The sequence below is a fragment of the Ursus arctos genome, unplaced genomic scaffold (genome assembly GCF_023065955.2).
Source record: "Ursus arctos isolate Adak ecotype North America unplaced genomic scaffold, UrsArc2.0 scaffold_12, whole genome shotgun sequence".
NCBI lineage: Eukaryota > Metazoa > Chordata > Mammalia > Carnivora > Ursidae > Ursus > Ursus arctos.
In genome coordinates, this window is record NW_026622786.1 from 57,138,582 (window position 1) to 57,210,670 (window position 72,089).

The 72,089-nt window shown below is 41.1% G+C and overlaps 1 pseudogene; it reads right to left on the bottom strand.

Annotated features, from left to right (window-relative positions):
• Window positions 1–36,799: 36,799 nt before the first annotated feature.
• On the bottom strand, window positions 36,800–37,522 carry LOC113254265 (bridging integrator 3-like; annotated as a pseudogene).
• Between the last annotated feature and the right edge of the window lie 34,567 nt (window positions 37,523–72,089).

Sequence of the window (72,089 nt, forward strand, 5' to 3'; positions counted from 1 at the left end):
ACGGGGGAGCGGGAAGACACACAGAGGGTACCCGCGAGAGAGCGGACTGAGACCGGTGAGCCGTGAACGCGCGCGCCACCAGGCATCTCCCGGAACACCGGAATCCCGGTGTGCTCACGGGATCCAGACTGAGACCGGGAACTCCCGGAGCGCGCGCGGGGCGGCTGGCGGCTGGCGGGCCACCTGCACGGGGGAGCGGGCGGACTCGCGGTCGGCACCCGCGAAACAGCAGACTGAGACCCTGAACCGGGTGCGCGCGCCACCAGGCTTCTCACGAAACTCCGGTGTGCTCACCGGGCATAGACTGAGACCGGGAGACCCGGGAGCGCGCGGGGCGGCCGGTGGCTGGCGGCATTAGAAACACAAAGGACAGAGACGGGGCGGCCGGTGGCTGGCGGCATTAGAAACACAAAGGACAGAGACGCGCCGGCCCTGGAAGTGAGGGCAGGGTCGCCGAGTTGGTGCGCACATCCCGGGACGCCGCAGGGTTGAGCAGCACCAACAGTAACAGAGTTAAAGTGGCCAGAACATCAGTGGAGAACGGGCCGCAATCCCTCTGTTCTGCGACAATGCAGCCTCTGCTGCTCTGACCCTCAGAAGAGGCATAGCCGGCCGCCAGGGAAAGCCGCCAGAGAACAAAAGCCTGGAAATACCGGCTCAGAGAGTGCCCATCCCCATCCTCCCTCGCAGGGGCACGGAGACTCTACCCAAACAGGGTTGCCTGAGTATCGGCGCGGCAGGCCCCTCCCCCAGAACACAGAAGGCAGGCTGAAAAATCAAGAAGCCCACAACCCAGGCGCCTGGGTGGCGCAGTCATTGAGCGCCTGCCTTCAGCTTAGGGCGTGATCCCAGCGTTCCGGAAAGGAGTCCCTCATCGGGCTCCTCCGCTGGGAGCCTGCTTCTTCCTCTCTCACTCCCCTGCTTCTGTTTCGTTCTTGCTGTCTGTCTCCCTCTCTCAGATAAGTAAATAAATAAAATCTTTAAAGAAGAAGCCCACATCTCTAAGATCCCTATAAAACAAGGGGCACGGCCTGGGACCCAGTCAATAATTTTGGGCTCTGGAAACCCCGCAACCTCTCTTCATCAGAATGACAAGAAGGAGAAGCCCCCCCCAGCAAAGAAAGGACAGTGAGTCAGGGGCCTCTGCCACAGAAGTAACGGATATGGATGTAACCAAATTATCAGAAATGGAATTCAGAGTAACAATGGTCAAGATAATGAGTAGACTTGAAAAAAGTATTCAGGAAAATATTACTGAGAATATACAATCCCTAAGGGAGGAAATGAGAGCGAATTTGACAGAAATTAAAAATTCTATGAGCCAAATGCAGGCAAAACTAGAGGCTCTGACGGCCAGGGTCACGGAAGCGGAGGAAAGGGTTAGTGAATTGGAGGATGGGTTAATAGAGGAAAAATTAAAAATAGAAGATGGTCTTAAAAAAATCCACGCCCACGAATGTTGGCTACGGGAGATTACTGACTCAACGAAACGATCCAATGTTAGAATCATCGGCATCCCCGAGGGGGTGGAGAAAAACAGAGGTCTAGAAGAGATATTTGAACAAATTGTAGCTGAAAACTTCCCTAATCTAGCAAGGGAAACAAAAATTCGTGTCCAAGAGGCAGAGAGGACCCCTCCCAAGCTCAACCATGACAGACCTACACCACGTCACGTCATAGTGCAACTCGCAAATATGAGATCCAAGGATACAGTATTGAAAGCGGCCAGGGCAAAGAAATTTCTCACGTACCAAGGCAAAGGCATCAGAATTACATCAGACCTGTCTACACAGACCTGGAATGAGAGAAAGGGTTGGGGGAGCATTTTTAAAGCTCTTTCAGAGAAAAACATGCAGCCAAGGATCCTTTATCCAGCAAGGCTGTCATTCAGAATTGATGGAGAAATAAAGACATTTCAGAATCGACAGTCACTAGCCAATTTCGTAACCACGAAACCAGCCCTACAGGAGGTATTACGGGGGGTTCTATAAAAGTAAAAAGGCCCCAAGAGTGATACAAAACAGAAAGTCACAGCCAATACAAACAAAGACTTTACTGACAACATGGCAGAATTAAAAGCATATCTCTCAGTACTCAGCCTGAACATTAATGGTTTAAATTCTGGTTTCAAACGCCACAGGGTTGCAGATTGGATAAAAAGAAATGACCCATCCATTTGCTGTCTACAAGAGACTCATTTCGAACCCAAAGATGCATTCAGACTGAGAGTAAGGGGATGGAGTACCATCTTTCACGCAAATGGACCTCAAAAGAAAGCTGGGGTAGCAATTCTCATATCAGATAAATTGGATTTTAAACTACAGACTATAGTTAGAGATGCAGAAGGGCACTATATTATTCTTAAAGGAAGTATTCAACAAGTGGATATGACAATTATAAATATATATGCCCCCAACAGGGGAGCAGCAAGATACACAAGGCAACTCTTAACCAGAATAAAGAGACATATAGATAAAAATACATTAATAGTAGGGGACCTCAACACTCCACTCTCAGAAATAGACAGAACACCCTGGCAAAAACTAAGCAAAGAATCAAAGGCTTTGAATGCCATACTCGACGAGTTGGACCTCTTAGATATATATAGAACACTACACCCCAGAACCAAAGAATACTCATTCTATTCTAATGCCCATGGAACATTTTCAAGAATAGACCATGTTCTGGGACACAAAACAGGTCTCAGCCGATACCAAAAGATTGAAATTATCCCCTGCATATTCTCAGACCACAACGCTCTGAAATTGGAACTCAACCACAAGGAAAAATTTGGAAGAAACTCAAACACTTGGAGACTAAGAACCATCCTGCTCAGGAATGACTCGATAAACCAGGAAATCAAAAATCAAATTAAACAATTTATGGAGACCAATGAGAATGAAAATACAACAGTCCAAAACCTATGGGATACTGCAAAGGCAGTCCTAAGGGGGAAATACATAGCCATCCAAGCCTCACTCAAAAGAATAGAAAAATCTAAAATGCAGTTTTTATATTCTCACCTCAAGAAGCTGGAACAGCAACAGAGGGACAGGCCTAATCCACGCACAAGGAAGCAGTTGACCAAAATTAAAGCTGAAATCAATCAAGCAGAAACCAGAAGTACAGTAGAGCAGATCAACAGGACTAGAAGCTGGTTCTTGGAGAGAATCAATAAAATTGACAGACCACTGGCAAGACTTATCCAAAAGAAAAGAGAAAGGACCCAGATTATTAAAATTATGAATGAAAAAGGAGAGGTCACGACGAACACCATTGAAATTGGAAGGATTATTAGAAATTTTTATCAACAGCTATATGCCAATAAACTAAGCAATCTGGAAGAGATGGAATCCTTCCTGGAAACCTATAAACTACCAAGATTGAAACCGGAAGAAATTGATTTCTTAAACAGGCCAATTAATTATGAAGAAATTGAGTCAGTGATAAACAACCTTCCAAATAACAAAACTCCAGGCCCGGACGGTTTTCCTGGGGAATTCTACCAAATATTCAAAGAAGAAATAATACCTATTCTCCTAAAGCTTTTTCAAAAAATAGAAACAGAAGGAAAGCTACCAAACTCATTCTATGAGGCCAATATTACATTGATCCCCAAACCAGGCAAAGACCCCCTCAAAAAGGAGAATTACAGACCGATTTCCCTAATGAATATGGACGCCAAAATCCTCAACAAGATACTTGCTAATAGAATCCAACAGTTCATTAAAAGGATTATCCACCACGATCAAGTGGGATTCATACCTGGGATGCAAGCGTGGTTCAATATTCGCAAATCAATCAGCGTGATACATCATATCAACAAGAAAAGACTCAAGAACCATATGATCCTCTCAATCGATGCCGAAAAAGCATTTGACAAAATACAGCATCCTTTCCTGATTAAAACCCTTCAGAGTGTAGGAATAGAAGGTACATTTCTCAATCTCATAAAAGCCATCTATGAAAAGCCTACTGCAAATATTATTCTCAATGGGGAAAAGCTGGAAGCCTTTCCCTTAAGATCAGGAACACGACAAGGATGCCCACTCTCGCCACTATTATTCAACATAGTACTAGAAGTCCTTGCAACAGCAATCAGACAACAAAAAGGGATCAAAGGTATTCAAATCGGCAAAGAAGAAGTCAAAATGTCTCTCTTCGCAGATGACATGATACTCTATATGGAAAACCCAAAAGAAGCCACTCCCAAACTATTAGAAGTTATAGAGCAATTCAGTAACGTGGCGGGATACAAAATCAATGCTCAGAAATCAGTTGCATTTCTGTACACGAATAACGAGAACGAAGAAAGAGAAATCAGGGAATCCATCCCATTTACAATAGCACCAAAAACCATACGTTACCTTGGAATTAACTTAACCAGAGATGTAAAGGACCTTTATTCTAGAAACTATAAATCACTCTTAAAAGACATTGAGGAAGACATAAAAAGATGGAAAGATATTCCATGCTCATGGATCGGAAGAATTAACATAGTTAAAATGTCCATGCTACCCAGAGCAATCTACACTTTCAATGCTATCCCGATCAAAATACCGAGAACGTTTTTCAAAGAACTGGAACAAATAGTCCTTAAATTTGTATGGAACCAGAAAAGACCCCGAATCTCCAAGGAACTGTTGAAAAGGAAAAACAAAGCTGGGGGCATCACAATGCCGGATTTCGAGCTGTACTACAAAGCTGTGATCACAAAGACAGCATGGTACTGGCACAAAAACAGACACATAGACCAATGGAACAGAATAGAGAGCCCAGAAATGGACCCTCAGCTCTTTGGGCAACTAATATTTGATAAAGCAGGAAAAAACATCCGGTGGGAAAAAGACAGTCTCTTCAATAAATGGTGCTGGGAAAATTGGACAGCTACGTGCAAAAGAATGAAACTTGACCACTATCTCACACCATACACAAAAATAAACTCCAAATGGATGAAAGACCTCGATGTGAGACAGGAATCCATCAAAATTCTAGAGGAGAACATAGGCAGCAACCTCTACGACATCAGCCTAAGCAACCTTTTTCATGACACATCCCCAAAGGCAAAAGAAACAAAAGATAAAATGAATTTATGGGACTTCATCAAGATTAAAAGTTTCTGCACATCCAAGGAAACAGTCAGAAAAACTAAGAGGCAGCCCACGGAATGGGAGAATATATTTGCAAATGACACTACAGATAAAGGACTGGTATCCAAGATCTACAAAGAACTTCTCAAACTCAATACACGAGAAACAAATAAACAAATCAAAAAATGGGCAGAAGATATGAACAGACACTTTTCCAATGAAGACATACAAATGGCTAACAGACACATGAAAAAATGTTCAAAATCATTAGCCATCAAGGAAATTCAAATCAAAACCACACTGAGATACCACCTTACGCCAGTTAGAATGGCAAAAATAGACAAGGCAAGAAACAACAATTGTTGGAGAGGATGTGGAGAAAGGGGATCCCTCCTACATTGTTGGTGGGAATGCAAGTTGGTACAGCCACTCTGGAAAACCGTGTGGAGGTCCCTTAAAAAGTTAAAAATTGAGCTACCCTATGATCCAGCCATTGCACTACTGGGTGTTTACCCCAAAGATACAGACGTAGTGAAGAGAAGGGCCATATGCACCCCAATGTTCATAGCAGCAATGTCCACAATAGCTAAATCGTGGAAGGAGCCGAGATGCCCTTCAACAGATGACTGGATTAAGAAGTTGTGGTCCATATATACAATGGAATATTACTCAGCAATCAGAAAGAATGAGTTCTCAACATTTGCTACAACATGGACGGCACTGGAGGAGATAATGCTTAGTGAAATAAGTCAAGCAGAGAAAGACAACTATCATATGATTTCTCTCATCTATGGAACATAAGAACTAGAATGATCAGTAGGGGAAGAAAGGGATAAAGAAAGGGGGGGTAATCAGAAGGGGGAATGAAACATGAGAGACTATGGACTATGAGAAACAAACTGAGGGCTACAGAGGGGAGGGGGGTGGGGGAATGGGATAGACCGGTGATGGGTAGTAAGGAGGGCACATATTGCATGGTGCACTGGGTGTTATACACAACTAATGAATCATCGAGCCTTACATCGAAAACCGGGGATGTACTGTATGGTGACTAACATAATATAATAAAAAATCATTATTAATAAAAAAAAAAAAAAAATAAAAGTGATGTTTAATATCATCCCATAACTAGGACTGCATTTCCCAAAGCAGGACCATTCTCTTGGCTCTCATGGAACTGCTTTCTGTGCTACCACTTGGAAGGATTTACCACCTTTACTTTATTAGAGCATTTTTATTGCTCAATAAAATTTTTTACTTTTATGTCCAATATTGTAAATGGTGAGAAGATGATGGAAAATTTTGAGACCAATCAAATATCTAAGGAAGTAAGCAGATCAATTTAATAAAAGCTGCATTCTTTTTAGAACTATTTCTTTCTCAGACGCAGCGAGCAGAGCTACTAACGGACATTGGTGCTGATGTGTCTTAATCAATCTCTTCCCAATGAAAAAGAAGAGAGACGGTTTCTTGCCTATGGTCAAGAATAAGTCCTCTCCTGTCTTCCGTTGATGTTCAGTTTCAATCCCCTCCCACTCGAGAACATTTAACAAATGCTTGAGAGGAATTTGAGAAATAAAAATGGAGGCCATCTTAAAGAAGCTGAATTGCACATGTGGGGGGGGCGGCTGTCATAACCAACTACTTACTACTTGTGTCGCTGAGTTCGTGTTTCATCTGGAAAAGATATTTTTTCACACTGATGATTTGAGACTCAAATGAGATTACATATATGAAAACACTTAGCACAGCATTTAACCCATCGCAGGCAAAACAGGAAAAAAAATGTTCACATTTTGTCATGAGGGAAGTGTGATTAACAAAAACGAAACATACTCATGGGACACATAGAAGAGGCAAAGCCTGCCCCAACAAGAATTCAAACGGGCAAACACTATTTAGGGACCATTCTTTCTATATCCTTCTCTCACATCCTAATGTCAATAATCTCCTCTGATAATCAGTTTATCACCAAGATCAGGTTTTTCCCTATACAACAGTGCCTGGTATTTCAAAATTACTTCTTGCCAATTCATCTTCATGCAGTAAAACTCTCCTTCCCTTAGAACAATGATTCTCAAATTTGGCTCCCTAAAGTAACTAAGTGGGGACCTCGCAAAACAAAACAAAACAAAACCCGGTGCCAGGATCCAACCCATAGAGATTCTGTGTAACTGAACGGGGGGACAGCCTAACCACTGAGATACTTGAAAGTTGATGATTCTAATGTTCACCTATGATTGAGAACAATGTCTTAGAAGCTGAAAGTTAGGAAAGCAATCTGAGGGCGGACATGAATGATTTTTACACATGAAACCGCATCGGAGTAGTTTGGGGAGCTTTTTTAGAAATACAAATTCCAGAACCTGTCTCAGACTTACTGAATCAGAATTTCTGGGAGTGGGACCCAGAATATACATTTTTAGCATGTCTCCCAGACGATTCTTACACAGCCTGCACAGCACCAAAGCACAATGAAATCTGAGTACGCTCTGTGACCTAAATGTGAGTCATACCTGTTACCCGTCCCTGGTGTTTGGTCCCTCCTACCCAGCCACTAGCTGCCGAAAGGAGTTTATAGGTAACGTTTTGCCAAGAAAGTCGACAAAATATTATTAAAAATTAATTAACATCTACAAAATGCTTACCAAACTGCAGGGACAGTGATGAGAAATTTGCATGCATTATCTTATGTGAGTCCACACAATGACACTATGAGCTGGGCTCATTTCATAGCTGAAGAGATGGTACTTTGGAGGGGTGGTTTTTCCATGGTCATCCAAGTGAAAGAGCTGGGATAGACAACCAGGTCTAACATGAGACTCAGAGCCTGTGATTCTAATTAATCTCTACATAAGTGGTTCCCAAAGTGTGGTCTCCAGATATCAGCACCATGTGGGAACTTGCTCAAAACATAAAATCTTGGGCCCCACCCTAAATGTAATGAATCAGAAATTCTGGGGCTTAGGCCCACTGCCTGTGTTTTAACAAGCCCCTCAGGTGATTCTGTTGTATGCTAATGTTTGAGAAGCACTGATCTTTACTATACCATCTACCCACTGAAACAGGAATCTCTTTCTCTAAGACACTGAACAGAACCTTTCAATCTCCATGTCATTGGGGGTTCTCTGTGACTCTTCCTAGTAATTGAGACAGTACATGCACTGGGGATTCAGCTGCAAGTGGAGCAAATCAGACCTGTTAGGAGACAGTGAGTGGAAAAGTGATTGACCCCACCCAACAGCAGAAAAAGCAACAGGAAGAGAGACTCTACTGCACCCTTTCCTTTGTCTGATCTTCTCCCTACAACCACTTCCGCTAGCTGACTCCAGAAATGCTAGAATTGAGAGAGCGCACACAACAGTAATTATTTTCTTATTGTAAATTACTTACCATGAATGCCTCATTACTACAGTACACAATAATCATGCACATCATTATAGAGGCTTTTAATTATTTAATTTCAACCTTAAATCTTTCTCATGTGTATGCGGTCCTCACAGAATTGGAATACCTCTCATTATTTAAAACAACTACAATGAGTATTGCTTCTGGGTTTGTTTTTGTTTGTTTCTTTGTTTTTTCTTTTCCATGCTCACCCGAGTCTGATCATTTTAAACGTTTATGTGTGACATGTGTGTAAATATCATCACTACATATGCATTTTTTTCTCTTAAAGTTACCACGATAATACCTCTTCCTTTTGGCCTTGTATCAGAAAGTCCTCTACCCTAGTAGAGACTGATGGATTTTCCATGTAGCTTGCGGAGAGCTGCTTTATTGCTACTGTGATAACATGAAGCCGAATGGGTGGTGATATTTCAAGAGAGATGTGGGAGAAGACAGCTTGAACAGAATAATGGATCTTGGAAAACTCCACTCTTGCTTCCCTCCCCAGTGTCCTTTTAATGATGAAGTCACTGAATAAGTCAAACATTCTAGGAGCATTTTAAATTTTGTTCGTTAGTGGAACAGCTGAGCAATATGAAATATAGGGCAAAAATGAAAGCACAGACCTAAGGACAAATAAGCCACAACTTACCAGTGGGTCAGATTTGTCTTCCTTTCTTCCATCCTAATGAACCAAGTGTTTATGGAACACACTCCACTGGAAACAAGGCTGGATTTGGAGTCGCTCAAATCAAGGTCTGCTTCTCAGCTCCACCTCTATGAGCAGAGTGCCAGCATGTTTGGACAATCCACTTATTCTCTGTGCTTTGGTTTCCTCACCTGTAAATGGAGATATAATGAATTATTAAGAAAGTAAGGTATGTGAAGATGCATGTAAAGTCTTAGCATTGTGCTTAGCCTACAACTCAATAAATAGATATCTTATTTATCTCTGCCCCTTCTATACAGCTGAGTTGTGACTGTCATCAGAATAAAGGTTCTCTTGTGCTCTTCTTCAGAGGCCTCCAAAAGAGTGACCAACACAACACTCTCCCTGACACACAGTATCCTGTGTTCTTGGGTATTGCTCTGAAAATTAGAGAATGGCCTCCTCAAGAGGATATTGTTGATTAGTAATGATTAGGGATGTCTCTCAAATATCATCTCCATTTTCTTCTAATTTGGAGCTGGCTGAAAAAAACTAAGTAATGTCAGAGCATCAGAAAGATTCTGTATTCACTTCCCGATTTCTCTGTTATGCTCTCTGATATCCTAATTTTCACGTGTTTGACATGCGGGAACATAAGTGAATAATGTGCCCAAACAGGCACAGTCTTGCTCAGCCCAGAAACTCAAAGGCTGATTCTGAAACCTGAAAATCTGTAAGATTGCACACTCTGAGGCTGAGACTTGAGCCCAAATTATTCTCAAGTAGAAATAGGTTGCTGTGTTAGGAAGAACATGAATTTTAGTATCAAGCAGACAGCCCTTGCTGCACTTTCTGGCCATGGGATCTTAAAGCAATATTGCTTAGAGTCCCTTTTGAGTCCCTTGGAGCCTTATTTTGCAATAATAGTTATTCACACAGGTTGTGAGGATTGAGTCGAATGAGGACTATAAAGTGTTTAGTATGTTGAAGGTAGTCAACACTTGAACACCATGAATATTTTTATTTAAGGTGTTGTTCCCAACCCTTTTACCTGTTACTAAGCCCCACAGTTTGACCTGAAAAACAGAATTTAACTCTATCTTGTAAGGCACAATAAGCAGCCACCAGTCAATTTCATCCAGCATGGAGTTCATTGTAAAAATATCAGCATTCACCAATACGTCCTTCAGTAGGTAATGGAGAAAACGTGCTATAACCAGACAATGAAATATTATTCAGTGCTAAAAAGAAATGAGTTATCAAGCCATGAAAAAACATAGGGAAAACTTAAATGCATATTGTTGAGTGAGAAAAGCCAGTCTGAAAAGGATGCCTACTATATGACATTCAGGAAAAGCAAAACTAGAGACAGTATGAAGATCAGTGGTTGCCAGGAGTTGGGGGGGGGGCAGGGGCAGGGGTTGAATAGGCAGAGAGGGCACAGATCTTTAAGGGTAGTAAAAATATTCTGCATGATATCATAAGAGTGGATATGTGCATTACACATTTGTCCAAATCCATAGAATGTACAATACCAAGAGTGAACGCTAACGTAAGCTATAGACTTGGTGTGGTTGCGATGTGTCAGTGTAAGTTCATCAATATTATCAAATATAATGCACTACTTTGGTGGAGGATAACAGGCAAGGCCATGTATGTGAGGACAGGAGTATGTGGAAAATCTCTGCACCTTCCTCTTAATTTTGTTGTGAACCTTAAACCATTCTAAAGTACTAAAGTCTTGAGAAAATTTAAAAAAATTTAACACTCTGACCTTGGTCCAGTCCCAACTGTTTGACCCTATCTTTCTTGATTTGTAAAGTGAAAGAAATGTACCTAACAAATCTAATAGTCACACATCTTATTTTACATGGTTTGTAGCATATGTCACAATTATAACGAATTGCTTGCTTATTTAATTAATATCTATCTCTCACATCAGATTCTAAATCTCCATGAGAGACTGTCTTGTTCATCCTAGCATCCTCTAGGATCTAATATGGTACCTGGCACCTAGAAAATATTTAATGACTCCTGTGAAATGCGTCAATGAATATGACATAGGGGTGACACAGAAATTAATTGTTCTTTCACTCAACTCATTTATACAATAAATATTTTTAAATGATTGATATGTACAAGAGCACATGCTTTGTGGTTGGCAAGGCAATATTCTCCTTAGGTGATCTCATTCAGTCTTCACAAAACACAGTGGGAAGACTTTGTCATTAGGCCCATTTTACGGATAAGAAAAGGAGAACTTAAAGACATTGAGGAATTTCTTACAATTTCACAATTTCACAATTTATCACAAATGTCAGTGAAAAGGTGAGCTAATAAATCACTTTTTAAATTCCAAGGTATTTTATATAGTGCTTATTTTGCAGGCGCTATTCTAAGTACTTTAGATGTATTAAATTCACTTAATTTTTAATAAAAAAATGCTTTGAAGTGGTTACTGTCATTATCATCAGCTTTCAGATGAAGAAACTTGAGATCAGAAAAAGTAGATGACTTTTCAAGGACACAAAAATAATTAGAGATTGGGGCGCCTGGGTGGCACAGTCGTTAAGCGTCTGCCTTCGGCTCAGGGCGTGATCCCAGCGCTCTGGGATCGAGCCCCACATCAGGCTTCTCCACTAGGAGCCTGCTTCTTCCTCTCCCACTTCCCCTGCTTGTGCTCCCTCTCTCTCTCTGGCTGTCTCTCTCTGTCAAATAAATAAATAAAATCTTTAAAAAAAAATAATTAGAGATTAAGCAATTTTTCTCTGAACTGACAATAAATGGTAGAGAAGTAGGGCTTAAACCCACAGAGTCCATGCACTTAGCCATTCTACCTACACTGCATTCTAATACAATACTTCTCAGAAACCTAAACACAATTGTAAAGGAAACACCAAATGCCACTGAGGCTCCTTTAGATGGAGTCAACTGAGTTAGTGAGGAGACAGCTAAAAACTGAAGTATGGTGGGATTGATGCATGATGCTCTTTATGAAATTATTTGTTATGTCTAGGTTAACACAACGATGTGCTACATTTAGGATATGCTCAATAATTTTGCCTATGTTATTATCGACGTATACATTATGAAACATAATCTAAGTCATAATCAAGAAATTCAAATAAAGCATATATCAAAGCAATTGCTAATTATTCAGCTGGCCCTCTTTTCTTAGCATAACATCTGATATTCCAGAATAAGAGCTTCAATAAGAGTTGGCTTGGAATTTATCCTCAACAACTTTAATTCAGTCCAGTTTGATCTCACTACAGTAAACGTGTTAATCCCTTCATCTAAAAAGCAACCAAAATTGCTTTGAATTCACTCTGTCATATCATTATTGTTAAAAGGGAAGAGCTCATTCTTACAGCTTTAGGGAGAGGCAGAAATTAGAATAAGAGTCTCTAAATTCAAAACTAGTATTTACTTGAGAACAACGTCATCTGCCATCTTACGACGCTGATTTTAGTTTATGAACTCTAAGCAATAAGAATACCCTAAAATATAGGTAATGGGATCTTACAACTTAAGGTTTGTCAAACTGAGGACCTCCTTACACCCTTGAAAAATAAACTATCTATAAAATCATGAAACTTTAACTGTTTTCAATTCTAAGCAGTTGTAAAACGCGTTTGTGCCAAGGAAAACTTCAGAAGTAAGGGGGAATGCACAGAAAATAGCTGGGCTATAATGAGCCTTAGCTTCTCACAGCTACCTTCGTTTCAGCCAAATATATTTAAAGAACATCGGCAATAGTCCATCTGGCTGAGATTCAAAAAGAATGAACTCTTCTCTTTGTTAAGGTAACTTGGAGACCAACTAGACAACCTCTGGGACACGTCAACAAATCCAGAGTTTTTAAAACAAATTTCCTATACCTATGTTCTTATTTTCTCCAACTGGATTGTAATTTTCCATTGTACAACTCGGGCATACATCAGGTATTAATTTATTCATTTCCCAAATGTTTATTGAGTGCCTACTATGGGTAAGACAACATGAAAACTTACCTTTACTACTTCAGCACCTGTTATATAGCAACTCAATAAAAATGGTTTGAATAATCCATTTTTTAACTTCTCATTATACTCATGTTCATCACACTTACAGTGTGTCAACTTTTAGACTTCATTTAACATTCATTTAATAAATCTTTATTGATTGTTCTTGAGCTGCTATGCCAAGCACTAGGAACTCAGTGATAAAGTCAAACACATGTGGCCCCTGCCTAATGTGGGCATCATCTGGAGTGAGAGAATTTTAGACAGTCAGAAATTTCTAAGAAGTGACATTTGACCCGAGATCTAAAAGATGAGTACTAGCTATCTAGATGTCTTAGATGGGGTTCCCTAAGGGCAGGCCTCGAGACACAGTTTCCTCTACCAGAGATTTATCAGAGATGGGCAAGGGCTGGGAAAGTAGTACAGAGAAGGGGAGAAAGCCAAGCGATAGTGTGAGCTCAGGCACAGCTATGCAGAGAGAAGCTTCAGCAAGAATCTTCATGGGGACTCTAGATTGCAAGCCTTGCCTCAGAGTTGTCCTGATCTGTGACAAGCTTGTTGGTCTTTCAAACTCTCACTTAGAGCTATTAGTTAAAGGTCCTGTGGGAGGGGGGCTAAAACTCACAGGCACTTCCTGCCAGCAAAGTGGCTGCAGTAACCAGAGGGCAATCCTCCACAAAGTTGCTAACACAAAGTTGTTAAAGGTACTACACAGAGCACATAAGGAGAGGTGCAAAGAACTGATAGAAATAGCTTCTAGGAACTGGGGGAAAGCGCTAGCATCTTCCTCTACACTAGGTGAAGGACAAGTGTGCCAGTATATGCATGGACCCGATGGTGGACTGGAACCTTGCCAGGATGAGGGACTGAAAGAAATGCCAACTAGTTGGAACCAGCCAAGACTAAGGTAGGTTGATGTGGGATGGACTAAGAGGCAGGTTAAGCAGGTCATAAGTGGTATTAAGGCCATGACTTTTGCCAAGTGAGAGGACACTGAATGGTTTTGATTGGGAGAGCAACACAATTGAATTCGCGTTTAAAGGCTTTTTCCAGCTACAATATGGAGAATCCATTGAAGAGATGCATGTGTGCAAGTAGGTAAGCCAAGGTAGAACGTAATCTAGAAAAGAAACGGTGATGTGTCAGAGTTGGGTTTGGTAAAGAGCAGACAGATTGAAGAAATTTTAGGAGGAGACATCATCAGGAATTGTTGATGGATTGGATGGGGGAGAGAAGGCGTGAGAGGTCTCACAATTTCTGGCTTGTCTGACTAGATAGACGATGGTTGTGTTCACATGCACCTGTGAACACAGGAATGTTGGGTCTCAGAGCTCAACACCAACAAAGACATACACATGCAAATGCAGGTGGGGGCCATCATCCACTGACTGCCTGCCTTGATTCTGACAAGAGATTACCTGTTCACTTGGTAATATTTGGGGACCAAGGAAAGGAACCAGCAACCAATTTCCAAATAGATTGGGCAGATCTAGACAAACATTAAACGGTCCACTTGCTCCCGAGCAGGCACCATCCTACGAATGAGATGATACCTACTGGGAAGACTGACTTAGTACAGGTGAAAGAACCATCAAACATGGGACAGGCTGGTGATGGGTAGTAAGGAGGGCACATATTGCATGGTGCACTGGGTGTTATACGCAACTAACGAATCATCAAACTTTACATCAAAAACCAGGGATGTACTGTATGGTGACTAACATAATATAATAAAAAATATTAAGAAAAAAAAGAACCATCAAACAACATTAAACAAAGTATAACTAATGGTCATCATGTGATTTAACTATAAGTCTAAAGTACTCAAAAAAAAGTTTTAATTGAGTGAAATAATCTATATTCTGGCTTGTGATTGGGCACCAAAGCTGGTTCCAATTTTTTGGCATTCTTAGTGATGTTTGTTATGGGGTGGTGACAGAGGGGTAGTATCTTATTGTTTTAGCTTATTTTTGTCTCATTCCTTATATAATTATAGTTTTTAGGATCATTTTTTAAATCTATTTTTAAAAAGGTTCTTACTGACTTTCCCAAATACATCCTGGGTGTTAGTAATTGTTCTCATCAATGTCTATGAATTCTTTATATATGACAAACTTTGTGTGTATTTAATGTAAATACTTTCCCAAATATAGTTTTTATGTCCTGACCCTCTAATTCTAGTCTATGGAAATTCTGTAAGATTTTTCTTAGGGCTTTCTTCACTGCATTTTTAGTTTAGAAAGCTTTTCCTTATTTAGAGATCAAAGTACATGTCTAAACTATCATATGATTTCTCTCATCTATGGAACATAAGAACTAGGATGATCGGTAGGGGAAGAAAGGGATAAAGAAAGGGGGGGTAATCAGAAGGGGGAATGAAACATGAGAGACTATGGACTATGAGAAACAAACTGAGGACTTCAGAGGGGAGGGGGGTGGGGGAATGGGATAGACCGGTGATGGGTAGTAAGGAGGGCAGGAATTGCATGGTGCACTGGGTGTTATACAGAACTAATGAATCATTGAGCCTTACATCGGAAACCGGGGATGTACTGTATGGTGACTAACATAATATAATAAAAAATCATTAAAAAAAAAAAAAAAGTACATGTCTAAATTTTGAAAAAAATACAGCAGGGTGTGGAGGTCAGTAATGAGTAGGTATATTAATGAACTAAAATTAGCCAGGTGCGCTGTTCATGTTAAAGCTGAGGATGGGAGTTCATTATGCTATTTTTTTTTACTTCTATACAAAATTTCACTGAAAATTTTATAATAACTATTTTTGAAGCTTATTTCTAATGCAAAGGCCAAAAAATAGTTCTGTATCTCTGCTATAGTCTTCTGTCGGGACCTCTTGTCACTTTCTTCTTTCCTATGATCTATTCTCAACAATGACAACCAGGGCGACCCGCTCAAATGTAAACATTTTAGCTCCTTGCTTGACTCGAAGCCCTTCAGTGGGCTACAAGACCCTCCATAATCCGTATGCCACCATCCTCATTTACTGCTCTGATCTCGTGACTCTTCCCCTTTGCTGACTCTCCTTCAGCGACACTTATGCCTTAGCTATAATTTGAACAAGCCAAGCACACTTCCACCTCAGGGTCCTTGCACTCGCTTTTCTTCCTCTTGCCCCAAACTCCTGCATGTGAACCCCAGCCCCTCCAGGTCTTACTCGGTGACACTATTCCTGACTTCTCTATGACAAGAGTGTCTCTCCAGGACCCTCTATCCTCTTACCCTTCTTTTACCTCATCTCATCGGCCATAGTTATATAGCTACTTATTTATTATATATCTTCCAGATCGTAAACTCTTGGAGTCCTTCTCAGTTTTAATTTTTACCATATTTCCCATGCCCAGAACAGTGCTGATAAAAGAAATAGTCACTAAATAAATATGATTGAATGAATGAATGATATAGTCAGGCATTAAGGAAATGCTGGGGAACTCTAGTTGTATCTATGATGGGATATAAAAGTCATTAAAATTGAGATGGCTTGGGGTGCCTTGGTGGTTCAGTCAGTTAAGCGTTCGAGTCTTGACTTCAGTTCATGTCATGACCTTAGGGTCGTGAGATTGCACCCCACATCGGACTCCATACTCAATGCAGTGTCTACCTGAGTTTCTCTCTCCCACTCCCTCTTACCCCTCCCCCAGCTCCTGCGCTCTTTCTCTAAAAAAATTAAATCAAATCTTTGAAAAAAAATTTAAAAATTAAATTGAGATGACTCTTTAATAATATAGAAAAATGTTCATGCTCTAATGCGAAGTAGAAGAAAAAGCAGGACACAAAAAATACTGGTGAAAAATATAACAGGGGAATTTATCTTAACAGGTCTGTCTGAATAGGAGAATTTTGTGTGATAATTTTTGCATATTTTTCAAGTTTTCTTTAGAGGTTTTTATAAGAAATAGGGGAACTTTAAGAAAATATAACAGCAAATTATAAATCTAAGTTTTCACTTCTGGGTCAATATCTTCTATGACCAGTCAAAATATCTATATTCTATGATAATACAATATAGGTCCCTAGATTCTTTTGGACAACATAAAGATAAGGATACTAATAATTTTACATTAGGACTGTTAGCTAATGTCACTGGCAAGAAAAAATATACACTGAGTGCTTGATATGCTCCAGGTCCTGCGGTAGCCACCTTGGGAATTTAGAGTATAAGCACAATGTCCATCTTGCTTATCGTAAAATTCCTAGTACACAGCACAGCAAATAGGACAAAGTATGTGCTAAATAAGTAATTGCATAAATGAGGAAATAGGACCTGGGATCACCACCCGCAAGTTACTTAGACTAAAAGAGAATTAACACCCATAGCACTAGCCTTGACTTCTTCTTTTACAAGATTTATGACACTGGCAATTATTTGTATATATGTCTTCCCTACTATTCTAGACTATTAAGGTTTGTGGTGACAGAGGCCGTATCTCTTCTGACGGTCACTACACTCCAATTGCCCAGCCCAGGGTCTGCCACGTAATAAAGGCCCATAAATATTTGTGCCATGATTGACAGATGGATATGCCCCAAATTCCCAGGTAGGCAGAATATATCAAAAGTCATAAGAGGTACAGATAGGTTTAGGGAATTTAGAGAAGCAGAATTTGCATCTTGTTTAAAGGAATCTGCAAAATACAAAAAAAAAAAAAAAAGGCATTTGAGCTCAACAAAGACTAGATTGGATTTTTACAGGTACGATAGGAAAATGTCATTTCAGTCAAAAAGAACAGAATGATTGCTGGTATCAGATATGCTCCTGTGAGTTTTTGTGACTTGGCGCCCTTTGGAAAGTTAGTCCTATTTAAAGAAAAGTTTAATTGTAGGGACCCACAGCTGGTACCTTAAGTGCCAGATGCTGGTTTTGTTTTATAGTTAACGGTGGCGACACCGCTTAATTGTATATTTACAAGCAAACACATGTTGTTTCATGAAAACTACTTGATAATTACACAGCGACTACTGGAACCCCTGATAATTACACAGTTACACGTGTTACCGCTACCAAGTTATCTCCTGATAGCGGAGTAATTAACTTGTCAACTCAGCAAATGGGGCTGCAGGGGAGGCGTCTGAAAGCCTTGCTCCTCTCTTACAGATGTCTGTGCTTTCGGCTGGCACCTGTTGAACGCAGTACCGTCCTAGTCACTTGGCTCTTCACCTAGACACTAAAATGCTTTCTGCCTCCCTGAACTCCTAAATCTCTCCACACTTCTTGTGACTCTGAACACATGTTACCTTGCTGGGAATTTGGGGAGTACACATCCACGTGTGTGCATGCACCCGCCCATCGGCCATCCATCCATGATGGAAGAAATACTTATTTAGCCCCTCCTGTGTGCCAGGCCCTGTGTGACAGTCATTACTGCTGCTTCCTAACACAGAGTGGCACAGTCCTAAGAGCACAAATTGGGTTTCAAATTCTGGAACTGTTACTCTGCACGTCTATGATTCCCTGGGGCCTACTTCCTAATCTATAAAATGGGCTTCATCATGGCAAACAGGATGGTTGAGGACAATGAGACAGCATAGCATAAAATTTAACACCCAACCACTCACTGCCCACCCCACCTCCAGGCCACAATGAGTCTTCATCAAAACAGATCCCAGAATAACCTCTACTTAAGATTGTTAAAACTTCTGGGTATGCGTGAAATGAAAATTAATTAATTAATTAATTCCCCAAATTCAGAAGTATTCACTAAACCAAAAGGCCTTTTTCTAAAATATACCGAAATCAACCATTTCGCTAAATGGTGAAATGATAGAAGTCAGATCCATAAGACATATCCGTTTACTATTTCAGTAAAACCAATACTCGAATAAAAAAAAAAAAAACATGGGTCCTGACCACACAAAGCATATCCTCTTAGAAGGTAGAATTTAGGAGTCCTCGATGCTCCTGGTCACTGGAGATGTCTCCCTGCCCTCCCCTCCGCTCCCCGCTTTAGTTAGCGTTGTCCATCATGAAGCTTCGGTTCATAAGGAAGCAGCTCTCTGTCTGGACACCAGACACGGTGCAGGGACACAAAACAGAAGGTGAAAATAACACCGAGCTCTGGGATTAAATGATATTGAGGTTGAGACAGATTGAATGGCTTGTCCGTGTTACTGAAAGTAGGAGGAGGCAGATCTATCATTCGAACTCCTCCTTCGTACTCCCTACCCATCCTCTTTGGAGAACACCACCCTGCCCCAAGTCACTTTGCACAGTGCCTTGAAAAACTTTCCGTTCAATGCTTTCTTATTTGTTTACATTTAAGAAGCGCCTACACTATGCTGATGAACTCCACACTTCTTGTGACTCTAGAGGAGTCAAGTTATGTATAACTAGCAACTCTTCTAGAGGAATCAAGTTATGTATAACTAGCAACTCTTCAATGCCTGCTAAGTGACAGGTACAAACAGTTGGGACACATTAGTTCACTGGATCATCTTAACCACAACGTAGAAAAGACACTATCGTTATCCTCGCTAAATGCACGAAGAGATTGAAGCACAGAAGCTTATTTCCCTTGCCTGAGGTCACTTGCTCCTGAAGTGGTACAAGTGGGATTTGAACCTAAGCCGACTACCTCCGAAGTCCACACTATTTGCCCCCAGGCTAGCTCTGCTGTTTTGCTGTACAAGACCCAGCACAGTAACAAGGCGAAATGGGCTCCAGACCCTGGACACAAAAAGCTCACAGTCTAACAGGGAAGGAAGACACAGAAACAAATACAATTCAACGTGCTGGGTGTTACAAAGTGTGCTTGTGATAGAGCCAGGATCCCAAATCCCCACTCAGTCACTTAAAGCTCCTGAGAAAATATAACATAAAGGATGCCAACCATATGTGCCCTGGTTATTCCTTGCCATGGTTTTTGTCTGAATCCCTGCCTCCTCTAGAGAGCTGGAATAGATCCCGTACGGGCTAAGTGAATCAAAAGTAAATTTCAGGGGAGAACTCTAAGGCCGAGCTCTGCTCAATCCCATGTAAGTAGTTTTTTCCCCTTCTGCATACTCTCCTAGTACCTACCTGGTCCCATCTGGCCCTCTCAGCCTCAGGAACTCCCTAGCAAAGGTCTACCCAGCCTAAATTTTACATTCCAGCCACAGGAGAAGAGAGTGTTACATGGCAGGTAGTCATTACGACCCCTTCGTTCCTCCAACAAAAGGTCCTTCATACAACACCAGAACTCTCTTTCTGGTGAAAGAGAAGAAGAGATGAGAGAGGACTGTGTCAATGAAGCAGAGGGCTGGTGACATGCAGTGAAGCCCAAAGGAACAGCTTTGCACATTGCCTTTGAGGAGAAAGAGAGGCTTCGCAGAAGAAGGGATGTTTGGGGGATGAGTAAGAAATGCCAAAGACCTGAGGAAGAAGAAAATCGCTGACAGCAAGAACGTACAGAGGCACAGAATGGGAAATGGTAAGAAATCCAGTGCGCACCTGGGTACCTGGACAGGTACTGGGAGGCAAGCGATAAGGGACATAGCTAGAGAAGTGATTGGGGTAGATTATGAAGAAGTTTGCTTGTCAAAGTGAATAGCTCTAATTTTTCATGGGAGATCTTAAAGCATGGAAGCGGCACAATGTATTTTAACATCATCAGGGGCAGGAAGGTAAGTCAAGAGCCTATTCCAATTTTTCAAAGAATGTGAGGTTGTGAATAAGCCAGAGACTGAACCTCGGGGTTATTTATGCACGATAACCTTCAGGGTTTAGTGTCAGAGGCAGGGACAGAGAGAGAGAGAAGCCTCGAAGCCTTCAATGGAAGGGAGAGTAACACAGAAACACAAACAGTAAAACACTACAAATCTGTTCTTAAAGAATTATGATAGCAAACTGGCCAAAACTGTGGGCCAGCTTAAGCTTCAGGGAGAAAGGGAGATTTAACTAGACTTCCAGGCAGAGCTCTTCTCTCTGGGTCTTAACGACCCCCACGGCAGACTATGGCATCCAGTGTGGATGGGTAGCCCCCTCTGAGAGAGTACCCTGTCTACGCCAGATTGCCCCCCCCCCACCAAGTGGCTTCTGAATGACCTATGTCTGCTTTAAACACCAGAATCTTAACTTTCAAGTGGGATCTACCCAGCCAGACTATTCATCAACAAAAATGCCATAATCCAACCTGCAACTCCAGGCATGAAACAAAAGTATTATTGACAATGACTGAACCCATTCTCCGAAATTGTAATAGTGTAAGTAAGAGCTAATGTTTACTAAAGCTTTCTTTGTTCTCAGCCCTGTACTAAGCGGATTCATATATAAATTGCTAATGCAATCCTTGATGTAATATAAATCTGAGTTTAGGTGCCTGTTCTCCTCCCAGATTCGCTCCCTATAATTCTCCACAGCATTACCAACTACCCCGGGAGCAAAAACAGGTCCGTTGCTTATTTGGGCCAAAACATAACAGAACTTTTACAGCTGGAATGGGAGGCAGTGAGGTATAATGGGAAATGGTTGGGGCTCTGAAGATAGTCAGAACTGGCTTCAGTTCAGTTCAATTCAGTGCAACAGAGAGACGATGAGCCTCTATGCCAGGAGTTTTAATAAACGCCTACTTCTTGTCAAGCAAGCACTGTATCTGTTAGGAGACATACAGACAAGAATGAACATAGAACACCTGCTCTTAAGGGGCCTGCACAAAATAGACACTTGTGCAATACAGTGGACACTATGAAGGTGGACGTAAGGAGAGCGCCACGGGAGCACAGAAGAGAAACAGCACAACTGAGATGATTCCCGACCTGGATCTTAAGAGATAAGGAAGCCGTCGCAGCCAGGAATGGTGAGAACCCAATTCCAGGCCTTGAGAATGTTACCAGTGAAGACACAGAGGGAGGACATATGGAGGATGAATGAAACATTATGAACAAGATAGAGTGAAAAGCAGGGCACCCAGACTGGGAGCCTGAGCGAACGCTACCTGTCCGAGCCCCAGTGTCCTCGTCACCGAATGATCATAAACAGTGTCTCTGTCACGAGCTGGTTGCAAAGATTGAAGATGAAAACCAATAAAGGACCCAGAACAGTGTTTATATCAGAAACTCAAAGTTAGCTAATTCGTAAAACACGTGTTCTATGGGATGTTCACAGATGTTTTGAGCTCCACAGTCAGGTGTGACTTGGAATGTGGGTTTGAACTAGGTAGAGACTTTGAGCATATTCCTTTAGAACTACAGCTTTTCAGCTTTTCATGTGCTAATTTTCACTATGGGTATTTAAGGCTATGAGAGAGTGTAAATTCAGCTTTTCCAAAAAAAATTTTTTTTTCTAACAAGGCATCCTGAATGACTCACGTTCCATCCTTACTCTGGGAGATACTGGCCAAGACTGCCAGGGGTATCGGATGCCCAGCACAGCTTCAGTCCCTCTGGTTCCTACCGTCCAGAAACCGTGCTTCATTAACTCATTGCTATATGTGAAAGCCAAGAGTTTCTTTATCCCATGACAAATCAAATTCTGTGTCCCAATGACCCACAGTAATTGAGGGCTCTATGTAGGGGAAGTCATTAAAGAATTTCCCTTTAAGCCTTAGAACAACTGGCTTGTAAGAAGGGTTGGGCTTTAATCCCTGACCTCAGAAGTATTTGAACCACCATCTGGATTATAATCCATTACCTTAAAAGCAAGGAGGTAGCCGATGTGGTGGCTCTGAGCTCCACAGTGATCCTCCAGACCTCAGCTGGCAATTCTGAAAAACGGGATATTGTTATGCATCACCCGTCAGCACTCAGCTCTGAGTCTACAACAATATCATATCCTAGGTCAACCTGGAGAATACACAGTCTCAAACCTCTAGCCTAAGGCTCCTTGAACGAAAGTGACGTCTAACAGTTAGCATGTGTTCAATTGAATTAAAAGACGTTAGTGGGACAGAAAAGACCAGAAAGAAAGTTATTTGCTGCAGTACAATTTGACCAATTCAGGAGACTTCCACATCTCCACCTAGAGTTCCTCCAAAGTTCCCGTAGACTTTCTACATCTCCACCTAGAGTTCCTCCAAAGTTTCCGTAGACTTTCCACATCTCCACCTAGAGTTCCTCCAAAGTTTCCGTAGACTTTCCACATCTCCACCTAGAGTTCCTCCAAAGTTCCCGTAGACCTTCCACATCTCCACCTAGAGTTCCTCCAAAGTTCCCGTAGACTTTCCACATCTCCACCTAGAGTTCCTCCAAAGTTCCCGTAGACTTTCCACATCTCCACCTAGAGTTCCTCCAAAGTTCCCGTAGACCTTCCACATCTCCACCTAGAGTTCCTCCAAAGTTCCCGTAGACTTTCCACATCTCCACCTAGAGTTCCTCCAAAGTTCCCGTAGACTTTCCACATCTCCACCTAGAGTTCCTCCAAAGTTCCTGTAGACTTTCCACACCTCCACCTAGAGTTCCTGCAAAGTTCCCGTAGACTTTCCACATCTCCACCTAGAGTTCCTGCAAAGTTCCCGTAGACTTTCCACATCCAACTTGCTGGTAAGCATCTCCACCTCCCTATCCAACAGACACCTCCGACTTAACATGTTTAAAACAGGACTTGTGTTTTCCCTCTACACATCTCTGAAGCAAGGCGGTTCTGAGACCCTACAGGTCGAGGGAGGCATCTTCCTGCACCAGACCACGCAGTCCTGATAGCGTTTTCCTACACGGACAGGAGAGAAGCCCTGGGAACTTGTGTCCTTTGTCTTCTGTGCTTGCACTTGGACTCTCTTCTTTAACCCCACACAAAAACCACAAATAATTGTGTCATTCCTATTTTTACCAGGGTGAAAAGTGCAGCTCTGAAGGAGTAAACAGTTACTCAAGGCCACACGGCTAGCAAGTCTGGGAGCTGGAATCTCTACCTACGCTTGACTCCAAAGCCCACGTCCCTTTGACCAGGCTGTCTGTCAGAGTGGGATCAAATGAGGACAGAGCACAAGGCTGGTGAGCCCCATCCTGAGGAGAGGCTGCTCCTTGTCCTCTGTTGTGCTTTCTGTCACAAGTGAGCATCTCAGAAGTGTTGGCTATCCCTAGAAGAAAGTTGTAAAGCTGTCAGGCAGGGAAAGAGATGTTAGGGTACAGGTTCAGCCACTGGCTCCCGTGATGAATCAGGAGCGCTGTGCTCCCTCTGCACGGCGCCTGAGAGCCTTGCTCACACACACCATAGCTCATGCTACCGTCTCCCTCCCTTCCTCCCCATCTCCTTCTCTCTGCCTCTTTCACACACACACACACCACACACCCTCCACCTAATTTCTGCAGACACTGGAAAAAATATGTAAGATTTATTTCAAGTTACCAGACAGCTATCCCCAGCTCACATTTTATGGGTAATAGCTTTCATTTATTGAACACCTATTATGAGCTCTGTTTCTCACGCCCAACCCAATTTAATTCTCACGCCAGTCCTCTGAAATAGGTATTATAAATTACTTTTTGAAGATGAGGAAACGGAGGGAGGCACAGAAAGTTTCAAAATTGTTTCTGGTCACACAGCCAGTAAGGCTGGAGGAGTAGAGGAAAGAGTACCCAGATGCAAACCCAGGTCTGTCGGGGCGCCAAAGCCCAGGATTTGGCCAAGGCCCTTGGCTGTCTCAGCAGGCGCTCTTGGTGTGGTGCTGGGTAGACAATCCCATCTAGATGGCTTCCTGATGAAGAAAATTAATTTTAAAAATCACCGATCCCTCCATCGCCTTAAACTGAACACTCACAGCAGCTGGAAAAGTATATATCAAAGAGAGTTCTTATCCCTTCTCTCTGGAGCAGAAAAAAAAAAATCTAATGAATGCTATTTTATCCTGGTTCACCTACGAGTAAGTTGAGTGAGGAAAGAGGAAGCATTTCCAGCTGCCAAAGACAAGGTCCAGAGACCTCCCTCCGGTGCAGCAACAGTGACACCTTGTGGCCAAGCCGGGTCTCCCCAGCCCCTCCCTGGATCCCCTCCTACACGCAGACTCTCAGGAGGGGGGCGCTAAGGAGGACAGAATCCTTGAGAAAGAACCAAACACTGGGTTAGGATAGCTGCTGGTGGAGTTCCTTTTGTTGCCATCAGAAGACAAATCCGGTGCCAAGGAACCAAATACAAACCTAGTTTGTGGCATGGGAGAACAGGAAATTAGACTTCTTTTTTTCTAACTTCTGTATTTGTTCATTTATCAGTTTATGTATCCCTTACTTTGTCCCAAATATATTTATAGGCAACTTAAAAAGATACATCGACATTCAGTTAGGTAATTCATTTCATAATTTGGAGGGCCGTATGAAGCAAAGGTAAACAATGGTAGAAACAAAAACACAGGTCCAGAAAAAATAGATGTACGATACGCATAACTAAAAAAGTGCAACCAAGGGTATGGATAGGACACAGATTTGTCTCTGGTCTTCCATAGGCCAGTAGAAGGATGGAGGCCTCATTGCTTACAGACTGCGAGATAAAAACAAGACACAACCAAAGAGGAACACAACTGCTCCTCATACTAACAGCTGGGAAGAAAACCCTCCTGAAGTCCTCACGGACCATGAGTAATGTCAGGACACAGATAGCATAACGGGCCCAGATGATCTTTCTCTGTGGCTCAGCAACTCAGAAAATGCTAACACTCAACTCATCCTTCCACTTTTGCATCCTTAAAATAGTGCAAGTGTTTTCTTTTTTCCATTATTGGTGTAGATTGCATATGTGTGTTCAGAACACTTTGTGCTTCCCCTTTAAATGATTGCTGCCAATTAGTTGTGTTTGTCTCAAATGCAATAAGATTCCATTTTAAGACGTCGATGCAGGGCTTTTACTGCCGAGCACAATAAATTAATCATTAAATCAATTGTATTGATTGGACCTTACAAGACATGAAAAATTGCAGTGTAAGGGATATTTCCTCCAAAGGGTAGGAAGGGACCTCAGCATCCTAGAGGAAGGTGGGTCAGTAGTCTGTGATAGTACCGTCTTATCCCTTCCATGGGTGTTAGTTTGGTTTATCAACTCTAAAATAAATATGGAGACCATTTAATTTTAAACATCTACCCTAAATAAGTTTCCATTTATAAAGGACCCACTAAGCATACTTACCCACATGCTATACTTAGTGCTCTTACACATCATCTCACATAATCCTAACAATAAATCTGTGAGGAACCCATTCCTACCCCCATTTTGTAGATGAGAATACCGAGGCTAATGGACATAGAAACTTGCTCGGGGTGACCCACCTAATGAGAAGTGGTCTCAGGGTTTGAACCCTGGGTTCTGAGTAAACCCAAAGCCCATGCTCTTTAAAAAAAGATCTATTTATTTGAGGCGAGTAGGGACAGAGGGAGAGGGGAAGAGAGAATCTCCAGCAGACTCCCACTAACCGAGGAGCCTGATGCGGGGTTCGATCCCATGACCCTGAGATCATGACCTGAGCCAAAATCAAGTCAGATGCTTCACCAACTGAGCCACCCAGGCGCCCCTAGACCCCAAGCTCTTAACACTAAATTATACCTTAAATTAATAAAAGCATATAGGGGTAGGTCAGAAACTCTACAGCACACTTTTCTGCTTCTTGCTGGGCTGCTCACGCTTCCTCACGTTGTGCCAACATAAGTACAGGGAAGTGGAGCCAAGATTAGATTTTATTTGGAGGAAAAAGAATACTGGTTACCAAGGCCAAGACGATGAGCAGAGGCCCAGGCGAAGTACTGAGACACCAAACAGACCCCACTGGGAAGCGCTGGCACGGGAGCTGCTGGAGAGGAACACTGAGGAAGGGAGGGGCACAGGGGTGCGTGTACACGGTTGTCCCCAGGAGGTGACCCAGTGGAGTTTCGGGCAGTACCTACCATGATTTGGGGGATAGAGAGATGTAGCTTTCACCCTTAATGTCCACACCACACACCTATAACATGACCTTCAAATCTCTAAGCCTGTTTCCTCACCTATAAAATGGGAGCCCTATCTCCCTGGAAGTGCTGTTGTGGGGTTTAAGGATGATCACGTCTGTGAAGTTCTAAGGAGACCATCTGGTGGATAATAAAAGGGTGCCCCTTTCCCCCGTCTCCTTATCTCCCTTAGCAGAGCCTCTACTGGGGAACCTCTGAGCTGGACTTAGCCCCATCGTGTTCGTACCCCTAGCTGTCTCCAGTAGTTCTAGTCAGTTTCTCTCTTCGCTTGCTAAATAGCATGTCAGCAACCTGAAACCCAGCTGTGCTTTTACCCTCAAGGGAATCTCTCTTGGCCTCCCACTCACAGACCAGTTACCAAAGGGAGATCTGCCAATAATCCTCACGAGGGTCTGGAGGGGTGGGGGTGCTGATGACAAAGGTGTCTGCTCTGTCGCCTGACTCTGCTCATGTTCAGGAGACAAAGCCGTCTGGTCTCAGACGACTGTCTTGATTGTCAAGGAGGCAAAGCCAGAAAGAAACCAAGGCTGTGGACTCTGAGAAACAAACTGGGGGCTTCAGAGGGGAGAGGGGTGGGGGAATGGGATAGGCTGGTGATGGGTAGTAAGGAGGGCACGTATTGCATGGTGCACTGGGTGTTATACGCAACTAATGAATCATGGAACTTTACATCAAAAACCAGGGATGTACTGTATAGTGACTAACATAACATACTAAAAAATTATTATAAAAAAAAAAAAAAAAGAAGAAACCAAGGTTGATCTCTCCTGCTACCTTCTCTCCCAGAAGCAGAACCTCTCCCAGGCTCAGTGCCAGAGGTCACTATTTTTCAGGATGATTTACTCAGAAAGCCTACAGGAAAGGCAGAGGAGGCACTCTAGTTTGACAAAATTCTAGACACAAAAAGAAAAAAACAACAACAACACAACCAAAAACTCAAGTGAGCTTTTACTTTGCTGGGCAAATTTGATGGATGCATACCTGCTGGCCCAGGAAAAGTAAAGGGGGTTATCTATTATGCCGCCACCTCTTGAAGAAGCCAGAACTAAAAAGAGAAAAACAAAAAGTCTCGATTATACTCGCAGCAGCCTGTGAAGGGTGGCTGAGCGTTTAGCTAAGATTTGAACTTGAAATTCCAGTACCAGATACGGTTGAGGATTCTAGGGAGGAACAGGAAACGGCCTAGCTCAGAGTATTCCTTTTCACTTCTTGAGTCCATTTATTTTATGGTTCTGACTTCATGCCAAAGCCATTTGGAGTTTTCAAGAGTTTAAATAGCGAGGTCCAATTAATAAGGCATAAAACTCTGCAGCTTCCTCACTCCCGTGCATTGAGCCGGCCCTTCTCTGCTCTGAATGTCTAATTGATGGGAGACACTTGCAGCCCCACGTCTCCACATCCCGGCCGAGGATGGGAGCAGTCTGAGTGGTCTCCGGCATGGGTCTGGGTTTGGAACCATCCGAGCAGTCCTGTCAAAATGAATTACAGTTCCTCGTGGACATGTGTCTATGATTGGAATAGGATGAAAGTTCTGGTAGTTTTATTCCTTTCTGAGACATTCTGGAACATTTTAGCAGTGAATTTGTCTCCTGGCTTTTTTGGACTACAAACTCCCCACATATTATTTTAATAACGAGGCATTCTGCTGAGGAATTAATGAGAGCATTGCGGTGTTCAAAGTGACAATTAAAGCTATTGTTTTGTTGTTGTTTTTCCCCCCAGAGATGCATTCATCTCTTTCAAAATGATTATTAAAAAAAGAAAGCTCTTGTTTAGATTTTACCTTTACTTGCGCGGAGTCAAACTGGAAAGTATATAGGAAACAACGTGGTTCCAGGAATATTCGATCATATTTAATGGAAGAGTCCATTAAATCTTTCCTCTTCTGTGTGTGTGTGTGTTTTTTTTTAACTGGTTTTAGGTTATAGCAGGTATTCACTACTCTATTTAGAAAGATAAAAAGCTCTTTTCCTTTTTTTTCCACTGAAGCTTTTAGGGTTATTTTGAGGGGGGAGGAGGGACACAGAGAGGCTCGGCAATCTTTTTCCTCCATAATTTGTAGATTACAGAAACCCTTGTGCTTTTAATAGATGGTTCCTCGTTAGACAGCACAACAGAATAAAATAATTGTCCTCTATTATCCTTGAGAGGCAGGGCCAAGTTTTCCCCCCAAAGACATTATCATATCAAACAACTGCTTTAAACGCAATTGGAAACACAGGCTTTATGGGAAACCTTTGGATTTCTCACTCCTGCCAAAGGAGTTCTAAAAGATGGGCCCCTTTGTTATGGATGGCTCTGGAGTTCCTCTAATAGGTGTACCAGATGAAAGATGACTAAAGGCATCCCAGATGGAAGAGTTGGCTAACAGCAGTGCCATAAATACCTGATGGATATACAAGCCTCTCGGCGTGAAATATGGTCTTTGCTCTGATTTACACTTTTAGGGCATATTTAAAAGAATGCCACATTGCTGGGGGGTGGGGCGGGCATTAATAAAATTTAGATCTGTGGGGGAAAGGCAAGGAGAATCCCTACTCCTTGACGTGTACAAGGTTGTTTTCCCTCACCGTAGCCCCTTTTTCTAAGGACACCTTCACTTTTCTGGACAGGAGTTTTTGCTGCAGAGGGCAAGCTCCATTCTTCTACCTGGAGTCTGAGCAATTTTGCTGGATGAATTAGCTACAGTGTTATGGAAATACTGCTGACCTTTGAGCCCAGAGATAGGACCCTTTACTTTCATACACCTGTCCTTACTTACCTGCTTACTTTTGTCACCCTGGCGGCCACAGCACTGAGTCTGACACTTAGTGAATACTTGCTTATTGGAGCCTCATTTTTTTTTTTTCAGCTGCAAAGTGAGAGCTAGTAATATCTATACCGTAAGGATCCAAACCACATTTAATAAGAACCTCTGTGCGCCATATTCTTTGCTCAACACCTGAAGAAACCTACCTGTACAGGATGGAAGGAAGACGACTAACAACACATCAACATGTGATGAGATCCTAATGGAGTGAAATCAAGTGAACCTGAGTTCAAATCCCAACTCGGCCGCTTGCTAGCTTAGTTACTCTGGGAAACGTACTTGGCTTCCAACTGCCAATTTGTAAAATGGAAAATTAAAAGTTTCTACCTCGTGTTGAAGAAATTTAGTAAGATGATGCTTTAAAACTCTTAAGAAATTGCCTGCATATTGTAAGTACTCTCTAAGTCTCAATCAGCAACTTGGCCAGACTTCATGAAACCCAGTACCTAGAAGGAATTCTTCACTACCTTTCCCTGATCAAACCATATCCGGGATTCTGGGGTATCGTTTTTATTTGTGGACATCACAACTGAAATTTATGTTGGTACATACAATTAAAAAAAAGTCAAACAGAGATTTTTAAATTATCTTATGTGAAAAAGGGTTGAACAACCTAATATTTCGAAGGGGAAAAAAAATCCATCACTCCATACATATTTGAAGAGGGATTTAAGTCCTGAGGGATTTTTAAGGACAAAACTGGCACCATCTGGCAGGGAAGTAGATACTATTTCTGTCTAGAAGAAGACTTCCTGAGACCTAAGGCTTTCTGAAGAGAAATTTTCTCTTCTGTATAGGCACCAATCTCCCGCCCCTGAAGTTAAGAGAGTAGACCTCATCCTGTCTGACGCGGATCCAAACATAGGTAGAGGACTGGACTTCCCGCAACCTTCCACGTTCTGTGATTCCACATCATTATCAGCAGGCTGACTCCCCTCACATTACATTCTGAATGGCAGAAATCCAGAGAGATCCCGACTCTCCAGCTACCTAGTGGTCATGTGTGCTACGGAGTCCCTCTGCTCATTCCATTCCATTTATAGAAAAGTCACCACTTCACTGTGAGCGTCTCCAAGTGTCTGTCCTTGTGTGCAAGGCCAAGCCCTTCACGTTTCTTCTTGATTCCATTCCCGCCCATATTCTCTAGATTTACATCTTAAAGCTTCTTCCTTTTTGCTTCCTGCAAAAAAGGAGCCAAACTTCACCTAAAAACATGCTCCAAGCTCCCCTGTCTCCTATCTAACACTTCATTTTTCATCTTGTATCTCAGTGTGTTCTTGCTACCTTCCATTACTCAACTCCCATTTGATCCTCAATCCATCAGCATCCCTCACACACAACTGAAACAATTCCTGCAGAAGCTTCGCAGACCTTTCATGCTGCCAAATGCAAGACATCTTGCAGACATTCCCATGCTACATGCTCTTACTCTCATCTTTCCAGGCTCTCTCTGCCCTTGGCCACTACACATGCAGATGTTCGGTGAACAGGGAGAGGTTCTCAAAACACAGCAACAGATTAGCAATACTATGGAGGCAAGACATTTTGAGGACATATAAAAGACATGACGAGTGGTTCATTTTGGCTCTCTTTGGCCTAAGTATAATGGTGGTGGTGAGGCATAACAGAATTTTGCAAGGCCTTAAAAGCCAGGCTAAGGAATTATCGAGAATTGTTTATATCTCCCACAAGAAACCATTTCATGTTTCTTAGTAGAAAATTGTCACAACCTTTAATTATGATACATTAGATTGAAGACTTAGGGTGAGAAAACCACTTAGGGGGATCTAATAATCTTCAGAATCCTTCTCTCTGCTTTCTATCTAGTAATCTGTGTTGTTTCGCTTGAGATGGTATTCAACGTGGGCACTTGCTTGACTTCAGAACAGAAGCTAAAAATATCACCACCATCCTGATGGAGCTTCCCAAATTGTGGGCATGGAATGCTGTGGTCCTAGAGATGGTGTGGGGTGGGTGAGAGGAAGGGATTAAACAGCTTTGAACCATATCACAAGAATTTCAATTATCTTTCAAACTGTTTGATTACACCAAAGAGAAAGACATCATCTCTCTATATCTTCAGCGCTTCTCTAACAGTCCGCTAATCCTCACTTTTCGGAAAGAAAGTATGCCTTGGGCACAGAGCCTTCCAGACATAAGACACTACAACAAGAATTTCATAACACTGTTTTGTTTTCATTTACTTATTTTTGTTATTACCATCTATTTATGGCAAGCGAATTTGCTTTCCATAGATGATGGCCTCGTACATCTTCCTTTCAAAATGCACTTCTGTAAGTAAAATTTAGGAAGGAGAGGAGTTGGTTTGCAGAAAAAGGTTGAGTAAAAGTACAAGTGCATGCAGATATGGTGAAACACGCAAGGGAACACCAGCAAAGAGAATTTGGAAAACCATCATTTGGTTGAAAATGTGGAATTTGGAGTCAGACAAAATTGGCTTAATATCCAAGGCCCAATGAATAATGTAAAGCAATTGACTTAAACTCTTTTGGTCTCAGTGTCTTCATTTGGAAAAAATGAAGAAAATAATACCTACTTAATAGGACTGTAGAGAGGAGTTAAAAGAGGAAATATTTTAAAAGTGCTGAGCACGACACAGTGCTGAACACAAACTGGACACGTCGTGCGTTTCAGTCCCCCTCCCTCTTCCTTCCCCTCCTGCTGATGCTGAGATTGGCCATTGCCCCTTCTCCTCAGGTCCCCCTTTCCCAGTGTAACCTGTGGGCAGCCCTTGGGTCTAACATCCTCTGAGCGAGTTCTCTTCCTGCCAGTTTCTCCACTGACAAGCTGGCACGGGGCCTGCAGTCCAGCTTCCAGGAGGATGAATTGACTGGTGGCAGGTGGCGGGAGCTCCCAGACACACTCTCCTCACAGACAACCTCTTTCCCTGCTCTGGCCAGGAGTAGAGTCATTTCTTCCTCCTCCTCTCCCCTTCTATGTGCAGAGCCGCTAGCAACCTGCCCTTTAACTGGGTCTTCTAGGGAAAGGTTCAGGAGCCCAAAGCAGTGCAGTCAGAATGGTGAGAGCAGCTGAGTTCTGGCTTCTTCAGCATGCTTCAGACACAAAGTTGAAGCCTGTTGTACCTCTTACAAGCTTGGGAAAAACAATCTCCCTGTCTGAGTCACAATTTTCTTACCTGTGAAATGGAACTGTTAAGGCTCTCCCCTGAGGGTCGCTGTGAAAATATCAAGGCCTCTCTTGCAGGGCCTGGCACCTGCTGGGAGCTGTTCCACTGGTACTGGTCCTCTCCGAGCCACGGCTTCGTTCACAGGTGGCACCACCTTTCCAGGGCGGAAAGGAAATTGGAGATTATTAAATCTCTTCTCTCATCAGAGGCAAGAAACTTCTCCAGCATTAAACCTTTCCACTCTCCAGCTGGAGGCTCCCTACCTTGAAAGGTAGTTAGTTTTATTGTTGGTTATAAATTTGATTCAAATGCCGAGTCTAAATTTGTCTTCATTATTTATCTGTTGTTCTTTCTGGAGCAAGACTGCGTAAGTGGAAGATTTAATGATTTATTTGTCGTTATTAATCTGTTTTCGGATTGCTTCCCATCTGTTATTTCTCCAATCTCTCCGGGTCCTGTGAAGGATTTCCCCACTGCCTTTGGTGTCTCAGTACCAGATAGCTTTTTCCTAACGTACCATTTGTCCCATGAGCCTCATTATGGTCATTCTGATGCAGAAAAGACCCTAAGATTCTCAGACAAATATCTTGCATTATTCTGGGACTTCTGGCCAGCTAAAAAAGAGTGGTTAATAAGCTAGCATCTAGAAGGGAAGACATCAAAACCCAGGCTCGTAGAAAGATTGAGGGAGGAAGGCAGCCACATGGTGGGTGGCAACAACCGGCACATCGAGGACAAATTCAGACGAGCATGGCTGGCGGCACATGAATAGGGCTCAATCTCACAAGCTAAGATTTGGAAGAGTCCCTGAATTTGCTAGCTATTTCTTTCCGTTGTTACTGGTGAGGGAGTCGGAAGCTGCCATGGAAAAATGCTATGTGCCCGGGCCTCACAGTGTCCGAGTTCGGTCCCAGTTCCCTGAGACCACCTCCGGGGCTCTTTCCCTACACCACATGGTCTCCAGCCCACCCCCCACCACTCTCCCCGCTGATGACTGTCCCCGTCTTCAAAGCCTCATTAGACCACAGTCGCGCTATTTTCACTCTACAGAGCCCGCACAGGATTAGACTTCCAACAAGCTTCCTGAATCCTGAAGCCTTGAATCCTTAGAATCAAAAGATACAAGAATCTGGGCTATGGGAAGGAGAACTGAGATTGTCTAGTACACATTTTCATTCACAGAGGGAAAAACAGAGAAGAAAAAAAGAGAAGACCAGACCAAACCTGAACTTCCTTACACACCCCGTTGGAGCAGGGATACAAGAAATAACAATAACTAATTTTACTGAATGGTTATTCTGTGTCTGTTACAATATGTTATGATCTTTACAAGCATTGCCATTTACTGCTCTCAGCACCTCTGATATGTGCAGTTTTGCCTGCATTTTTCAGATGGGGAAACCAAGCATGGAGCACTTAACTGTCTCATGAGAAACCATACATACAGTTAGTTATATGCAAGTCATTGGGGATAGAGAGGTGACTATGACCCTTCCCTACCATCCCCAGGGAGTACACAGTCTGGTCATGAAGACACACACAAAAATGAGGGAGTCAGTCACTGCAATGAGTGCAACAGTAAGAAACATGGAAGGACAACTCAGGAAACAAAGTGACAAATTTCCATCTGGTCTATTTTACTGAATATTTTACTTTTACTGAATCTTCACTGAATTTACGGGTCTATTTCCATCTGAATTCTATTACTCTTTTTCTTAACATTATAATAAAGGCATTTTCCTTGTTACAAAAACTATTTTGTAAGATCCTCATAATGGTCTGTGAAATAGATGAACTGCCATCTATTCAAATAGGACTGTTTTATAATATTCATTATTATAAATAATTCTTCAATAAGCATCTTTGAATATTAAACACTTTTTTCCTTTGACCATTAAATACAATGAGTGACTCAACATGTTCCAATTTCTTTCCCAAAAGCTACTTTCCTCATTTTATATACAAGCAAGCTGAAGTCCAAAATCATTAGGTTGCTTGGCCATGTTAAAATAATTAATAAGTCGTTGATGGGAGCCTGGAATACAGGGCATAGAGTTTCCGAAGGGAGGCCTAAAGGTTGTAGGAGAAAAATGTTCCTCTGCGTCAGGGTTTCTCAATCTTCATACTATTGATATTTGGGCCAGGCAACCCTTTCTTGTGTGAGAGTGCACCTTCTGCCTCTACCCAACAGAAGCCAATAGCAGCCTACACACATACCAGTCTGAACCCCAAAAATACCTCCAGACATTGCCACCATCCCCTGGATTGGGAGTGGCAATATTGCCACTGGCTGAAAACCACTGCTCTGGAAGGTTTGTGCTGCTTAGATTCTGAAACCAGATCCTCATTGACAGCTATTGCCAGTAAGAAGTCATCCTTTTCAGTATTGAATACACATCAATTCAGAACCATATGTGGACAAATAAATCAAGTGTAACATAGGAAACCTCAACAGATCGAGGATAAAACACATATAAGGGTTTTGAAGTAAATTAGCCCAAAGAACAAGAGGAAATATATTATTCCGAAAGGCTTTTAGGATTCCTGCTGGTATCCAAGAGAATATATGATCTACATGACCCATAAAACGAAGGAAACGAACACAGAAACAGACATCAACTCCATGGCTATCGCGGTTTTCCAAGCTGCTAATCTCCTAGGATTTCTCTGAAAAGACAAACCATATGGAGAGCTGGTTACCTGGCACTGGTGTTTATGAGTCCTTGGGTAGTGATATGGGGCCTCGGGAAGACTCTGACAGTCACTGGGGAAAGAGTGTAAAGCGGGAGGAATCACTTGCAGCTAACGCATAGGTGTCTGGTTTCTTAGAACACAGACTTAAGGGAGTCAAAATCTAGTACTAGGTCCCCAGATGTGGCCACTGACTGCATCCAATGCCACTCTGATCTCAAGAGACCACGGTTAAAGAGTGCTGGGTACTGTTCAGCAACCCAAACGTACCACTGCATTGCACACACTCAGGGCAGCTCTTCCTCCTGGCACCTGCCACGTGTCTAGAATTTGTCCCAGGAGACCATCTCTACCTGCTCCTGGAGCCTTCTCTGTGAAAAGCAGCCTCCGGCTATTGTTCTCTTTCTGACCCAGCCCAACTGCTGGTGCAAAACCCACTGTTCTGGCTTTGAGGCCTATGAATTGATCCGTGACATTTTGTGGGGCAGGACATTGACCTGAGTTGAGTCCCAGTTACCTGGGGAAAGTATAACGTGGGGTTCTTCCCTGCCCTTGACCTAATAGATAGGAGTGGGCTAAACGAGCCTTTGTCATGCGGGGAGGCTGGCGTGAGGGGCCTGTCCAGCCTGCAGGGCAGGCCAACTTCCCAAATTCACATTCTTGGAAAGCAGGGCTCCTTCCAGGGGGGAAAAAAAAGACTCTTTGAAGTGGAAAGGAAATGAGGGTCAGTGGGCTCCCCAGGATGGATCTTTTGGAGATAGACGTCATCTTAACTATGCAAACAAGGCTCAGACCTCAGATGAGCTGACAAAAACCATGCCCTCTGAAGGCTGGAAGCTCACTGTTGGCCCAAAGCCAGGATGCACTTCGGGCAGTTTTTTGGAAATAAGAAAGCCCCTGGGGGGTTACTGTACTGCTTACCTGCGTCTGCAGGCTCTTGCTATTGGGTGGGACGAGAGCTGCCTGCTTGGGGCTTTTGGTGCCAGGCTCACTGCAAAGGGCTGCTGAAGTGGAGTACGAGCTGCCTCTATCCCCGACCTACGGGCTGCCATACTTCTCCCACGGGACGGCCTTTTGCTGAGCTGACACACCTGAGCCGAAGCTTGAAAAGACTCGAGAGACTAACTTGCGTCCCACGAGTCTTCCTAGGGTGACAGGGATTCAGTCATCAGTCAAAATAGAGGAGGGCTCTGAGCTCACTCAGTTTGCTCTCAGTCTCCCACTCCTGCTGCTTGTCCAGGTGTCCAGGCTGGTCAAGCTGTAGGGTCAAGTCTCCAAAGATCTTACGCATTTCAGACTATCATACCACCTGTACTTCAGTCAGGGACTCAAAGTTGAGCTGGAATTAATGTAGTTGACTATGGCAGAACCATGGTATCTTCTGTAGGAGCTGCTTGTTCTTGGCTTCAAAGTCATCCCAAGCAGGCCAAGGCTCTGCTTGGGCCTGGGGGAGTTTGGCCAGCACTGGCCCTGACCTCTCCTTTTTCTTGTATTTTTCCACCTTGGCCTGCAATCTCCTACAGTCCTGCAAGGACTGTTCCGCCGTTTCACCGCCATGTAAGGCTAGGGAAGACACTGCCAAACTTTTGTAAGGGTTCAATCACAGTCCTTTGGATCTGGTTCACCTTCCCTTGGTGAAGGGCATCCATCCACCTAATGGCCATGTCCAGGGCTGTCGCCAAGTTCAGAAAATTCTGGTCTTCCTCGCAAAGGGGGATGGAGAACAAGTCCAAGGATATCTCTGACTTCATGTCCTTCTGCAGCCTCCTGCTCAGCTCTTTCAGATGCTGGAGTTTTCCATACACCCTCTCAAAGTTTCTCTCCACTGCCGTGGGGACAATCTTGTTTCTTGGGCTGCCCAATCTTGAAAGGAATACAGCTCATGGTCCCAATCTTGACTCTAACATGAGGGTCCTCAGCTGCAACGCAGTCCTCTTTTTTTTTTTTTTTTTTTCTTTTTTAAAGAGACTCTTGCACTTAGAGTTAAAAATTATGCAAGGGGGGGCGCCTGGGTGGCACAGCGGTTAAGCATCTGCCTTCGGCTCAGGGCGTGATCCCGACGATCTGGGATCGAGCCCCACATCAGGCTCTTCCGCTATGAGCCTGCTTCTTCCTCTCCCACTCCCCCTGCTTGTGTTCCCTCTCTCGCTGGCTGTCTCTATCTCTGTCAAATAAATGAATAAAATCTTTAAAAAAAAATTATGCAAGGGATTAAGTCACCACAAACCTATGTGCAGGATAATACATATACAAAAATTTCTTGCACAGGGTTCTATTAATGCAGAAGCAAGAAGCTAGGAACAAGGAAGCATTCTCCCTTCCAGGTTTCAGAAGGAACATGGCCCCACACTTTGATTTCAAACTTTGTGACTTCAAAACTAACACAGTGACCGCTCTATTGTTTTAGGCCAGCTAATTTGTGGTACTGTGTTACGGCAGCCAAAGGAAATGAAAGCATGTCCTGTGTGCAAACAATTGCCTCGCAATTAGAGCATCTCAACTCATTTGTGTTGAACTAAACTAAACCCCTCTCTGGGAAGAATGTATTTCTCTATTGCTGGACGTGCCCAAACACAAATAGAAAGACCACTCAATGGTAATGTTGTTGAGGAATTTCAATTATTTCTAAGACTCCCACCTAAACCAGATCCTGTGACCTTCAGTGAGATCTGAAGAACTTGGAGGGGAAGGATTCTGGGTTTACATTACAATGTTTGGAGGTGGCTCTGACTCGTGATACTAGTTCAGATGGACTTTTACAAATATGCCCAGTCTTATAAGCTACAGTCATCAGCTAGGAGAAGACTTTTTTTTAAGTGCTGTTAAGATCTTTTTCGGTGATTTATCCAACTTCAAACAGTGCTCGCCTTCCATGCGCATTTGTGGATTTAATCGCTTCGTCTACATTTTGCCATTTGTTACCCCTAAGAGGGAAAATGTTTGTTTCAGATATAAAATACCCTCTTGAACGAAGAAAGCAGGAGGAGACTCACCCATGCCATCCAACAGAGCCCAGACACCTCACCTTCTCTTGGATGACACTAGATGACTGGCTGTGAACACTGCCAACGCTATAATGAAGCAAATTTGAAATCTCTCCTCCTGGGTATGTTTCTTGTTGGAAATGGAGCCCCTGCCTTTTTATTGTTAAAGAAGTCCCTGTTCTTTCTTCTGATTATCTCCTACTATTGAATATTGATTTATCATTTTCATAAAGTTGCAAATGGGGGCCTGTTGCCTGAGACCAGTCATAAATTATGAAAATGTGTTCAGCTCCCCTGTAGGGACCGATTTTCTTATGGGGAGAATTTCACAGAGCTCAATTTAAGTGCTTGGCATGGGTTTGCCAGGTTTGATGTTTCTGACCCTCTGACGAGGAAGAGAAGGTAGAAAGGGATTAACATTTGCTAACAACCTCCTAGGGACCAAATTCTTTGCATGTTACTTAATTTAGTGCTACGAACACAATAGTACATAATCCCCCTGTGCTTTGATAGAAGACAAAACAGCAGCCCAGGATGGTGAAAAGACTTTCTCAAGGCTAGCAAAGGGACAGAGCCAGGTTCGAACTGAACTCTGTCTGCCTATGAAATTTAGTATCTTTCCACCTGCTGCATTGCCTTCCATCCTAAAGTGGAATAGTAGCATCTCCGATAGGGGTGGCTAGGGTAGGTTTCATTAACATCAACCTAAGCCTTGTGCTCTTCAAGTTCTGATAGATTTGCTCCAAGGAGCCATTAAGAAAGGCCACTGATCCAAGGGCTATAAATTAACACTTTCTCCATACACAGCTATAAGCAGCTATTTAAAACCTGGATAATATCTTCCTTAAAATAAGTATCCGTTTTCTGGGTATTTATGCTCTGTCACTCTTGGTTTTTCCATCCTTGACTCCATTAATAGAATTTTTTTCTTAATTCCTTTTCTCTTTTTACGGCTTTGCGAGGGGCTAATTTGCAGGCAAAATTGCTAATTTTACAGTTGCTTTCTGCTTTGTCAGCACGAGGCTGACTCTCAGAGTTATTAATAGAAGAATAGGATTCCCTTTTCATCCTTTTGCTCTTGACTGTTGCAGGAGGTGGGACAAAATCCATTATTTAATAACATTTGTTCTTCTTGAAAGGTCATCATTCGGGCCTTTCAGTTTCCACTCAACTATAGCAGTATCAGCAGCAACAGCAGCCACTTTCTCTTCCTGAAAGGCTTCTGGAATTCTTCCAGGTTATACAGTTGATATAAAACTGTCTTTGAGATCCACCTTGGGAATGGGGTCCAGCTGGGAAATTTTCTCAGTATTTCTGTACATTTTCCAAGTAGTAATTTCTAGCCGTAAGTATTCACAAGTGCCCCAGTCATCTACCCTCCTGGAATGGATACTGAATTTGGGATACATCACTCAGCAATTGTATTTGGCTGCAATAGCAGAGGACAGAAATAACAGCCGAAACAAGATGGAAATTTATTTTTTGCATAAAATATCTCTTCAAATAGACATTCAGAATTGGTATGGTAACCGCACACTGCAGTCAGGGCCTCAGGATCCTTCTGCTGTCCAGTTTTATCATCTCTATCATGTTTCCATCCTCAAGGCTGACCTAAGGTCTCAGCCACTGGACCCATAACTGTGAATACATGATTCTAAGAAGGAATCCGAACATATGAGTAAAGGGCAAAAAGGGACGAGCTGTCTATCCATCTCTTTTGGAACTTTTCAGAAGTCCTCCCCACATTTCTGTTATGTCCTCAAGCTGCAAGGGAGGCTAGGAACCACAGTCTTCTGGCTAGGGGCATGCTGCCTCTAAGGAAACTCAGGGTTTCTTACTAAGAAGAAAGGGGAAGACAACATTAGAGTGGCCAGGAGCATGTCTGCAGCACAGGACAAAGAGAATGACTATATAATTAAGGCAATAAGACCTTAAGTGCCTATTTTGTGTCTAGAACAGAAAGTGGTTGAGCGTCCAACTCTTGATTTCAACTCAGGTCATGATCTTATGGGTCATGGAATCGAGCACCATAGTGAGTCCCAAGGCGAGCCCCACGTTGGGCTCCCCTGGGGGTTTGCTTGAGATTCTCTCCCTCTGCCCCTCTCCCCACTTGTGCACATGTGTGTGGATGCTCCCTCTCTCTCAAATAAATGAATAAGTCTTTAAAAAATAATAGAAATGAACAAAGTCTTAAGTCATTCCTTTAAGGAACAAAAGCTTCCAAACCTTTTACTCCTATTGTCTTCTTAGCCTAGGATGCTTTCTCATTCCCTGCTCACCTGAAAACGTGCATTAATTATTCAAAGATGTTCTCAAATACCACTGTTGTCTGATGCGTCCCTGGAACACTGTTCCCAGGCAGAATTCATTGATAGCTCAGCTCTGTCCCTATACAATTTACCCTTACGTCTGTTATGCCACTAAATTCCTCAGAGGCAGTATGCTGAAGTGAAGACAAGAGGAGGGGTGGGTGGTGGCAACAGCACCTCCCAGGTCTGTCACCTACTAATAATGGACCACAGATTTTTGCCCGTTGAACTGTAATTTTCAGTCTTTAGAATAGAGAAGTCTCGATGCCACTTCGGGGGCTTTTGTGAAGATTAAATGAAATGATATGTGCAAAGCACAGCTGCAGGCAATTCTTACTTTAGTTTATCTTAACATGCTGTTTTATGTGCCTGTTATGATTTATAGAAAAAAGAAATAAACTTCTACCTTATTTAAGCCACTAGTATTTTGTGGGGTTTCTTTTTATCACATTCAACAGAAATTTAGTATTCGACTTAGTAAAGTTTTGGGAGATAGATTATTCCTATACCTTTCCTTAAAAGCTATTTAAAGATATATTTCAGGCAAAGGAGAAAGATATCAAAATTCAGTGGTCAAAAGTGGGGAAGCTGAATATGAAAAGACGCAATGAATACTAACCCACGCAGCCAAGAAGTAAGTCTAAATAACGACAGTGATAGTTACAAAACCATGATTTGCAAATTAAAAATATATAAATATGAAAAGAACAATAGGTTAACTATAATAGAATGGTATAAAATATCCAGATCGTACAAACAAAAACAAAAAATAGAGTAAAAGAGCAGAAATTGAGGAAGGTGAAACCATATGATTTGTCTTCATCTTTCACCAGAGAGTTGACAGAATTCTGTCAGAATAGATAGAATTTCACAATATAGCATATGTCAGGAAATATAAATGTAAGTTACTTAAAATTACAAACAACTACAAACGGAGCTAAAAACAAACTGTACACCTTTGAAATTTCTAGATGAGTAAAACAATGACAAAACTCTCCAACTATAGGAGCACCTGGGTGGTCCAGTCACTTAAACAACCAACTATGGTTTCAGCTCAGGTGTTGATCTCAGGGTTGTGAGATCAAGCCCCACGTCAGGCTCTGACTCAGCACAGTCTGCTTGGGACTTTCTGTCTCTCTCCCTCTACTCCCCTCCTCCCTCCTCTAAAATAAATAAATAAATCTTTAAAAAAAAATCTCAAACTCTACTAAAGATGCTTTTAAGGGAAGGAAAAAAGGACATATCCTAAAAAATAAGAGAAAATGCAAAAGACAGATGTGAAACCACAATAATTTGGTTAAAGCAACAATTAGTAATTACAATAGAATAAATAAGCAAATTCTATTTTAAATGTTGAAATTAAATCAAAATAAAAACTGATATGCCTAACACGAACATCTTCAAAAAACTGATAAAAAGGAAGGGCAGGGGAAAAGCTTGACTAATAAAAAAAAAAACAAAGTAAGAAGACATTATTATTATTATCAGACTGACTCGGAATCAAGGTAAAATTGATTAAATGTCCTAAGGAAGGAGGTTTACCAAAAATATGTCATATAAGACTATAACTAGTGACTTTTTAAGCACTGAAGTACATAAAACTAAAGTACATGGAGCAAAACCCATGAAAATGCAGGTGAAATAGCTAAAAATTTGTGGACATGGAACATTCCAATAATACAAAAGTAATTTGAAATAATATGTAGGTGTAAGCAAAGCTAGAGAAATAGATAAATAAATAAAAATAGAGCTAAATCAAACTGTATCATCTGTAAATATAAGATACACATTCTTTTTAAGGATCTACGGAATAGTTTTAACAATGATCATACATTAGAAAAATTTAAAAACCTCCATAAAACTCAGAAAATAAGACTATCACATACTATATTCTCTGACAAAAGTGCAACAATGCTAAAAGCAAACAAATCAGACACAAAAAAATTCACTGAGAAATGTACACATGGTCTCTTAAATTTGCATGTCAAAAAGGAGGATATCTAGAAAATACCTAGAAATATCTGGAAAATTACAAAATGAAAACAGCAATGCTGAAATGTATATAACTTTGCCAAAAATGGACTAAGAGAAAAATTCACAAAATCTAAGTAAATTAAAATATATTAATTATATACTTAACTAAAACTTAGAAAATAGATTAAACAGTCTAACTGCTGAATAAATCCAAGCAGAGTTCCTTTGAAGAAACAAATGAAATAAGTTGGCCATTAGTATTTCTAAGAAAAATAAATGGGAAAAAACAAAACATATGAAATAAGGAAGGAAATGGAAACAAATGTCTTAAAATTACAGGGGATGAAAAACCTAAATGTGAGACAGGAATCCATCAAACTCCTTGAGGAGAACACAGCAGCAACATCTTCAACCTTGGCCGCAGCAACCCTCCTAGACACATCGCCAAAGGCAAGGGAAGCAAAAGCAAAAATGAACTATTGGGACTTCATCAAGATAAAAAGCTTTTGCACAACAAAGGAAACAGTCAACAAAACCAAAAGACAACTGACAGAATGGAAGAAGATACTTGCAAATGACATATCAGATAAAGGGCTAGTATCCAAAATCTATAAAGAACTTATCAAACTCAACACCCAAGCAACAAATAATCCAATCAAGAAATGGGCAGAAGACATGAACAGACATTTCTACAAAGAAGACATCCAAAGGGCCAACAGGCACATGAAAGAGTGCTCCACATCCCTTGGCATCAGGGAAATACAAATCAAAACCACAATGAGATACCACCTCACACCAGTCGGAATGGCTAAAATTAACAAGTCAGGAAACAACAGATGTTGGCAAGGATGCAGAGAAAGGGGAACCCTCCTACACTGTTGGTGGGAATGCAAGCTGGTGCAGCCACAGCATGGAGGTTCCTTAAAAAGTTGAAAATAGAGCTACCCTATGACCCAGCAATTGCACTACTGGGTATTTACTCCAAAGATACAAATGTAGTGATCCAAAGGGGCAACTGCACCCCAACGTTTATAGCAGCAATGTCCACAACAGCCAAACTATGGGAGGAGCCCAGATGTCCACTGACAGATGAATGGATAAAGATGTGGTGTGTATATATACACAATGGAATATTATACAGCCATCAAAAAATGAAATCTTGCCATTTGCAACGGCATGAATGGAACTAGAGGGTATTATGCTAAGCAAAATAAGTCAATCAGAGAAAGACAATTATCATGTGATCTCATTGATACGTGGAATTTGAGAAACAGGCAGAGGATCACAGGGGAAGAGAGGGAAAAACGAAACAAGACGAAACCAGAGAGGGAGACAAACCGTAAGAGACTCTTAATCTCAGGAAACAAACTGAGGATTGCTGCAGTGGAGAGGGATGGGAGGGGTGGGGTGGCTGGGTGATGGACATATGTGCTATGGTGAGCACTGTGAATTGTATAAGACTGATGAATCACAGACCTGTGTCCCTGAAGTAAATAATACATTATATGTTTAAAAAAAATTAAAAGAGAAAAAAAGTACAGGGGAAAATTACTGCAAGTGATTATTTATGCAATCTACTATAATAAGTTTTTGATTTCTGGATGAAAGTGACTATTTCCTAGGGCAATCCGTGGCTTTACAAGTAGCTTCTAGAAAAAAAAACTCCTGATTTTTTTCTGTAAATATGGTTCATTGAAAATGCTATCTACTTTCTTTCTGTAAAATACCTAGAAATAATGATAAAATAAGAAAGGGGTATCTGTAAATGCAGAACTAAGTTTATAAGACCATAGGTAAAATTCTTAATTATGATATAGAAGAGCATGAATTCAGATAGGTAAGCAAACAATTTAAAAGGTAACTGCCCTTTGCATATGTATAGATTAAAATATTTATTACAACCTTTTAGTTGTCCAGAAGGAGATTATGAGACATGGGGCCAGTACAAGGTAGAAAGTAGAAATAGAAACCCCTCAAAAAGCTGAGATTCCCAAATCACTATATCATTAATCAAAATGTGAACTAAAAAAGGGGAAAAAGGAAAAATGCCCCACATGGAAAGTTGACTTTCAGGACTGGATAGGAATGAAAGGAGGAAAAGTATCTTCCCTTCGAATTGTGGTATCAACAATGTCATCATTCCTAAAACTACAACCTAAAAATTCAATTTAACGGTCTTCTGGAGGTGCCCGGGTGGCTCAATCAGTTAAGCGTCCGACTCTTCGTTTCAGCTTAGGTCATGATCTTAGGGTTCTGGGATCGAGGCCCACATCAGGCTCCGAGCTCAGAGAGGAGACTGCTTGAGGATTTCTCTCCCCTCCTTTTGCCCCTCCCCATGCTCAAGCTCTCTCTCCCTCCCTCTCTCTTTCTCTCTCTCTCAAATAAATAAATAAATAACTCTTTTTAAAAATTAAAAAAAAAATTTTCTGGGTCAAGAGCACTTTCTAGCACTTAAATACAGAAACACAATCCACTCTTAAAAAATACCTCTCTTTTTTTTTTTTTTTAAGATTTTATGTATTTATGTGACAGAGAGACAGCCAGCGAGAGAGGGAACACAGCAGGGGAGAGGGAGAGGAAGAAGCAGGCTCCCAGCCCAGGAGCCTGATGTGGGACTCGATCCCGGAACGCCAGGATCACGCCCTGAGCCGAAGGCAGACACTTAACGACTGCGCTACCCAGGCGCCCCAAAAAATACACTCTTAATCTAGGTCCTACAGAAGCCCCAATAATAAATTTCATAGTAAAATAATTTCAAATATAATTTCACAGTAAAAATGCACAAACCACACATAGCACAAAGCATACAAATAACAAAGCAAAACCTCCATGGGTGAGTCAAGAGAAAACATCCACAACAAAAATAGACTCTTAAAGACTATATACATAAGATAAGTATATTCAAAGTTTGATGAAATGAAAGAGGTGGGGCACTTGGGTGGCTCAGTCAGTTAACCATCTGATTCTTGATTTCAGCCCCAGTTATGATCTTAGGGTCATGAGATTTAGCCTGGCGTTAGGCTCTGCACTCAGTAGGGAGACTGCTGAAGATTCTCTCTTCCTCTGCTCCTCCCCCTGCTCGTGCTCTGTCTCTGGCTCTTTAAAATAAATACATAAAGCTCTAAAAATTAAAAAAAATAAAATAAAAAATGAAAGAGGAATTTCAAGAAAAGGCCAAGCAATATTTAAAATGAACCGGGAGACTTGAAAAAGAATCAAAAGGAAATTTAAAATGTTGAATGTATAATAATTGAAGTTAACAACTTAAATAATTCATTAGGTATCAGATAAGATAGCTGAAGACTGAATGAATTGGAGAAGCATCTAATGAGACTACCCACAATGTAATACACACCAAGATAGGGACGATATAAAAGAGTTTATGAGAGCTAAAGAATAAAACGGGGAGGTCTAATATGTTTCTAATTACAGTTCTGTCAAAAGATGACTTTAAAAATGGAGAAGAGAGGATATTTGAAGAGAATCACTAAGAATTTTTCAACCTTGATGACAGCAGTCCAATGAATCCCAAGCCAGATAAATAAAACAAATCTACACCTGGACATATCACAGTAAAACAAAAGAATATCAAAGACCAATCTTAAGAGCAAATAAAGAGAAGAGTGAACTCACCTACAACGGAACAATAACTAGATGTCCACTCTCACCATTATTATTCAACATAGTACTAGAAGTCCTTGCAACAGCAATCAGACAACAAAAAGGGATAAAAGATATCCAAATCGGCAAAGAAGAAGTCAAACTGTCTCTCTTCGCAGATGACATGATACTCTATATGGAAAACCCAAAAGAATCCACTCCCAAACTACTAGAAGGTATAGAGCAATTCGGTAATGTGGCAGGATACAAAATCAATGCTCAGAAATCAGTTGCATTTCTATACATGAACAATGAGACTGAAGAAAGAGAAATTAGGGAATCCATTCCATTTACAATAGCACCAAAAATCATATGTTACCTCAGAATCAACTTAACCAGAGACATAAAGGATCTATATTCTAGAAACTACAAATCACTCTTGAAAGACATTGAAGAAGACACAAAAAGATGGAAAAATATTCCATGCTCATGGATCAAAAGAATTAACATAGTTAAAATGTCTATGCTACCCAGAGCAATCTACACTTTCAATGCCATCCTGATCAAAATACCAATGACATTTTTCAAAGAACTGGAACAAACAGCCCTTAAATTTGTGTGGAACCAGAAAAGGCCCCGAATCGCCAAGGAATTGTTGAAAAGGAAAAACAAAGCTGGGGGCATCACATTGCCGGATTTCAAGCTGTACTACAAAGCTGTGATCACAAAGACAGCATGGTACTGGCACAAAAACAGACACATAGACCAATGAAACAGAATAGAGAACCCAGAAACGGACCCTTGGCTCTTTGGGCAACTAATCTTTGACAAAACAGGAAAAAACATCCAGTGGAAAAAAGACAGTCTCTTCAATAAATGGTGCTGGGAAAATTGGACAGCTACATGCAAAAGAATGAAACTTGACCACTCTCTCACACCATACACAAAGATAAACTCCAAATGGATGAAAGACCTCGATGTGAGACAGGAATCCATCAAAATCCTAGAGGAGAACATAGGCAGCAACCTCTTCGACATCGGCCACAGCAACATTTTCATGACACATCTCCAAAGGCAAGAGAAACAAAAGATAAAATGAACTTGTGGGACTTCATCAAGATAAAAAGCTTCTGCACAGCCAAGGAAACAGTCAAAAAAACTAAGAGGCAGCCCACGGAATGGGAGAATATATTTGCAAATGATGCTACAGATAAAAGACTGGTATCCAAGATCTACAAAGAACTTCTCAAACTCAATACAGGAGAAACAAATAAACAAATCATAAAATGGGCAGAAGATATGAACAGACACTTTTCTAATGAAGACATAAATACCTAAAAGACTAAAATACCATAAAAGACACCACGTAAGCTAGTTGGTAAACCATTAGAATTAGAGTATTTTAAGATATTTATATTATTCAAGGGGAGAGGAAAGATAATTTAGACTTTAAGTATAAATACTTAAATTTCAAGGTTGACCCGAAAAAAAATAAAGAGTATATCACTTTAAAATCAGTAAAAGGAGGAAAATGGTATGAGAATTTCAAAAATTTTATCCCAAAGAAGATAAGAAAGGAAGGCGAAAACATAGCAAAAGTAAAATAAAAAGCACCAAAAAATGCTAAAAATAAATCCACATATATCAGTAATTACAACAAATATGGCTAGATTAAAACCCCGAAGTAAAATTCTTTAGTTTCCATTTTTTAAAAAATACTAATACTTGTTACTTATAAGTGATATGAGTAAAGCCATCAGAGCACCAAAATATTAAAATGCAATGGAAGGAATGAGATTTCTCAGGCAAATGTTATCCAAAATAAATTTGTATCAGTTATGCGAAAATTAAATAAAATTGATGTGAAAGCTAAAATTTTTTATTTTAAAAGTAGGCTCCACACCTAATGTAGAGCCCAACATGGGGTTTGAACTCACAACCCTGAGATCAAGACCTGAGGTGAGATCAAGTGTTGGACACTTAACCAACTCTGCTACCCAGGTGCCCCAAAAGCACTTTTTTTAAACTAGAAAAGGTTATCACATAATAGTAAAATATCACAAATCTCCTATATTTTAAGATTTTAAATCTGTATGCACTTCAAAAGAGGACCTCAAAAATATATAAGGCAAAAAGAAGTGAAACTTCAGGTAAAAATCTATAAACCAAAGACCCATTAGAATATCTAAAATAACCATCTGTCTAAAATAAGCACAAAGGGGCATCTGGGTAGTGCAGCCAGTTTAGTATCCAACTCTTGGTTTCAGCTCAGGTCCTGATCTCAGGGTTGTGAGATCAAGCCCCAAGTTGGGCTCTTCACTCAGTGCAGAGTCTGCTTGGGATCCTCTCTCCCTCTCCCTCTGCCCCTCCTGTTCATGCTCTCTTGCTCCCAAATAAATAATCTTTTAAAAAAATAAAATTAAGCACAAAAATCAGTAAAGATATAGAAACTTTGAACAACACAATAAGTTTTCGTCAAGTGAACACATATGTAAACAGTCTTGCATCAATGTTGGAGAACACATATCATGTTTAAGCATACTTAGACCCTTTTTGAAAAATTATGTCCTATGTCATGAAACAAGTCTCAATCAATTTCAAGGATTTGTCACCATACAGACCACATTTTCTGACCACAATATAACTAATGCAGTGGAAAGTTAAACACAAAAAGATAATTTAAAACAATATACAATTGGAAATTTTTAATTTACTTTTTAACTATTGAAGTATAATTAACATATGTTATATTAGTTTCAGGTGTACAACATGTTGGTTCAAAAGATTCTATAGATTACCCAATGCTCACCATGATAAGTGTAGTCATCATTTGTTACCAATTAATATCAATCTCAGTTAAATACAATACTTACTCTCTGAAGTCCTCACAGCAGAATTGGTTAGAGAAAAAAGCAAAACCCTACTGATTGCTCTCATTTTAAATTCATAATTATTAAACTGAAACAGAAATTTAAGGTTGCTTGGTAATTATGCTAATTTCATTCACTCTCCTACTCTGTTACATAACTATTCCATCTATTTTTATTTTTTCCCCTCAAACACTACTCCTACCCCCATCTTTTCTCAAGACCTTGCTTACTATTTCCCTCAAAAGAAAGAAGTAATCAGAAGATGACTTTGACAAACTCACAAACCAAAATATATTCATCTGTTTCTTCTTTCCCTTGTTTTAATGCCTCAACTCTTCAAACCCCCATAGACACCTCAACTCTTCCACTCTTAACCAGATCCCTAACACCTCCTTGAGAATGTAGCTCCAGCAATTCTCCACTTTATTTCCTATATCCTCAATTTTCATGATCATATAGACATGTAAATTTTCCCACTTTATAAAGAGAAGGTTTTTCTCCATGCACCACAATATTTCCATCTACTTTTTACAGAAAATAATCCTTCTGGCAGACACTAAAATGCATCTGGCGGCCTCCAACTACAGGGAGTGTAACTAAGAGCTCAACTGCTATGCTCTGAAATCTACCTCCACATTTGCGGGAAGGTCATGTTCCCACAGTTACTCTTAGTCAGTGACTGAGGGCAGTGTGACACTAAAGCAGGTACATTTATTTAGTCCACTAAAATGGGACACGTCAGATGGCAGACTCTGGCTGAAGGACTCTGATAACCTGCGGAAATGTCTTTAAGCTGGATGACAGGCTGATATGTCCCTCCAAGCTTCCACCCCCTCTTCTTCATGCAGGGTCAGAACTGCATCACAGAGGACTATCCCTATTCTTCTTTTCTTTTCTTTTCTTTTCTTTTCTTTTCTTTTCTTTCCTTCCTTCCTTCCTTCCTTCGCTCCCCACCATCTTCTCTAACACAGGTATATTCCCTAATAGAATCCTTGTGAATTTAATCCCATCTTGGAGTCTACTTCTCAGAAGACTCGACCTAATTCACTCCTCTAAGGAGTTCACTTTTCTTAATTCTCCAATTCCTCTCTTGTCCCTTTGTCTTGAGTCCTTTCTAATCAAATTTTTGAGCCATAGCTCCACTAAAACTGTTTTTGTCAAAACATCTACAATTCCAGATCACTATTTTGAAAGATTAAATGATAAATCAAAAAACTAAATCTTATCCACATTTTAATTTGCTCTACTAGCAGCATTTAATATAGTTCTTCTCTCCCTCTTCGTTCATACAATTAGCTTAAAGGACACATTAAACTACATCTTGTTTATCCAACTCCTCAACTTCATTTAGTTGTTTTATTGGTATCTCAGATTAAACCAGTCCAAAACTGGGGGTTTGATATCCCCCCCCAAAATATTCCTTCTCTATCTTCCCCAATCTGTAAATTAACAGTCCATCTTGAAAGAAGGACATTAGTTACTACAATCCCATGGACATTGAAAAGATACTGAAGTGACAGTAAGAACAATTCTATGCCCACAATTTTGATAACCTACATGAAATGGACCAATAACTTGAATGACACAATTTGCCAAAACTCACACAAGAAGACATACACAATCTGAATAGGCCTAGATCTTTTAAGGAAACTGACTTGGCTAGAGCCGGTCCTTGTCTGCTCGAAACTGGTGAATTACCACTTCAAACATCTGCTCACTGTCTTCACTAAAGAGCAGTTTCTGATTACTACGGCCACTATTAATTTCCTTTAATTGAATATTTTCTATGAGCTATTCTAGTTGCTTTTGAGATATACTTTTCACTTCTTTTAGCAACCCTCCCCCTTTTATAGATAAGGGAACAGTAGTTCAATGAAATTTGGTTGCTGCCCATTGTCCAACAGCTAGCCGAGTGGATAAACTGGGATTTGAAAACCCTTATCTGACTCCAAAGCCTCTGTTTTCGCCACAGTTCCATGCTGGTGCATAAAAAAGGTAGAGCTGGTGCCCAGGAACATGAGACATCACTGTCCAGTCTCTAAAGGGTTAATAGTCTTGCCTTCTCCTGTTCTAGCTTCTTGGAAGAAGGTGTTGAGTCTTTGCCTCTACAACATCTATCATGACATCTACTTCAAAGTGCTCAACCTGGGCGTTTGATCTCCTGCCGGCATGCTTTCTGACACATGCTGGAAAATGGAAGTCGGAAACAAGGAACGGTTTAGTCATCCTTGTTAAACATTTCTGGTACCAGTCAGGAAAGATGTTGACCTTAAAATTAAGAATTAGAAGCACACATTCTAAAAAAAATAAATCAGTCCAATAAGAACAAAACCAGTGAGACCCAGGAGAGACTTCTGGGTGCCCACAAAAGACACGAAGCATTAGCAGCTGCTAAATGTTCTCTCCCCTCCGGCTTTCACTATTTATGGTACAACTCTAGCACGGTACAGTTTTACCCTGTACACATGTTTTTCATGAGAGTGGGTGTGGGGGGGTGGACCATGCCATTTTTTGTAGTTTCAAAGACACAAGAAAGAGGAAGTGGTTTGGGAGGGACAGAAAAGGTGGCCCACCCCTTCTGCTGCTATTCACTGCCTTCCTCATGTGAGATTTGAAGTAGAAGAAGTCAGGTAAACCAGAGAGTTAAACAGTTGTTTCAGACACATCTGCCTTTGAGACCAGTATATGAAGTATCTTTCATATACTTTTATTGTGGCAAAGTATACATAACATGAAATTTGCATTTTAATCATTCGGAAGTATACAGTCCGGTGACCTTAAGGACGTTCACAACGTTGTGCCCCCATCACCACCATCTACTTCTGGAACTTCTTCTTACCCTAAATGGAAACCCTATATCTAGTGGTACACACTTCCTGTCCCCTCCAGCCTCTCGCAGCCACTAAACTCCTATTTGTCTCTGTGTATAGATTTGCTTGTTCCGAACATCTCACATAAATGGAATCATGCCATATGTGGTCCTTCACGGTGCCATCGTTTGAGCATCATGTTTTCAACATTCATCCACGTTGCAGCGTGACAATATTCTGGATAATACTCCATTCTTTGTTCATCCCACATTCAGTTTCCCATAAAAGCAATGAAGGGCATTTGGGTTGTTTCTACCTTTTGGGGGTCTTGAACAGTGCTGCTTGGAGATGGATTCGGATCTGTGCAAATCAATTTGCTAGGTCTTGAAGAAAGTTGTAAGAACCCTACACTTTTCCCGTGTGCCCCAAGGAGCCACAGGTTTGCACAGAGGCCCAGCACCACCCCCACATTGCTGCACCAGCTTCCATGTCCTCTTCTCAGAGCCCTCCTCTTCCACCAGCATACACCAGTTCCTGCCCTGCCACTCTCTGTCTGGGGCTCTTCTGTGTTTCCTTCCATCATCGCAATTTGTAAGGACGTGAATTTTTTTTTAATGTCTATTTCCTCTAATCCCTAAGGGATGTCAACTCCTTAAGAATCAGAGACCCCATCTATTTGTTTACTGAGGAGCTCTTCTTAGTACTAAAGTCACTGCCTGCCACATACAAGTGCTTAAATACCTGGTAATGGAGATATGGAGCTACATGGACTTTAAGATGTTATTAGCCTTGCTCCCTTGCTGGGCTCTATTTAAACTCCAAGGTCAAATAAAGTGTAGCTTAAATCTCTATGTCAGTGGATTGCTAAAGGTTGTCCAGGCACCAGGAGGACAGCTACTGCTTTGCTGAGTGGGAACCAGATCATGCAGAGCCTTTTAAGCCAGATGCCCTCTTCTTAGGGTGCTCTCACCCCAGATAGTCATCTGGATCACTCCCTGGGTCTTTGCTTCAAGGCCCTTCCTTTCTGAGACATATACTAACCACCTTATTTAAAACTGTGGTGGTGGGGGGGCTGTTTTCTTACATTGCATATCCCTCTTTTCGAGCTTATTTTTCTCCTTAGCACTTATCACTGTCTGACAAACTATCTTGTCTATTGGTTGCCTCTTCCCATGAAAACGTAACCCCAGGAGAGCAGAAATGTTCACTCTGTTTAGCTCGCTGCTGTAATCCAATATCTTGAACAATTACTATGCACACAAGTGCTCAATTAATATTTGGGGAATGGATGAATAAATACATGCATGGGATTTTTCCTAGGGGTGCAGGCTGGCACCCCTGTCTATAGATTTCTCAGTCACATCTAGAGCAGGATGTGTGGGGCTCTATGATTCTTGGCTTTTAAAGTGATCTTGGTCCTAGCAGTGATCCTGGAACTCTCGGGTCCTACTCTGGCTCCGAACTATCAGAAATACAATGTGCTTCCCTAATTTCTACCCAGATATTTCTCTCCTGGATTCCATCCTACTCCCCTTCCAGAGATAACTGTGGTTCTAATTCTTACAAGTCACAGTATCTATCGTGGGCTGTTTCTCTCTCTCTTCTGAATAGAATGGTCAGCCTTACTGGAGGATGGAAAATAATGTTTATTGTGTGCTAGGCATTGTATAAGCTATATGTCATTTAATTGTGGCAACAGTCCTAGGAATCAGGTGGGTAATATTCTATCCCTTTCACAGATGAGGAAATAAACACCCGGCATGTAACACATGATGTTCAGAATGAGCCCGTGTTCGACTACATACCTGCAGTTCAAACTATTTCCACCCTTAGATATTGCATAGTTTTCTACTACAAATGAACAAACAAAAACCATCACACTTAGCAGCTAACACAACACCCGTTCACTATCTCACCACTCTGGAGGGCAGAAACGTGGTAGTGTGTGGATGGGCTCTCTGTGCGGGCTAAAATAAAGGTATCAGCTGGCTGTGTTTTCATCTGGAGCACAGAGGCTTCTTTCAAGTTCATTCCTATTACCAGGGGAATTCAATTCCTTGCATTTTTAGGACTGAAGTTCCCATTGCCTTGCTGGCTATCAGCTGGGGCTATGGTCGGCTTCTAGAAACCATCCACAAATCTCTTACGTGGCCCCTCCGGTCAGACAGTACATCAAATCCTTCTCATGCTTGTAATGTCTCAGACTTCTCCTTGATACCAGGCAGAGAAAACACTCTGCTTCTAATGCTTCCAAGTGATTATGTTATACCCATCTAGATAATCTCCTTTTGCCTTAAAACAACAGTCATGAAAGGATATCTGCATAACTAGAGGTTCTACCTATATTTGAAGGGGAGGGTATTATACAAGGACGAAGATCATCGGGGTCAGTTTTAGAACTGTGCCTACTGCTGATGTTGCAAACCGGAAACTCAGCCTAGCTTCACTGGCAGCCACATAGCCTCAAAGCAGGCGCCAGTATCCCGGTAGCTTTCCTGCAACCCACAGACTTTCCAAAAGTGCCAGGAGCAGATTCCCATCTTTTCTTATTTCAATCTCCTCCAACTCCATGAGATTCCTTCATTCTCTCCAAGAGCTGGCTGGCCTAGGCGGGAACCGAACCAGTAACAATTAATTGTCTATGGGATAAGATGATGACAAAGGAGTTGGGGACAAATAAAAGAAAACATTTAAATGTATATTCATAAGTCTAACTAGAAACTAAGAGGACTATATCAAGAAACAGTAGCTAAAATTATTTTTCTTATCTTCATAAAAAATACACTGGGTACCACACTTCCCCTGATAATTTTTGTCTTATCCAGTTTCACAGCAGCCCCAAGCTGCGAGCTGCAAGCTCATGCTGGTTCCCCACACAATGAAACCTAAAATGGTCTGAAATGGCTACTGGCGATTAGTGCTAATAATGATTCAAAACTGAGGATGTGAAGGTCTCTTCAACTTAGACAAAGGGCACTGCTATCCAGAGAGCCACTGGGCTCTGCTTTCCCCTACCCACCACAGCACACATCTTGACAAGAGGACACATCTGCCTCAGATTTCAATAAATGCCCCTGGGGGAGAATGCAGAAAGTAGGCGTTCTGACTTGAAAGAACAGAAGGATCCTATCACACCCTAAAGTATAACAGCATGTCCTAATGGAACACTTTAACCAGTAAGAACTTTCTGTCTACCCTAGGATTTTCTGTGTCATCTTTCAAACCTCCAACAATTAAATGAAAATTTATAGCTGCTAGTTTTCTAAATAGCTCTCCTCTGTGGCCTTTCCTGAGACCCTGAGAAATTGCAGAGTTCCTTTTTTTCCCTCAACTCTGTAAGAGCCTGTGCATTTTTTAGCTTACATTGTCATTATTTTTCTTATCACTTCTTGAGACTATTACCCTCCTGAGTGTGGAAACTATGCCTTGTATATTTCTATATAATTCAATGTCTGGCATGTAATAATTGATTAATAAAATGTCTAGTGATGCATGACCAGTCTAATCAGTCTTCTGTGTTATTTTTCCTGTTGTGCTGTTTTGTTTCTAAGTCTTAAGTCCGAGGTTATATATTTATAAGTTACTTATATTTATAATGTAAGTATATTTATAATGTATATATTTATAAGTTGAATTAGCACACTGATTTTTAGTGTGAGCTAACCAGAGAGACAGGTTCTGTTACTGCTTGTGACTAGTCACAGTGTGAGCTTACTGGGAGCAACTAGGATGGATTCACAAGAATCTAATAAAAGCAACAAAACCACAGAAATTGACAAAGTTCAAACGGGGACTGGTAAATCCCTCCAGAGAAACACTGAGCTCCAAAGGAAGATTCAGTTTGCATATAGACAGCCTCTCATACCACCCAGATCCATGTGCTCTCTTCTGTCATAGGAAACTCCAAGGCTATAACAAAGGTCTTTTTTTTTTTTTAAAGGAAGGTGTTCTTCCTTCTCTGAGAAGAGAAGTACAAGTGCAATAATTCATATTCAGTATGGCGGCCAGTTGTGATATCCTGGAAGATTAAAAGATTCAAAAGAGTTGTAAAACAAGCTACAGTCTTACTGATTTAGTTTGTCTCGAGGGCAAAATTGATATTCATCAACTCCTTTATCAACTCCTTCAGCAACTATGCATCCTACATTCCATTCACCCTTGTCTAGTATGTTAACTGGTCTTGGTTGTTTGCCTAGCGGTGTGACCCAGACACTAATCCCTAAGAGATCTGAGTTCTTAGTTGTGCATTATTCTGCCTTTGTTTAGATATGTTTGCTAGAGTTGACCAGAGTCATTACCAGACATGGAAGCATGAAGGGACACCTCAGAGATTCCTCTGGATTATAGACCTGTCCCCTTAGTGTAGTAGTCACCTTTTGCCCTTATCGTGGTAGGATAAATTACTGTGGCCAGTAGTCATGCTCTTCTTAGGCTATTGGTCTATTGACATATGAGGAGTCCAAAGGGATTTGGTAGTAGTTACAATACCCAGTTTAGTAAAAATCCACTTTATCTCCTGGAAAAGAATTTTCCCTCACCACAAAACTAGGTTCTGTAACATGCCACAGTCTAAGATTAAGGGAACAGAAGCACAGATTCCGTAAGCGGATCACTGGGCATGAGAGGTTGGTGGCCATTTTCACTTTCACTTCTTATTCTCTGGAGCAATGTATTTGAATTAAACAGACAATATACTACCAGTTCAAAATATATGCCCCATCTTGAAGGATAGTATCCTATCCTGTAAGCACCCCATCTTAAGGCCCTCAAATGAGTCTTCACTGGTCTTTCCACTCTTACCAGACTGGCTGTTTCTAGGTAATAAGGCACATAGTGAGGTCATAAACCCATAACCATGAGCCCATTGCCTTTGTTATAAAATGGGTCTCTTGGGGCACCTGGGTGGCTCAGTCGTTAAGCATCTGCCTTTGGCTCAGGGCGTGATCCCGGCGTTCTGGGATCAAGTCCCGCATCAGGCTCCTCCATTGGGAGCCTGCTTCTTCCTCTCCCACTCCCCCTGCTTGTGTTCCCTCTCTCGCTGGCTGTCTCTCTCTCTAACAAATAAAATATTAAAAAAAAAAACAAAAATAAAATAAAATGGGTCTCTTCATTAGAGGCAATGTTGTGTTGGATCTATGTCATGGATAAAACTTTTTGTAAGCTTTCAGAGGGTGCTGATGGGAAAGGCTCTACAGGAAGGGATATTAAACTGATATCTGGACTACGCATCAATTCTAGTAAAGATAAATGACTTCCTCCTCCAAGGTAGAAGGATTATGACGTGGTCTGCTACTAGGTGGTTGCTTGGTCTTCCTGAGGAATGGTTCCTTGGTTTTTGCCGCTGGCAGGTTTGCATCCAGCAGTGGCAGTGGTTATATCAGCCGAGGAGAGGAGGAGCTTACATTGTTGAGCTTGTGCATAACCTACTATCTGCCTCCAAGGGGTATCTACTAATTGCACAAGCACAGGGGTACTGAGGAAAGATATATGGCTGACATCCTAAGCATAGGTCATTCTGCCCTCCTGCATTACATGCTGCCTGGTAACATTAAATGTGAGACACAGAAATATGCACTTTCCAACCACCATTCCCTCCTGTTCTTCCTGATACACATTAGACAAATCCTTGAATTGCTTTGACTTGGGAATTTTTCTTTTCAGACCTAAGCTTATACTTTTCTATCATGGCTATACTGAGACCTAACCCTGATTGTCAACCAAGAGGCAAAGAGGGATGGTAGAGGTGAGGCTTGAGATAAAGAGAGTCACTTTTTGAGACACCTGCACCAGGCAAAATAATTGCATGGTCTCCAGGGAAGGGGAGACTATTCTCTTGTAGAAAATTAAAAAAAAAAAAATGTTGCTTTTACTGGCCAGAAAGATCCTAGAGAAAGGGGGGTTCCAGATTCTCAGATATATTTACTCAAATGTAACTTTCCTTGGTCTTGTGGTTCTATTCTTTTTCTATCAAGGCCCTGATTTGAACAAAGAGACCTATTGAGACTATGTATGTATCTCCTTTGTAGCCCAGTCACCCTTATACTAAGTTCCTGGACCTAATTCTCATCATAGCTGTGCCCTGAGACTTCCAGCAAAGACTGACCAATAAAGCTCTGATAGAAATCTTCTGGTCTTCATATTCTTAAGTTGAAATGGACTCTCCTTTGTCTTTTATTTTTTTCAACTATGTCTCTAATACTATCTAAGCAGCCACCTAACTTTACAACCTTCATTTAAAAAAACCTTGCTGCCATACCAAGTAAGAGATACAACCTCTTGGTCTCCCAGTGCATCTTGGTCTTCAACTGCACTACACCAATATCCACAGGTAAGAACTTAAGTGATTACAATGTATAGCATCTTACCACCAGCAATGAGTCTTACTGTTTCTAGATAAGCGGGCAATATGATTTTAAAATCTTGTTTTCTAGAATCACTTCTGGTCTTATCCAAGTCCCTATAAAGCAGAGCCTGAGGCAAGGATTGAAGTGATAATACTTCATAGAAGAAGCAAGCCTAAAGATACAAAGGTGAGAAAAAATAAATAAATGAGGCAAGAAAATATGAGAAGCAATGCAATGTATTTTATCACACTGGCCATTTTTTTTCTCAGTAAGTCAGGAAGACTTATAGCAGTTTGTTGTCAGATGTTTGCTTGACCTGCAGGATTTCTTTGGAAGGTTTACAAAGAAATTTTTCACCTCAGAGAAATCCCCAAAAAAATAAATGAGGTGGAACTATCTGACTAGCTCCCTTCTATCTCTCATTTGTCATTGCTCTTGGTTTGCCCCAATCCACTGGATCAAGTTTACAGCAAATATGAGCCATTGCATCCTGTTTGCAAAAATATCTAACCTTGAAAGCAACAAAATGTTTGGAAGCCATATAAAACAGTAAGAGTTCATGAAATAAAATAGACAGACATGTCAAACTGACTCAAATAAATTATTGTAGGTAATTAATATTATCGAGAAGAGTGAAGAAGAAAAAAGCTCAATAGAACCAGAAATCCATAGAGAATTGGTGGGAATTTTCTTCTGACATGATTCTTTTAAAAAAAAAAAATCAAGAAAGAAAAACAATATATTTTATAATTCTACCTTAAAAATAAATATTTTCTACTACAGTGAAACAGATATGACTTAAAAATCAACATACAAAAATTAAAATATTTAAATAGTTGGTATGTACTTTTTTTTTACCTTTAAAACAAACCAAGCACTTGATGTAAAGCGGAGGCAAAGGAACAATGTAGAGAGTACCCATTCTTCAGTGACTTTGGGGCCCACAGCAAGATTATTTTATTTTTACCTAAAAACATGGTTTAAAAAGCATATTGCGTCCTCATGGATATGCACTTTCATACTGTTGCCACAAATACCGCCTAATCTGAATCTAAAGGCCACTGGACTGTATATTCTGTAAGAGCATGGACCATATGTCTTAGTCACCAAAGGATGATACAGTACATCAAACTTGGTAAGCATTTGATGAGTAGTTTTTGAATGACACAGTAAGTCAATCAACCCAAAACGGTCTGATACGGTTTTCCATCAGTCATTTCTTATTGCTCTTGATTTACCCTATTTCAAGTCTTGATCCTACATCGAGTACAAATTACATTTTTTTTTTTCTTTAAAGATTTTTTATTTATCTATTCTACAGAGACAGAGACAGCCAGCGAGAGAGGGAACACAAGCAGGGGGAGTGGGAGAGGAAGAAGCAGGCTCCTAGCGGAGGAGCCTGATGTGGGGCTCGATCCCACAACGCCGGGATCATGCCCTGAGCCGAAGGCAGACGCTTAACCGCTGTGCCACCCAGGCGCCCCGCAAATTACATTTCTTAAACGATATTTGAGTAGTCCTCTCCAATTTGCCTCATAGCTTTTGCTCAGTGCAGTGAATATAAATATTGAAAATTGTATAAATATGTAGCTAAAAAATGAGACTTCAGAATGTTACAAGGTTAATACATGAGACGGGCATAGCTATATTTCTGTAATCATCTAAGGTAACTTAAGCACCTTCGAAGGATCCACAATGGTTGATTACGTCAGTGTTCATAGATTTACCCAGTATATTTGCTTTCATTCTAAATGCATAAAAACACAAACATCAGACTATCTTTTTGTAGGCTTATTTGACAAGTCACCCACATGGGATTCGTTATATACTTACCATGGGCCAAATTTCCCTGCCTTTGTCTTATTGAATATGCAGAATTTTCCCTGCCTTTGTCTTATTGAATATGCTTCAGTACATTATTAATAGCCATAGAAAAATAAGCCTGAACTTTGTTTCTCATCATGGCCTGCAGTCCAGAGCATGGATCCACGGATGATTCTCTATGTCATGAGAGAGAACTAGAAATGAATGGATAGGGGCGCCTGTGTGGCACAGCGGTTAAGCGTCTGCCTTCGGCTCAGGGCATGATCCCGGCGTTATGGGATCGAGCCCCACATCAGGCTCCTCCACTATGAGCCTGCTTCTTCCTCTCCCACTCCCCCTGCTTGTGTTCCCTCTCTCGCTGGCTGTCTCTATCTCTGTCAAATAAATAAATAAAATCTTAAAAAAAAAAAAAAAAGAAAGAAATGAATGGATAACTAGTGTGGGCTCAAAATAATAAAAATGTACTAAAGAGGGCATCGTTTCTTTCCCTCGAAATGTAGAAATGTCACTCTATAGGATACTTGAGAAACTTCCTCTTTGTTTTGTAGTATCCCCGTATGTCACTAATGTTCAGGCCAAATGGGAATGGGGATAACGACCTGCCGTACAAGGGAGCTCACCAAGTCTCCGTTCTAGCGGGAGTATTCTTGCCCAAATTTGATCTATTTCAAGATTCAACATTTTTAATATATGATGACTCTGTCAACACCAACCAACCGAAAATATGTTGGGAGCATTGATTCCTTGAAGAATACGCAGTCGGAGAAGTTCTTAGAGGACTCCACGGGAATAGAAAATGACTCCCTGGCCAATAAAACAGCAAAGATGTGAAGAGAAACAAGATATTAGCTATCAGCGAAGGGAGTCAAGTGCTTCTCATCCCTGGTGACATCAGACAAAAAGTCCAAAATATTCATGCTTCAGGTGGCAATCGATGCTAGGCAGGTAACAGCTAGTGGGATTAATGGCTTCTTAGAAAACAAGGTGTGACTAGATTACAGCTTAGGCAAACTCAGTGGGACTGTACCCAGTTAAATGGAAAGCTGCTGGTTAAAAAGGGGCACAGCTGAATTTTCTTGTGTCATCCAAACCTGAATTCACATAGCGGAGTCTTGGGAGAGCTGGGAGGCTGAAGACAGAAGTCTCTCAAGTTGTCCACGACTACACAGGAAAAAGGAGTAAAGCATCAGTTGTGTGGGTTAGCTGAATAGCTCTGGAAGAATGAAGCTGCTCAGCAATTATCAGACCTAGATCCCACGTACTCATTTCTCACCTAATCTAGTGTTGTAGAGTACGATCTGCTGATTCAACTTCTTAACATATCTTTAAGGGAAGATCATTTGCCAATATTCTAAAAAAGAAAGAAATAGAGAAAGAGTGGAAGAAGGAAGGAAGGAAGGAAGGAAGGAAGGAAGGAAGGAAGGAAGGAAGGAAGGAAGGAAAGAAGGAAGGAAGGAAGGAAAGAAAGAAAGAAAGAAAGAAAGAAAGAAAGAAAGAAAGAAAGAAAGAAAGAAAGAAAGATCATTTGTCAATATTATAGTCTCAGAAGCAAATATTGTTCCTGCCCACATTCCACGAAGCTAAAAGAACAACCTAGTGAGGTCAAAGAAGATTGCACAGGTTAAACCTTCCCTTTTTTAGTGTAGACAGATAAGAATATTTTAGGAGCTTTCCTTTCTCCTCTACTTTTCCTCCAATTGAATTCTTTAACAGTGGCTTTTTCCCTTCTATATTATTAGAGAAGTGATCAATATTCTTTCTCCCGTCGACTGAGCAACCTTCAGGGACTCCCAGACTCCTGGTCTCCCTGTCTATGTCTCTGGAAGCCAGTACGATAGAACTATAAAGGATCATTGAGCTGGAGATGGGACATGAGGCTACTGCTCACAGCTCTGCCACTAACTCATGTTATGAACTTGAACAAGTCATTTTCCTTTTCTAGGTCAGAGTTTTGTCATCTGTCAAAGGAGTGCATTCAATGAATAATTTGTAAGCTCAATTTAGAGCTTAAAGATTCTTTAATTCAAAATCTAATTTGGGGTCTCGATTTCCCTGATACTTTCAGGCAGCTCATTTACTTCAACCAAGATTGGAGTTTCTGGATGTTCAGTACGGCTAATGGATGTCTATGGTACAGGTGTAGAGAAAATAATTATTAGCCTTTTTGAAATTTGTGAACTTTTCCAAGTTCACTTTGGGCACCTTTGAGGAACTCTGAAAGAACTTATATGCATATCCAATCTCAGTAGCCTGAGTGGTTTGAAACATGTCTCTCAGGTGGACAAATCAATTCATTCTCACGAATGGGTCAGTCCTTGTTGGTCCTCTTTGGGAATAGCCTTTCTGCTTAAGAATATTTTAAGAAGGAAATAGGAACTATTTGGTGACTAGTGTCTTTCACACTCTGCCTCCTAGGTCCAATGGACCTTTAGCAAGTGCCCAATATAAGAGAGAACCAGGGGGTTACTAAAGCATTTGCAAAAGAATATCCATTTGGATTTAGTAATTAGTGCTGCTCAATCTTTTATTATCCTCGCTATGGCTGATTGAATGGTTTTCTTTTTTTCCCACACACCTTAATATGTAAGATAGGAGAGATACGAAAGGATCCCTCAGGAAGTTTAACTCTTCCTACATTGCTGGAAAATGCTTCAAAGTTGGCAAAAGACCAATTTTTAGAGCCTTTAGAATATTGTTTCAAAGAACGAGCTTATGGGATATCGGATGCTGCAAACTCGCAGTTCGCATCTATAACAGAGTATGCTTTCAATCAGTGTTTTATCTTATTATTATTTTCTTTCAGGAGCAATAGCAATACTGGAGAATTGGCATTTTACTTGATACAACCCTTTTCCCTAAACCACATCCTCACTGGAGTTGTAAGGGCTGAACTGAACACATACAATGAGTTGGATATCGTCGGTTTCTCCTTCAGATCGACTCTCCACCCTTTGTGCCATGTGATACAGGGGACCGGTCCATACGAATATATTATTGGGCTGACCTGCTCTCTACCTTCCAGTTGGGTATGGTCAATGGGGAATACCATCAGGAAATCAGAGGGCAAAAACAAAGTGAGCCTGAGTGTTTATCATCCTGCTCCCTCCCCGCGTAACTGGTTAGTTGCCATCAACCAAAGGTCTAATGCCCTATCAGGCAGTTTTCACCCAGCTATCTCTGTCTCCGGGTTAGTATCTGATCACTCCTCTTGCCCATCAAGCTAGTGTTTAGCTGTTACTAGCCAGACAACAGTGCACTATTCTTTACGGTTTACCTGCACGCCAGCACACCTTGGCAAATAGTCCCTTTACTAAACTTCCTTCAAATCATCCAGTTTCAGTGTAGCATACCTCTCCTGACAGAACCCTGCCAAGGCACACGGTCTCTAGACTATTAGCTCTATGGGGACAGGGATCTCTGTTTTGAGTTGTTCACTGCTGTATCCGCAGTACCTAGCACAGAGCCTAAGAGGAACTCAAGTAGTATTTGTTGAATGACTGTGCTCTAAATAGGGCGTTAGCACTGGTCTTATGGAGCCAAAAGACTTCACAGTTTTGGAGGTTCTCTTTAAAAAAAGAAAATGGGAGTATCTGTGTTGCCAGGTTTACAAAAATATATGACCTCATTGGTAAGGCCTCTCCCAAGACCCTGAATGAGTCCCATACAAACAAAAGGCCCTGAAACTCAAGCTTCTCCAGCTTCAACTTGCCTCTTCTTGGACCAAACTCAAAGTTTCAAGGAATCTGCCAGTTGTCTGCACAGATATGTGACGAGAACAGCACAGTGTAATGCAAAATGCGTAGAAGTGGGAGTCAGATCCAATGGGTGGGGGTTTTAACTCCTCTGCCTATTAGTTATGGACTTGAATAGGAGACTTAACCTCCCAGAGACTTGGTCTATTTCATCTATAATATGGAACTCATAATTCTTCCCTCGGAGGACTGCTATGAAGATGACCTAAGATCACTACGTAAAGGTCCTGGCATACAGTAGGTGCTTAGGGATCGTTCACCACATTGCCTGGTGAAGGTCTTCTCCCAGCAGCTTTCTTTTAAGCCTTCCCCAGGCCTGTCTCCTCTCGGCTATGTTTGAATCGGATTTTCCTCCTAAGTCCTCTGAGAGCCAGGCTAAGCAGCTGCTACTTCTGGGCCAGACCGTGGCCCTATTCATACCAAGTTCTGGAGTCAATATTTGCACAGTGGAAAGTCTAGCATGCAGCACAGCTTGCCTGCGGCCAAACATCCAGCCCTATTTGCCGGGGATTCCTTTATGTCACCAGCCATAACTCAGCCAGATCTCGGAGGAGTCATTTCGATGCTCTAAGCACATTTTTTCATTCCTTTCTCAGAGAAAAAATTCTCCCCATATTTCATTTTCTAAGTGATCTCAATGGCATGTCAGTTGCCTTTTTACATAAACATTATAGGGTTGAGGAAACCACATTTTAGAGCTTGGGTTACCATTTTTTTAAATCCATGTGCTCTTTTATTAATGTTCTCCTCTTCCAGTTACTCAGATATGAATTACACCCAAATCCTTGCTCAAACAACCCAAAATCCATGAAGACAGGGGTGATACGTGCTTGATTCATCATTGTACTCTCAAAATAGAGCATAGTGCCTGGCATGTAATAAACGCTCAATAAATATTTTTGAATTAACAAACAAATGGTTGAATATATCAAGCAGAAAGGAATATAAAAGGATGATCTAGGGGATACGAGTTACAAAGACACACTTAGATATCAAATATGGGCAATATTTTCTACCGTATTATCTACAAGGGTTACTCTTTTGTGGGACAGTGAGGTCCTCATCACTGGAAGACTAAAGTCAAAACTGGTGAACATTTCTCAGGACTTCTGTAGAGAAAAAGCTTGCATTGAATTGAAGATAGAAGTTAGTCACCTCTAGTTTCAATTCCAACTCTGAGAATACAGGATTTCATAGAGTAATATTGCCTAAGTGTTAAGCTGTGGCAATTTGGGAACCAAATTGGCCTGGGATCTAATTCCAGTTCCAGTATACTAGCTTCGGTACCTTCGCCAAGTTAACTTCTCTGAGCCTCAGTTTCTGCATCTGTACCGGAAGCATAACACTGACTTCACAGGATTATTGTGGACTAAATGAGATATTAAATTTGAGAGCCCTCAAGTGCCACTCTAAGTATCCGACAAATACTAGATTCCTCCTCTACCCCCATCCCTCAGATTCGCACTCTTCATAAAGGTAGAATAGTTAAGGAATTCCTTTTTTAAAGACGCTGGTACTGCAATTGGGAAGACCTGGTCTGCAAATCATATACCATCTTTAGTCTCTGGTTCTTCGGTTATGACATCAAAACCTTAAATCAAGGCTTCCTTAAGTTGTCTTATGTCCTGGAGATAAGTTTCTTCAGAAAGCTCAGTTCACCTACCTTTTGGAACTCCTTAAATACTTGGGTGATATTAGGAAAACCCCCACTTCCTTGTTGATTTTCTGACCATTACAGGTAGGATCCCAGCATGTGGCTGACTCTGACCTGGTCTCACGAGTATAGTATGATACACTTTGGGCTTCGTAAATACAGCAAGCCACACAGGTAATACATTAGCTAAAAAGCAGCCCATGCTGGCTGAGATGCAGGTATCTTTTTTTGAGGCAGATCTCTTTCATGGAAACTTCATTTCTTCCTGGAATGAGACTGAAGAATTAATATGCTGCTGCTATTAGGATAAAATTTCAATTTTCAAAAAGGGAATGTTCTTAACATGGGCCTGGTATCCCACCTGCTGCTACACTATAGGGCCTTCCACCTCCTTCTTGAAGCCCTCCCTCTAAAGCCCAGAAAACGTATTCTCTGCTAAACCTGTACTTCCAGAAGCACAGCAGGGACCAGATCATTTTTGTTTCCTGCCTGGAAACCCTACAGCACGCTGGCTTGTCTGCCTCAAATCTGATTAGTTCTTCAAATGAGAAGCCTAATACCTTTTCATTTTATCTGTCCTCCTCTGGGAATAATTTTCGAAAATAATAATATGAATAATAAAGCATAACATTAAAATGGGTTGAGCTACTCAGTAAAGATGAAGAGCAAGGGGTCAAGAAAAGACTCCTTTGCCTCTAACTGGGAAATTAAACCACCCTCTCAGTTTGGGTTATAAAGCAAAGAACAAGATTTCACTCAACTGTGAAGGCAAAAGTTCTGATTGATAGAGCTGTTATCCTTGGTTAGCTTTATAATGACTTAAGTTGGATGGGTTGATTCTAAGAAAAATTGATTTCAAAAATGTGCCTCTGCTTCCATGTCTGTGTTTAAGTCACAGCACCCTCCCCCATCCCCCATCCCCCATCCCCCATAGCACTTTCTCAAAGCACTGTCATCATTAATGAGTGGTGTTCAGGTTCCAGATGATTTCAGGCCTCCATCCGCTGATACACGGGCAGATCCCGGCTGTGTTAAGCTTTGAAATGTTCTTGTCCAGAGGTTCCAATGACCACCTATTTCTGCCACTTGCTCTGAATTCCAGTAACTTGCAGGGTCTGCTACACTGAGACTTTTCAGGAACCTTCTACAGAACTATGTTGCCCCAGCTCAAAGGGTCCTTTTGGATATAACTGAAGCTTGAGTCCACAGGCACAGGGATGCTGGGGACTGAAATAAAGAACAGAGAAGAGGCCATAGTGCAGACACCACCCTCCAAAAAAGGTTTCAGGGAAACAACTCTAAAGTAGAAATCAAAGCACCTGAGTTTCAGAATCAATAAATACTAAGCACCCACGATAAGCTGAGCTGTTTCCCATAATTTCAACCTAAAATCTCTATTTTAAGGTGCCATTATTAACTCTATATTATGATCAGGGCACTGAAGCTCAAAAGGTTACATGACTTTAAGGTCACAACCTTGTTTGAGTTGAAATGTGAACTCACATCTTCTGATTCACAATTTTGTTCTTTTTACTATATCACAGTGTTTCTTCAATGACCTTGGAATCCTGGCTCTGCTACTTGGTAGCTGTGTGTCCTTGGTCAAGCCACTTACTCCTTCTGCAGCTTTTTCTATAAAATATTGAGGATGGACCAGAGGACTGTTCTGGCCCCAAGAACCACTGAAAAGGAAGAATTCTCTGACTCGCTGATGTACAAAAGAACTGTTACAGATTGTCTCTCAAAACCAAAGAAACAGCATTAAAACCCCTCTTTGACCAAGATTAAAACCATTAATCATTACATTAAAAGTGCTTTGCAATCACTAGGAATTTTTCCAATGGTCATGGCTGCCCCTTAGCTTCAAGATAAGGTTCAAAGTTCTTACCTTAACCTATAAGGTCCTGGATCTCCTTTCTTCCTATTCCTTTGCCTTCCTTTCTCCTTAATCCCCAGAGGCAGGTCTCCCCTACAGCACCACCTCCCACCGCAGCCCATTAATTGCAATTTCCCAGTCGGCATGCCACTCCTCCCCTGGGTGCCTTCTCCCCTTTGTTCATCTAGATACCCAAATGTATCTTTAAAAAATCAACCCTGTCGTCTCCTCTTCTGGGAAGGCTTCCTCGACTCCAGCTAAATTTAGATGTGTCTCCTGTGCCCCCCATACACTATGGGGACCTTACTCATAGCAATTCTCCATGATGGCCAATTGACTTGCTTTTCTCCTTCATCAGATTGAGAACTCCTTCAGGACAGGACTATGCAGAATTTGTCATGTATCCTCAGCATCTATCCCAGCAACTGAGGCATAAAGAGTGATTTATAAATAACTTTGAGTAAAATGATTAAATCAAGATCAGGAAATGGCTAAAAACACAAATGGAAAACACTTTCTATTTCCAAGAGCCAAATTCTCTCAGCCACCATGGGGTTTTGCCTACCTATACAATTTTATGTATCACTCCCTGTTGCCCCTTTCCACCTCCTCCCATCTTCTAATAGAAAGGTTATTTCTTAAACTCATTTATAAGTATCTTTGATATGTTCAAGTTTAGCATGTGCTCTCAACTTTTACCTACAATTGCTATGAAAAATCACCTTAAAATCCCACTACTGCTTCTTGTGGATTTCTACACTGGAAGTTTTTATAGAGTTGAGCCCTAGGTAAGTTTGATTTCCCCCCGGTGAATTGGTATTCTCTCTCCTCTTTGACAATAGAAGTTATATAATTAAGTGTAACTTCATTTTCACCTTAGCTTCTAATAACTTCAGAGTCAAATTTCTGGTCTAATCAAAGCAACTATATAAACCTGGTCTGTACATTTATATTGCTATTGTATACTGTGGTCTCTACTTCATTCAACAACATTTATTGAGAGCTTATTGTATGCACAAATCTGTTCTGCGGGCTCGGTGTGTATCAATTAACGAAAGAGAATTAAAATTCTACCCTCGTGGAATTTACCCAGTTTAAATATATAATTTTTATGTACATCATACAAATCAATTCCAAAGTTAATGCAGTATAAATGAAAGCTGATATATCTATATCTATGCCTATATCTAACTATCCATCTATATATATAGAGAGAGAGAGAAAGGGAGAGAGAGAGAGATCAAGTTGATGCTTATATTTGTTAAATACCTGACTCCTTCTTTTATAATGCATTTATTAGAAATATGTCACTCATCTCAATTTTGTAAATGCTGACATTCACAGATTTGAAACCTATAAGAAAAATATAAAATGCTCGTAGAATTAGAATTAACTCATTTCAGACTTTCTTAAATAATGGTAATAGAAAGTTTATAGGCAGCTTCAGTAATCCCTAATCAGCGTTTTCTAACACATTAGCAGTTGGTGTCTGGAGTCTGACATTTGCTGTAAATGAGTGCCTGACAGCTTTTGTTTTAAGTTTGGGCTTCTTTTGCCTAGTAATTTGCTCCCTGCCATCTAGGGAGGAAACTTTACTTCCCAAGATGCCCTACGAAGTGTCAGTGTCAGTCTCCCAACCTACCCCCAGGACTAGCTGCTCCCCACCAACACCAACTACCTTGACCTGAAGGCTTCCTAGCTATGGGCACATAGGATTTGTACTAGGATTAGGAGGCTTCTCCTGAGATGTACCTGACAGTCTTTAGAAATATCTAGAGAGGTTGTTTGGTGTGGGTTTTTTTTGGGGGGGGCGCTGGGGGGGAATTGGGAGGTGGGCATTGTTCCATTTTGTTTGTTTTACATCTTAGGGCTTACGAGATAGTCAAGGCATCAGTTAAAAGCTGAACCTACTTTATGGACTAAGAATATATAGTTTGTAATATGGTTAACAAAAGCATAACGTACATTCCATTGCACATATGATACAATGGAAACCTGATATATATGTCCTAGTCGACCTTCCCCAAAAGTTAGAGAAAACCCTTAGAGTAAAACAGCTAAGCCAGTACAACCTACCGTATCTACCCTTTCCCCTTGCTGTTGTTGAAACGCTTCCTCTGGGCCTCACGCTGCCCTAAATCACACTGCTTGTCCTGAGTATCTGACCAATAAAGGCCCTGACTGGGGAGGAAAACGGAAATCCATTCACTAAATCAGACCCCACCTACCCCATATCCGTTTACTATTTCCTTTTCAATACCATATAGACTACACACACAACAAGGCTATCTAATCTAGCTTAATTCATCAATCAAGGATTTAATGAATTACTACTGAATATGCAAAACAGGCAGACTGACTATAGAATGTGGATAGAAAAAACGCCAAAGACTGGGGCCTGGTACAAGGTCACTCCTGATTGTGGGATCAAAGGATATTGTCCGTTGTTGACTGGAGGAGTTCACGGTTTTGTTTTTGGACTTTTGGTTTTGGGGGGTTTTTTTGGTTTTTTTTTTTTTTTTTTTTTTTACATATTGAAAAAAATGTGAGTTTTGTACCTACTACAGCAAAGAGCAAAGCAAACCCCCACTTCACCACTTATATATTCGGTTTCACTTCCTTTTGATAAACATACCACATTCCCAACAACTTACTTTCTTTCCCCTTCAGGAAATTGGTGGGAAAATGTGCTCCCAAGCTATTGATAAAGGAAACACCAACAAATTTTAAGTGCATTTTACTAGATAAAAGAGCCTCTCCCCAAAGACTGCACACTCTCTGAATTCATGCATGCAATATTCAGAAAAAGGTGAAACGGTAGGGTTGGAGAACAAATCAATGGTTGCCATGGTTGGAAGCGGGGGCTGGGCTGGTCTAGAAAGAAACTACACGAAGAGAATTTTGGTGGAGACAGAGAGATCAGTCTGCATCATGATTTCAAGAGGGGTTGCCTTACTCTGTATTTATCAAAACCCACAGGATGATATGGTCAGGAATGAATTTTATTTTATGTAAAGTAAAAAATAAATAAATGTTAAAGTCCATGTAATTTGTTTGCATGATGTGATAAGAAATCCAGTGATGTATCTAATAATTATGAATTTGCTATACTAATTGAGATATATACTTATATCATCTTTAGTTATTAGTCTTTAGCTATAGAATGCCTAAAGCCATACCAGAATTTTGCTAAGATATATCCAAGTATTTAAATAACCTGTAATCATAGACACACAGAATCTAAAGGTTATAAAGAATTTTGAGGGGCGCCTGGGTGGCACAGCGGTTAAGCGTCTACCTTCAGCTCAGGGCGTGATCCCGGCGTTCTGGGATCGAGCCCCACATCAGGCTCCTCCGCTACGAGTCTGCTTCTTCCTCTCCCACTCCCCCTGCTTGTGTTCCCTCTCTCGCTGGCTGTCTCTATCTCTGTCGAATAAATAAATAAAATCTTTAAAAAAAAAAAAAAAGAATTTTGAGAGTAATTGCCCAGTAGATTAACAAGAAAAAAACCAATCCTTTCAATAGGTTCAGGAAAGTCATCTGACAATAGCTAACATCCAATTCTGACTGAAAAAAAGAGAAACAAAACCCTCCTAGCACAGAAGGGACCATTCTCAACCTGATGAATCCCGTCTACAAGGAGCCTAAGGCTAACATCATACCTAATAGTAAAAGATTGACCACTTTCCTCTAAAACGAACAAATCAAGACTACTTCTCTTCACCTTTTCACTGGATGTTCTGTCCAGCGCCATGGAGCAGCTTAAGGGACTTGAGGAATGATAGATATTTTATTATCTTGATTATGGTGACTTGTTTTGCATGGAGATACACACACACACGCGTGCGTGCGTGCCCATATCTATGTAAGATTTTATAGAAGATAATATAACTTTATATATTTATATATGATATATAAGATTATTTATATAAACATAAATTTTCATGGATATTTACCCAGTTACACACTTCAAATATATGTTTTTTGTATAGCAGTTAGACCTCGATTACACTTGAAGGCATGATGTGATTTAAGCACAGTCCCTTCAGCCACTAGCAACCAAAGCATAACCAGGTGCTTAAGCTCTCCACGATCTGTCTGACGATATTAGTCTTAGAAGTAGCCCGGAAGTCAGGACTTCATTGGGAAAAGAAGCCTGATGTTTGAGAGGTGGCCGAACATTCTTTTCTGACACAATAGAGCAAAACCAATCAGACTTCCAGAAAGCCTATTCCCTAGAAGCAGACAAACTATGAGTTCCAGTCTCACTGAGAAGTAGGGAAGAATAATATAAAAAAGAGTATGGTTTTGGAATCACACAGATTTCAAGTCAAATTCTGAATTTGCCAATTCTTGACTATGTGACTTGGATACATTTATTATACTTTCTGACCTTTAGCTCCTGCTGTGTCAAATGAGGACAATAATACTTTTTTTCTAAAGGATGCTATGAG